General features: G+C 42.5%; 3 protein-coding genes across 12 annotated transcripts in view; all 3 read left to right on the plus strand.

Moving 5' to 3' along the window:
- The window catches only part of TUT7 (terminal uridylyl transferase 7), a 61,947-nt gene extending 60,554 nt beyond the window's left edge, over positions 1-1,393 (plus strand). For all 5 annotated transcript variants that reach the window (XM_039219807.1, XM_039219810.1, XM_039219809.1 and 2 more), the window contains one exon: positions 359-1,393. In XM_039219807.1, the coding sequence (XP_039075738.1) occupies positions 359-426 (68 nt within the window). In that variant the 3' untranslated portion in view covers positions 427-1,393. The remainder of the gene's footprint in view (positions 1-358) is intronic.
- A 4,251-nt stretch (positions 1,394-5,644) lies between these two features.
- Positions 5,645-19,050, plus strand: ISCA1 (iron-sulfur cluster assembly 1). The gene is made up of 4 exons (XM_039219806.1): positions 5,645-5,826; positions 12,554-12,607; positions 15,269-15,374; positions 17,352-19,050. The coding sequence occupies exons 1-4, from the start codon at positions 5,746-5,748 to the stop codon at positions 17,498-17,500; spliced, it is 390 nt and encodes a 129-aa protein (XP_039075737.1). The 5' UTR covers positions 5,645-5,745; the 3' UTR covers positions 17,501-19,050.
- Positions 19,051-23,709: 4,659 nt separating this feature from the next.
- On the plus strand, positions 23,710-52,252 carry CUNH9orf153 (chromosome unknown C9orf153 homolog). Of its 6 annotated transcripts, XM_039219816.1 has the most exons (6): positions 23,710-23,802; positions 38,754-38,920; positions 45,146-45,234; positions 46,352-46,458; positions 47,937-48,432; positions 51,838-52,252. In XM_039219816.1, exons 4-6 carry the CDS (start codon positions 46,378-46,380, stop codon positions 52,056-52,058), a joined length of 798 nt encoding a protein of 265 aa, XP_039075747.1. In that variant the 5' UTR covers positions 23,710-23,802; positions 38,754-38,920; positions 45,146-45,234; positions 46,352-46,377; the 3' UTR covers positions 52,059-52,252. The 6 variants fall into 6 exon arrangements, with proteins under 6 accessions (XP_039075747.1, XP_039075750.1, XP_039075748.1 ...); XM_039219819.1 differs by lacking the exon at positions 45,146-45,234; XM_039219817.1 differs by lacking the exon at positions 38,754-38,920.
- Positions 52,253-71,255: the final 19,003 nt, after the last annotated feature.

Consider the following 71,255-nt stretch of genomic DNA (forward strand, 5'->3'; position numbering starts at 1 on the left):
CAATCTATTCTGTGTGGTTGTAAACGAAGACACTGATCTATGCAAAGCAGAGGTTTTGAAAAGTCCACTGACCTTCTGCACCAATATGGACGTCACGAACACGCCAGTGTATTAGAATGAGGTCACTCTAGCAACTTGCCTGCCTCTATTTAGAAAGAATTTTGACTAGGTGTGTGTTTAATTGATCATGTTCCATACGTGCCTTTTTTATACCTAGCTTGCTTATTCAATTCAAAACAAGTGACCACTGCCAGTCTGAAAAGTTTCTGTATATAATTAATAAGTAATTTTATTACTTTTTGTGATAAAGTGAGGCTTGTTTTATTTATGTTGGGTTTTGTTCTTTCCCCCCCTCTAGGTAGCCTTTCCAGTAAATATATGACTCAGGGAAAAGCCTCAGCGAAGAGGACCCAGCAGAAATCATGAGGGAAGGAAAATGCAGCACTCTAAATGGCCACTCAGGCGGTCCCATTCACTTTGAAATTAGGTTCATTTCACAGGACACAGCAGTGTAGATCAGGCTTCTACTTAACATTCAAGGGAAATGTCAGGTTGTTTTTTTTTAACTTAATGAAATTGTTAACAAGGAAAAAAAAATTTACTGGAGTCTTAACCTACCACAAATCCCCATAGATGTAAGGATTTTAATAGAAAGCCATGATGTATGTATTTAAGCCAGGTTTTATTTTTTTTAAGCCAGATTTTTAAAAAAAAGTGTAATTGTGGGCCAGTATTCAGTGAATACAATTTCATGGTTTTTAATTCTCTCAGAGCACACTAAAAATGGTGTGCTGATAAATCCCTAGTAAATTACCCTTTATTCCACTTATAAATGCCTTTTTTGTTTTGCAGAGGGGAGATTATATTTATTGTTGTTTACTGAATCCTTGTGTGAAAGCATATCAAATATGTGTGAACTGCTACTACTGTATTTACAATATACAAACCTATTTCACTGGTATTTGTAGAAGTGATGATGCGAACATGAGTACCTATTTATGTGAGCCTTCTGGGGATCAGCAGCGCCCCCGAGGGGCTTTTTTTTACCCCCTCTCTAATTTTAAGTTGACACAGAATTACTACGCTCCTCAAAATGAAGGGAAATGAATAGTCCTGTTTGCTGCTAAAAACATTTTCAAAGACAAAACGACAAAATACAAGTGCTTTTTACATTTTATGATACTCTGAAATTAGGGTGGAGAACTTTTAAAACTCCCTGAAGATGAAAGAGGCCATCTCTGCCAATCACAGGTTTGGTTGGTATCATTTTGGACTGGAGCCCTCTTGGAACCGTTTCTCTAACTCCACAAGTCCTTCCAGAAGTACTACGTGGTCAGAACTATGCCTCGGTTTATTTATCATTTTGAAATAAAATCAGAATTTCAACCTGTAATTTTATCCACGTTACTTTCTAGCGAGAGTTCTAATTTCATGAGGAAACCAGATGGAGGGAGGGCAGTACAGATCTGCTCCTCTTCATCTCCCTCTCCTTGTGCTCATGCCTGCTGCTGTTCATTGGCCCCACTGTGCGCCACGCTCTGGGAATGTGTGGAGGAGAGGCCCAGACTCGGGGGCATGGAAACAGAGGATAGGGCTGGTGTTTGCTGGGCAAGCGATCGCAGGTAGGAGAGGGCTCAGAAAATAGACATCTGTGAGCCCTTCTTTTCACCTACGAACGACATATTCCAGTTAAGGAAGAATCCTGTTGAGAGTAACTATAGAATTGGGCACGTTGTGGTAGAAAGGGTTAGCGATTGTTCCTTGCTCAGTTTTAATGAACCCAAACTCCTGAATTTAAAGCATCAATTATGTACACTGGGCCGAAGCTGCTCCCTCTGACTTTCCTCACCTGCTCCTCTTCTGATTCTCTTGCCTTCAACTTGAAAGTGAGCTTGACTGGGCACATGACTTCCCTCCTTGTCACACTTTCTTTGTAAAGCTTATTGATGCAGTCTTCTGACTTTATAGCAGAAATCAGAGACTGGCCTAAGTTTTATTCCCTTGTAGGTTTTATTTTTCTGTCTGGATGCTTCAGTGTTTATTTATCCCTTAAGTTTTGTGTCCGTGACTTTTGTCTGAAACCAAAGCAAATCCCATGTGTCTCCCTAGCCCAGTTTGGTTTTTTGGTGGTTGGGTTTTTTCCATCTTGGGAAAGTATGTGCTTAATTTTTTTTCTAAAAAATGTTTTTATCTTTTTTCAGTATTCCTCTTTCTCCTCCATGCTAGGAAAACTTTTCAAATATAATCTCCAGATTTTTGGTGTCCTGCTGTTTGCTGTTTCTCAACATGAGTTTTGTCATTTCATTTATAATTGTCTTCAACTTACTTCAGCCACCTTCCATTTCCTCTCATTCAAGTTTATTTTTATTATCTTCCTTTTCATGGAAACCAGGTTTTCTTATATCCTTTAAAGAATGTTAAAAAGCTTCCTACATTTTATTCTAATTTCTGTGGTAGATTTCAGTCCCTCACACTGGATCAATGGGACAGTGACCAGGGTTTACTAGCCCTGGAGGATGGATTCTTTGCTCCCTTGATGTGAGCCTTGTCACGGCCCCTCTCAGCGCCCCAGCCAGGGGACAGGTGCATCTGCTCCAGGCTGAGGCCAGCCCCTGGGGCACAGTTATCGTTCAGACGCAGCTGGCCTGTTTCTCCGCAGCTCCACAAAGCCACCACTACCAGTTCTCCTTTCCTCTTTCTCTCAGGAACAGGAAGATGAAATCTATTCTTACAGCCCCAGTCTACATGTTTTAATCCCTTGCTCAGTACGTACAGTATCAACAACGTGCACACTTTCTGAGATGTTACTAAAATGTTCTGACATGACTGTAGTTTTCATCTTCAAATGTGTTTCACAAATGGTTCTATTTAAAAAAAAAAGGGGGGGGGCGCCTGGGTGGCTTAGTCGGCTAAGCGTCCAACTTTCGCTTAGGTCATGATCTCGCGGTTTGTGGGTTCGAGCCCCGCGTCGGGCTCTGTGCTGACTGCCAGCTCAGAGTCTGGAGCCTGTTTCAGTCTGTGACTCCCTCTCTCTCTGACCCTCCCCTGCTCACGCTGTCTCTCTCTCTCTCCTAGAAATAAAAAAAAACATTAAAAAAAATTAAAAAAAAAAAACCTTTCCTGAATGGAAAAAATCCTGGGTAGGTAGGTACGTCAAAAGGGTTCATAGTGCTACAGACCAAAAAAAAAAAAAAAAAAAAAAAAAAATTGTTGACAGGAAAATAGAATTCAACAAACTTCGATAAAACTGTGAAGAGGTGTTCAGTACTTTTTTTCTTTGAAAGCAGGTGTGTTTGCACAGCAGCAGTGAAGAATTTAGTGCACTTCACTGGGTGGAAGTAAGTCTAACTAAATTAAACTGCCTCTGCCAGTTTTCCAGCTGACTGTGACAATCCCCGTGACCTCTCTCTGTGCAGTTCAGTTTCCTTACCTACGAAATGGAAAGCATATCTGCCCTTTCACAGAGTAGTGAGGCTCAACGGAGGTTTTAACTAGTAAAACGCTTTTTCTAATGTCTAGAACCCCGAAACTAGAGCCCAAAGTGCAGTGTTGATTTTAAGTGCTTCCTACTGGTGGGAATCTAAATGTGGTTCCAGCTTGCTAACTCCTTCAGTAGTTAACCACAGCCGCCTCCTGACACCACAGGGCAGCTGCTGCTCTGAGATAAGCGTGCTCACACATGTCTTACACAGTCATGAAAACTCTTCTAGTGCCAGTTTATCTCAGGCACCAATAACATTAGGTATGCCTGACCCACTAATACGTAAATTATGGGACTTAACCACTCACATGCAAAACAGGCAGCCAGTTAAACAAAACAAAACTGAGTAGCATGTATTACATAGATGAACAAATCGCATACGTGGGATCCTGAATCAAAATTTAGGATTAGATTTTAAAAACACTTTCTAGCACACTCTACTAAAAAGCCAGAGTTTATGTATCATTTTTAAACTAGCCATGCCAATGCACCCATCTAAAAAAAATGGTGAGGCTGCTATGAGTGTGCTCATGGGTGCTTTTGAAACCTGTAAAGTGCCCCATGACTGCACAATGATATTTCAATAATTAATGATACATGGCATTTTGTTTTTACATTTTATTAACACTTTTTCAGAGCAGTTTTAGGTTCACAACAAAACTGAAAAGTACAGAATTCCCATATACTTCTGTCCCCACACAAGCCAAAATCCTCCATAATCCACATCCACGCACCAGGGTCAGGTATTTGTTAGAACTAATGAGCCTATGTGGACACAACATTATCACCCAAACTCCATTGTTTAATTAGGATTCATTCTTGGTGTCACACGTTCTGTGGGTTTAGACAAATGTATAATGGCATGTGTATCCACTGCTGTGTTTCCATGGTTTCACAGTATATGACATCTTTAAATATCCATGAACAACTAGCAACCTTTATTGAGTTGCTAGTGCTTAGATGTCATACACTTCTAAGGGCTTTTCATTTAGTGTTCATGGCATCAGTAGGAGGAAAGGCACAAGAAGTAAAATACCGTCCCAAATCACCCAGCTAGGGAGAGGAAGTCAAGTTAGGAACCCACCATACTACCGTCTCCTAATCTCACCATTTCTTTTGTGGTTAGCGGGCTTAGAAGCAAAGATAACCATTCTCTTGCTATCATGCAGTTGTATTTCAGCAGCAGGGAGACAACTACCTAAAGGAGTTCTGAACCATCCAATCCTGTAGGCTCTAGGGGATGAAAGATAAAATTGGGCTCTAAAACACAGATTATTAGTTCTTTCCACATCAAAACTGAGCAAGAATCTTTCCTCGCCAGCACCACTCCACGAAACCTACTTTCCCCCTTTTCCTCTAGCACTTCCACGAGAAAAGCCACCCATCCCTTATGTTCTCCTCCTCCCCCCAACTGCTAACCCTGCTGCACGTTGGTCCTCCAGGATCGTTCATTCTTGCGGGGGACTCTTCATTGACCAGGCTTCCTGTGAGTGCACGCCTGGTATAATGCCTGGTGATTAGCTGTACTTGCTGAATCAAAAGGCAGAAGGCCCTGAGCAGCCACTGCAAGGTCTGACGAACAGGTGTTCAACCAAGCTTACGGAACGGCTCTCGCTATGAATGTTGACAGAACTGTCCCGTCACGTCTTCGAGTTGGTCGGGGTTCCAAAGACAGCACCTAAAAGCGAAACTTGCATTAGCACCATCTTCCAACATCCGATGCAGTACAGCCCGCGGTGAGGGGGTCGGTCGGTGAGTGTTTGGGTTGTTTACTTAGCGATCCTGCGGTAAATCTATGCTCTTAAGAACTGCCTAGCTGGACCAAAAAGGAAGAGAAACGTGTGCACCTGGGCCACGGAACCCTTCTGCTTTGGATAGCACCAGATCTCGTGGCTCTGCGTTCTTAAGGAGTGACGCTGCATCTAGCCCAGGGCAGGTCGTGGAGCGACACGCCTCCAGAGTCCACCAGTGCACTGCAACCCTACTCTGCATGTTGCGCGGAGGCCGTCCTCGCAAAGACAACCTTGCTGTAGGGCCCGTGCGCCCGCCGTGTCACGTGCCCACGGCCGGAGCTCCGCGCCCCGCCCTCTGCCCGTCACTCACGCGACCCGCCCAATGGCGGCGGCGGGGGCGGGCCCGCGCTGGGCGGGGCCTGGGGCGCCGTGCGCCGGAGCTTGTGGCGTCAATGCGGCCGCTGTGTCCATGGAGAGAGGCTGAGGTGGCCGAGCTCCGGCCCGAGGCAACGGGGCGCCGGGACGGCGAGAATGTCGGCTTCGTTAGTCCGGGCCACTGTCCGGGCTGTGAGCAAGAGGAAGCTGCAGCCCACCCGGGCCGCCCTCACCCTGGTGAGTGGCCGGGGAGCGCGGGCGGGCGGGTGACATTGGTTCACCTCCGCCCTCGCCAGGAGGGCAGGGCGGCAGGGCGCCGGGCCCGCTCTGCGGCCGCCTTGTCGCCGCCCTGCCCGCCTCGCCTCGGCGGAGGAGATAAACAAGCCCGGGCGGGGCTGCTCCGCGGGAGGCCGGCACCCCGGAACTACGTTTCCCAGCAGGCCGCGCGCCGCCGCGTGCGGAGGTTGGGGGTCGCCGCGGGCCGGGACAGCTGGTGCGAGCCCAGGGGCGCGACTGTGCTTGGGTCGCGGGCCTTTCAGAGCTCGGCATGCTGGGCGCCGGGGAGCTGGGGCAAGGGAACCGGGACCCCTGTCCTCGAGGTGCGCAGGCAGGGTGGGAGCTCGCCGGGGGACCTCCGGACGAGCGTGGCGAGCGACGTGGGAGCGCAGCTTCAACAAAGCCCAACCCTCGCCGAGATCAAGGCTGCAGCGCACAAAGGGTTCCTTCCTGGGGTCAGGGAGAGGAGGCTTTTTGAAACACCATTCGGCCTCCAGCAGCCCTCCGCCGTGGTCGGCTCTCACAAAGGACAAAGAAGGATAAAATCTCTTATCGTTAGCGTTCGGCGTTTTCTAGGCGAAAGGTCGAACCAGAGTCGATACTGCAGTGCTCACCTCAGGACTTACCGTGCATACGGGATCCCTGCTGCACTGTGCAGTTTTTTTTTCTTCTTAGCCGAGGGAAAACTCACTTAACATCGTATTAGCCGCTTTAAAATGTACAGTTCGGTGGCATTTAGTACAAAGTGTTGTTCAACCATCATGTCTATCTGGTTCCAAAACATTTCACCCCAAGAAAACTCCGTATGCATTAAGCAGTCACTCGTATTTGCCATTTTGAAAGAGTTGAATTTTATAGGAAAGCCTGTGATCAGTTCAGCATACTCCTCACACACCCACTCTTGATGAAGGAGAAGGCTTTGTGCAAGCATTCAGCACCTAGAGAGTGGAAGAGTAGATTCTTTAAGGTAATCATAGATTCCATTCAAGCTAATGCTGTAAGAAAGCCTGTTGCCGGAAAACTAGTTGCAGCCAAACAGAAGAAAGTTGTGATAAGGTGGGAGAATTCATCTTTATAATGGTTCAGTGTTTACAGCCTGTACAGAGGTTTTCCCGATTCTTCTCTGTTACTATTTTCTGTACCACCGGCCTGTTTACATGTCTGGAAGATATCATTATCAGAGCTTAGAATTCTCCAAGATCTTGAAATCACAAGAACTAGAAGATACGAGTCGTACTTTATGTCTTTCGGTGTCAGTTCAGAAGTACTCAGAATTGGGGAGGGTGGGTGGCTCAGTCTCTTTAAGTGTCTGACTTCAGCTCAGGTCATGATCTAATGGCTTGTGGGTTGGAGGCCCGCATCAGGTTCTGTGCTGACAGCTCAGAGCCTGGAGCCTGCTTTGGGTTGTGTCTCCTCTCTCTGACCCTCCCCTGCTCACATTCTGTCTTTCTCAAAATAAATAAACATTAAAAAAAATTTTTTTTTAAAGTACTCAGAATTGAAATGAATTCTGCCACTGGTAATGGTAGAGCCAGAAACAAAGTACAGAGACACTCGAAGAGCCTTTTATTTTTCCATCATTTAGCATATTATTGCTTGCTTGTTCAAAGTCTCTTAAGTCATACCCTTCTCCTTGTCATTCAGCTGACATTTAAGACCTCCTATGTTTCAGAATAAGAAATAAATGAGTTACACAGTTCCCGCCCTCCAGGGATACAGTTGTGGGCCAGGCCTTGGCACCCTTGGCCACCCTTAGGAATTACTAGGAATAATGACAGCTCACATTCTCAGACCTGAGCTCTCTACACTTGCTCCTGCTTCAGTTACTGTTACCACTTACCAAGGTAATTCTGCTAACAGAATTGTAGCAGCTCCTTATCCTGTCAATTCTTAATTCAGCAGGGCTGTGTTGTTGCATTTGATCAGGTGTTCTGCTTAACTTGCCAAAGTCCATTGTTTGAACTTAGCCTGTTTAACTCTCTGACTGACTTTAGAAGTTTCTTTCCCTGTGATCTTAGCTGGTGCTAAAGAAAAAGGTCCTTGCTGCTTTCTACCCAGTGGCCCGCGTAGCAGGCTTGCAGTCTTTTTAATCCTAGCATATGTTCCATAGGCTCAAGACACTATGGCATGCATGCATTGCTGTTCTATGTTTTTGCAAATATTTTAAGTCCCAGCGTGTAGTCAAGTGCAGAAGTGGGAGGTGACCAAAGGGCTAATGAGTGAATGCAGATGAAAGCAAATGAAACTAGAGAGATTTCAGTAAAATGAGTGGGAAGAGATCAGTGCTACCTAGATACATAAACTTCACAACAGGAACTTGACATGGTGCACCCTCGTTCAAGTGCTCTACCTGTGCAGTGTACTAGAGGTCATCATCAGAAGGCTCGGAAAAGGAAAAGGAATTGATGAAATGAAAACATGGTTCCATGCTGTCAGCACCAAATTGTCTACATTAACTGATGTTAATCCAGGAGAGGATAGGTGGGTTGCTGGAGCAAAAGGCCTCATCTGATGATAGGCTGCCCGTAACACTTTGATGCAAACCAGAGATGGTTCCTTGATTGAATGTTTTAAGACTCCACCACATGAAAGTGAGTACCTTTGGACGTTTTCAGAGGAACATCCAAAGAGGATGCTGTCCCTACTCTACATACCCAGGAATTGACAAATGGAATTGAGTTTGTAGGAGGCAGAGTAAAAAATGACAAAAGAACTTGAAGATTTAACACTGCCCTGCTGGCAGAGGCTTTTGTTTCCATCCTTCTACAAATCAGAATTAAGGTAACCATAATTTAGAATTATGGATATACCTAAGCTATGCATAAAGCTGAACCAGAGCTATAAGAGAATAATGGTACATAGCATTGTTCTTCATACACCCAGAGAAGTTAATTCATTATATGCATTGGGTGCCTTAAGACTTAAACTTTCTAGTGGCACCTCGTTGAGAAGCGCTAAGAAAAAAATGTGATACTCAAGCCCCAATAAGGAGCTGTTAATTCATTGAAGGACAAGTACTAGAAGTCCTTTGGAGCAATGACCAAGCAGTAAGATTTCTATATTTAGGCCATTTAAGGGATATTCTCCAGGAAACCTTTGGAAGCAGTCTAAATGTGTAACAATGAGAGATTGGGTAAATAGAGTACATCTAGTTGGTGAGTACATTCAGTTGGTGTAGTCACCATAAATAATACTTTTTTTTTAAGTTTGGGAGTCAGAACTCTTCATTCTTTGACTTACTGTCCCTGTGCAAATTATTTAATCTTTAATGCCTACAGCACAGAATAGTAAGAATAAGATGATGCATGTAAACCATTAAGCACCTAGAATGTACTTAGTAAATGGCTAATACATATTTATTTCTATGTATTACATGAGAAACATGTTAAACTTTTAAAATGTGGGCTTCATAATACACAGATGAATAGGAAAAGACAGAATGAGTTGAGATACACTGTAACGTGTTCTTTGGTTGCTGTTTATCTACCATCTTCTAAACATGAAAATGCTACATTTATAATGAGATTAAAATTTGTTGTTGGCATGTGTTTAGTATACATAATCATGGAGTTAGCTCTGGTTTTTTGTTTTCTTGAACAGCAAAATATTAAAATTGCATGGGGACTTAAGGAAATACAGTGTTGAGGATGAAAAGTTTGTGCTACAAAAACACTGAAAATCTTTTCTTAAGGGCCTTTTATCTTGTTCTGTGATATACATATGAGTAGATTAAAAATCATCTTTATATTTTATTGAATTTCAAGAATCTTAATTTTTTAAGTTTACTTATTTATTTTGAGGGAAGCGAGGGACAGAGAGAAACCCAGGTGGACTCCGTACTGTCAGTGAAGAGGCGATGTAGGGCTTGAACTCACGAACCGCGAACCATGAGATCATGACCTAAGCCGAAGTCGGACACATAACTGACTAAGCCACCCAGGCGCCCCAGGAATCTTAAATTTTAATTCATTGGTCAAATCTCAGGTGAATAAATCAGGTTAAGGTATAAATTAAGGTATATTATACTTTACTTGGAATAGTATAGGTACCTTAGCTGTTTGCGGGGAGTGCTTGGAAACTGGAAGGTGACCAGGCTTGAAGCACATGGTTTAGTTGAAGTTCTCGCACTGTTTGCCAGATTGAGTTTACTTATTGCAGAGTAGCTAGCCTCTGCAAGTCAACAAAGAACCCAGTACAGTCCTCAGCTTCTGCCTGGCCATGAGATACAGAAAGTACCTTTAATGGCTAGCATTTTTTGTAAGTGCCACATGTTCCATGTTAGTCATTCTCACTTGTTCTGAAAATCAAATCTCTCACTTGGCAAGTTGTAAGATCCATATCTTTCCCCTTAAATAAGCACTCAGCGGGGTTTCCATCATTAGTAACACTCCTCCCAATGGAGTATGTTTGATTTTGGCCTGACACAGGAAAACTAAGACTTGATTTGGTTCCTATAATGACATTTCCCAGGCACACCGGCTACTTTCCCTTAACAGTGCAAGGTGTGAAGTCAGCCACTTTGGGACAAGTAGACCACTCTCCAAGAATTGTTTTTATTTACTGCATCTTGAGTGTTTTCTACTAAGAGTTGAGAAAAGAAGAAAATATATTATTTTGTAAAACCAAGTTAGGCGATTTAATAATCCCTTGGCGGTAAGAACACAAGGGGTTGTTGACAGAGTAGTGTTTACACCCTGTCTGCTCTGTTTTGGTCATGCAGGGGTGAATGGTGAAGCCTCCTCACCTTTGACCCCCGCCAGCCTCACAGGGCAAGTTGTACTTGAAATGGATATTTTCCCATGACTGTGCCTGGTTTTTTTTTTGTTTTGTTTTTTTAACTTATCAGAAATCTGTTGCTCTTTGACAGTAATTAGATTCATTTCTTCCGGGCTCAATGTGGAAAATATGACCATGAAAATTACAAAAGCTAGTTTTTGCTGTCATTTGTTTAGAAGGATAAATGAGCATTTTTAAACATTTTTTTCAGAAATACTTCTGTAACTATTTGAGGTTGATATGCCATGATCTCAAAAGAAAAAAAAACATAATTCTACTCTTCCCCATTTCCTCCTTCCCCTTGCATACAATTCCCTGTTTCCCTGTTACCCACTATTTTGTCACACTGCTTGGCTCCTGTTCTGGTAGAATTGTAGGAAAAGGCTTTTTAATAGACCACCTACTGGTGGTGATTTTTTTTTTTAATTTTAATTTTTTTTTTTTTTTTATAATTAGGCTCTGCCCTGACAGAGAGCTCAACATAAGGCTCAAACTCACTAACTGTGAGATCATAACCTGAGCTGAAGTCACTTAGCCAACTGACCCACCCAGGTGCCCCTAGTTCATGTTTTTAAAAAATTTTCTAAATTGGTTTCATGGCCTTTCTAAATTGGGTCCAGACCCTGCTTCATCATCCTCATCTGGCAGAGGCCCCTCCAGGCAGGCCGGAAGAGCACACTTCGGGGCTATCCTTTGGGTCTGTTCCCTCAGCACAGGCTTAAGTTTTGGCTACAGTTGCTTCCAAGTCGTAGGTCGTAATGTCCACTCTGGGATTTCACAGACCAGTAAGATGCCACAACAAACTGGAGGACCAGCACAGCATTGCCAGCTGAGGAGCTAATAAAACAAAGTAGGAAGGACATGATGTCTTCATCAATAGACTGTCATCATTGTGAAAAGAGCTGGTTTATATTGAGCTCTTTGTGCCTGGCACTGCTCAAAGTGTACTTCATGAACTCATTTATTGAACCTCACGAGAATCCTGAGGAGGGTCTTTTCTCCCCATTTAAGCCAAGTCACAGGCAGGGACCCAGCCAGGAAGTGGAGCAGGAATGCCCTGGAAGAGACTTTGTCCCTTACAGCACCAAGAAAAGCAGATAGGCTCCAAGAGTACAAATTCAGTAAATGTTGTTGGAAAATGGCACTTCCCGAGAAAGTGCGGTTGGTGATGCTGACACATATATATGATATAATACGTTGTGGGGTTTTCCTCATCTTGAGGACAAATGGGCTGATTAACAACATTACTCCTGAAAAATGCCTCCCTGTGCTTACTTCTGTAGTTGACCACACCTGGGTGGCTCAGCCGGTTAAGCATCCGACTTCAGATCTTGCTGCTCATGAGTTCCAGCCCCACATCGGGCTCTGTGCTGATAGCTCAGAGCCTGGAGCCTGCTTCGGATTCTGTGTCTTCCTGTGTCTTCTCTGCCCCTCTCCCACTCATGCGCGCTCTCTCACAAAAATTAATAAACATTAAAAAAAAATTTAAAAATAGAATGTTTTGAATTGAGGAGAGTTCATTTGTTTATTTATAAAAGCCACAAGGTACTCAGGCAAGAATGGAATATAAATTTGTCACATGAATTTGCTAAAGATAGACCTGAATAGTTTCAAAGACAAGGGAACTGTAAGGCGCTTTTTTTTTTTTTTTTAAGATTTTATTTATTTCTGAGGGAGACAGTGTGGGCAGGGGAGGGAGAGAGAGAGAGAGATACAGAATCTGAAGCAGGCTCCAGGCTCTGAGCTTGCTGTCAGCACAAAGCCCAATGCAGGGCTCAAACCCACGAACCATGAGATCATGACCTGAGCCAAAGTCAGGCACTTAACTGACTGAGCCACCCAGGCACCCCTATAAGGCTTTTAAAAAAGCAAGTTTTGCACCTAAAAACTTAATAACTCATTCTTTTTTCAGACACCTTCAGCAGTAAACAAGATAAAACAGCTTCTTAAAGATAAGCCTGAACATGTAAGTAAAACCAATCAGATGAATGTTTAGTAAAAAAAATTGAAGTCATATTTTCACAATGAATTTATCTTATAAGCAGTATGTTTTCATTGATTAGGGATTTTTATTAAAGAATAAAGCTACACTCATGGTTTTTTAAAAAAAAAAATTGGAATTATTTTATAACAGGGTACTCAATGGAGAAGATAATCATTTTGTGACCCCAAACTCTTAGTTGTCATTCATCCTTCTAAGAGGCTACCTCTCAAGTCTCCTTCCCAACACAATGTATACATTTTTATCTGTTTAGACCAGAGTTTCTCAGCCTCTGCACAGTTGATGTTCTGGGCCAGATAATTCTTTGTTGTATGTGGAATGCAGGATGTTCAGTAGTATCTCTGGCCTCTGCACACAGATACCTGTGGCACTTTCCCACTCCTTAGTTGTAACAACCAGTAGTAATTTCCTGAAGGGAACTACTGCCCTAGACCATGCCTGTGCTTGTTACATTTGTGTGTCTGTCTCTTCCTACTTCTTAGATAAAAGCATTCCATACATGCTGTGGTTACACTTTACTTTTTGTCCTTAATAATATAGCTTGAGGTTCTTTCTGTATCATTACAGAAAGACCCGCTTCATTCTTTTAAATGATTGCATATATTAGTGTGTTTTATTAAACAGGTTTTATTTATTTAGCCAGCCGCCCAGGCTAACGGTCTTTGGGGTTGTTTACATCCAGTGCTGCCATGAGAGCATCATGCAGCAAACATTTCATGTCCATAGTGTACCAGGCCCACTGCTTAGAGGGCTAAGCCCATAAGCGTGGTTTAGTGCACCTACATAGCCTGTTCACCTGGAAGCAGGATTGTGGAGTAAGGAGTGTGTGCCTCATCTTCATCTTAGGGCATTGTTTGTTGCCTGTGGAGTACTGTAAGTCACATCCAAGTACTAGACTATTAATATTGAGTGATTAGACTGTGGAGTGGTTTCTAGCTTCTGTTGTACAACCTGCCTTATGATGTAATGAAGTTTTGGACCTTCCTCAGATGTACTGCATACATATATCAGTGTTCCAGCTCCATTTGGATAGACCGATGACCAAGTGAAACATGAACTTAGCTGTGTAGATTTGAGGGATGCTTCTTCATGGTGACATAAAAAGGATGGAACAGATCCTTCATTGGTGTCACTGAGGGCACAGGTGGTCCCTTTTCCAAACTCAAGGCACCTAGAGCTGTATTTTCACATATTCTGTAAGTATCTGTATTCATGCCTGGTAGTAGGACTTCTTGCTTGCTTGAGTCCTCCTATTTACAAAGATAAAAGCTAAGTTATACCCATACGTAGGAGATGTGCCTCAGAATTTGAGCTGGAAAGTTTAGCATTGATTGTGCCAAATACATGCCACTCTCTACCATGTTCTATCAGCTCTCACTCTGAAAGTGAATAAAAAGCACTGTCTTCGTGTTGTTTAAGGGTGTAAGGACAGAGACTACTGTCTGAATGCTTCAGTTCTCCAAACTTCCAGGCAGCTTAATGTAACTCCCACCCTCTGCCACGTGTCTTTCCCACTCTGACTGCTTTCCTGAAGCAAGTCCACATTGCTGCTTTTAAGAGAATCAGGGTCTGCTGGCTGAAATCATACTTTGTATGGTAATAATTCTACCATAGACTTCAGTGAAGTATAGGATCTAAGAGTAGAAATTTGGCAGATATTGTTAGACAGTCACATTAAGGTAGACATTGGTATTTTAACAGTGCAGTTTGGTCACCTTTTAAACTTCTTACATCTGTATTGGCTGCAATCTTTTGATTTCTGGTACTTGAGAATGTGTACACAAGTCTACCTTAGAATTAAGGCCCTGTGTAGAGGCAGGGTCATTGCCAGGTGACAGCCTGTGAGCCTCTGACTCTAACCACATGGAAGATTCCCAAGACCATCTCCCACAGTGAAGCGGAGGACAAACATTTTTGAGCAATTGAGAATGTGTTAGGTGGCCGTCTCTGCCATCAGATACTTTTCTTTTTTCTTTTAAAAAAAATAAGAGGATTTTTCGTGTTTAGAATTAAAACTCTTCTTTAAGAGGCACCTGGCTGGCTCAGTCAGTAGAGCATGTGACTCTTGATCTCAGGGTTGTGAGTGCAAGCCCCTCGTTGGGTACAGCTTACTGTGGTACAGTGGGTTACTGAGCCATTCTGTGCAGATGACAATTGTGAAAGCTAATCACACGGAAGGATGATGTCTTATGTGGCAGAAACAAAGCAGAGAAAAAGGTCTTTATTCCTGCTATAATAAAACCTGTGTCTTGATTATATGTGTATTTGGCAAGGATTATAAGAAAAAAAGGAAAAACCATATAAAATATTTTTTGTAGAGTGATAGTGACTTATTTTTTTTCAGTTTTTACTCCTCTGTATTGTTTTCTTTGTATATAGTTGGTTTTTTTAATTTTAGGATCCCCACTAGGGTTGCAGTGATGTTTGTCAAATAGCTAAATTTTTTAAATGCATGTTCCCACTTCCACTTAATACTTCCTGAAAGGACATTTTATAGCCAGAAATCTAATATTTATCTTTAAGCTTATGAAGAAACATAATGTCAAATTGCCAGGGTTTTTATGAATGTAATTGTTTATTGTGTACTATTTTAAAACTGAAGTTTTATTTATGATGCTTTTTCAGGTAGGTCTGAAAGTTGGTGTCCGAACCAGGGGTTGTAATGGCCTTTCTTATACTCTAGAATATTCAAAGACGAAAGGAGATTCTGATGAAGAAGTTGTGCAAGATGGTGAGTTTTAAGCAAACTTGGCCTAAAATTTTAAACCTTGAACAGCAAGAAGAGTAAAGATAATAGCAGGAATGCCATATAGAGTGCTCACCGTATATGGTTTGATGGACTTTCATATATTAAGTGATTCATAAACAGCAGCTGAATAAGAATGGTACCATATTGTCCCCCATTTTGCAGAAGGAACTGAGGCATGGAGAGGTCAGATAGCTTGCCTCAGGTCTCTCGACTAAACAAGTGGCCTAGTGAAAAGTTGAACCAAATCAAATTCACTCCAGAGGCTGTGCTCTTAGTAACTGATAGATCATTATGCGTTTATTTCAGTTACAAAAAATAATCATTGTGTGCAGAAAGGTTTTAGAATGGTAAAACTTCATACTGAACCACACGTTGTATATGAAGCAGCAGTTTGACGTCTATACCAAATAAGTAATGTCATCTTATGCTTTTGAGGCATCTGTATTTTTCATTTTTATTTAAAATGTCAGTGCTTTAATTATATCTTGCCTTCTGCCCCAACCCAATAATCTGATAAAACATATTGGAAACAAAATAATGCCACAAGCCTCGGGCTCTTCAGCGTGTATGGGTTTCGCAGTGCTGATTCTGCATCGGGTGACGTTAGCTAGCTTTCCTCTTCCTGGTGTTCATTTCATCAAACTGAAGGTACTGACCAACAATCATGACATTTTTGTTAATATGTTGTTTTTATTTTATTATTATTATTATTATTTTTTAAATATTTTTTATTTATTTCTAGGAGAGAGAGAGAGACAGCGTGAGCAGGGGAGGGTCAGAGAGAGAGGGAGACACAGACTCCGAAACAGGCTCCAGGCTCTGAGCTGGCAGTCAGCACAGAGCCCGACGCGGAGCTCGAACCCACGAACCGCGAGATCACGACCTAAGCGAAAGTCGGACGCTCAACCGACTAAGGCGCTCCTATTATTTTTTTATTTATTTTAGAGTTGGGGAAAAGGAGAGAGCTCGATCCCACATCCCTGGGATCATGACCTGAGTCAAAGTCAAGAATTAAGACGCTCAACCAACTGAGCCATCCAGGCTCCCCAATATGTTGTTTTTTAGATCAACACATAAAATATCTTAATTTTTTTTATTTTTCAGAAGAGGAGCTCTAATAATTATCTGTAGTTTCTATATGAGTAATTACTAAGTTTCTTATAAGGAGGAAAGCTTTCTTTTTTTTTTTGGAATGTTTATTTACTTTATTAAGTTTTTTTTTTGGAATGTTTATTTATCTTTGAGAGAGAACACGCAAGCAGGGGAGAGGCAGAGAGAGAGGGAGACACAGAATCCAAAGCAGGCTCCAGGCTCTGAGATGTCAGCACAGAGCCCAGTGGGCTTGAACTCACGAGCTACAAGATCATGACCTGAACCGAAATCGGACACTTAACTGACTGAGCCACCCAGGCACCACGGAAAGCTTTCTTAAACTGATTATACTTATGAAGACACCAGCTTCTACCTGCGTAATTACTAGGGAGTTAGGTTATTACCATTTTTCTGGCCCCTAAGCAGAACAAAACGGCTGAGGTGCACTGGTTGGCCTTATGAAATTAGCCCAGTGTATCAGTCCTGATGTGTCTCCAGGCTTGCCCGTGTGTCGTGCGTACAGATGTCATTGCAGAGTTTTCACACATCTTACGGACTCTGTCTTCACAGAAGTCACGTCAAGAACGTACTTCTTTCCTTCATCTTGTATATTGGAAAAATGAGTGAAGTGAAAACCAAATTCTAATTCTGCGTAGAATTGTCATGGGATTTGCTTGTATACAACAGTCTAGCCTAATATCATTGTGTTTGACATAGATTACTGGGTGGAAAAGAAGGGACAGACAGGAAACTGAGCCCTGAATCCCTTGAAGGAAATAATGGGACTAATCCAGAAGCTTCCTGTTTGGCTTTTGTGAGTCATTACTAAGCAGGCTTTATGGGACACTTGTTTTCTTCTCCCCCCAGGAGTCAGAGTGTTCATCGAAAAGAAAGCCCAGCTAACACTTTTAGGAACAGAAATGGACTATGTTGAAGATAAATTATCCAGTGAGTTTGTTTTCAATAACCCGAACATCAAAGGAACGTGTGGCTGTGGAGAAAGCTTTAATATTTAACTGCTCTGGCTGTAAGCTCCGGGAAGACTCTTGGAAGTCCTAGGGCTTACTGAAGAAATGATGTGACTGTCATGTGCCGAAAGTGTATAATGTATGACTGCCTTATGAGGAAAATAAAATGATGCATTTTGAAAGTGAAACCAGTATGTTAGATTCCAGAAGAAGTGATATTTGTACTATTTTTAAAGGGCAGAAAATGAGAAGCCATTACTCTCTGAGTCATTAGCCTGATCCGTAAAGAAAAAAAAAATCCTACCCTGCACTTCATTGTCTTGCATCCTTTTTATTAGAACCAGTTTCATGCAAGTTGCCTTCCTGGAGGCTGTCAGGAACGTATTTAATACATGCGCGCTCCATAGATGGCCGTTGAATGGCTCGAATGTGCATTTACCCACCAGATTGATGGCTCTTAAATTCTTAAATTCAGAGGCACAAGATCCTGACTGCTGGCGTGACATGGAAGTGTAATTTTTCTACCCAAACTTGACACAGCATTTCTACATTTTTGTCCCAAATTTCATTGTTAGATGCCTCATTTGCTTTCCCCTTTACCAGCACCAGCGGGTAGATGAAAGTATCAAAGATTTCCTTGAACATCAGAACAGTTCTGAACAGTGGCATCAACAGGTAAGAATCACTTAGCCCACCACTTTCAATCCATTTCTTTTGCCACCCTCAGTGTCCCCTCAACAGTGGAGTCCCAGGCTGGCTTAGATCCTTTTGGTTGAAAGGTGTCTAAAAAGCCATCCAGCCCACCCCTCAATTCTGTACCTGGGGTACAACCCCCAGGGAAGCAGAAGGACTTTTGTCCACCCTCACACCGTAGGCTCGGTAGCAGCGGAGCTGGGACCACTCTTGTGTTCCCTTCCGTGTAGGGGACAAGCCAGCTCTAGTCTGAGGCAGGCAGCAACAGTCAGCGTGTGGTCTGGCTTCTTTATCTGGTTGGCATTCTGATAAGATTTCATTGTAATTTGATGAAGATCGTTATCTATTTTATTTTGAGAAGAATCTTATTTTAAAACCCACTTGTGTGAATTACTGTCTTATTTCTTTAGAACTGTGAGACATGGTTTATACTAGCAGAGAGGACATTGTAGCACGCCAGAAATACCCTTTTCGAATGTTGTGGTTAATTCTGAAGCAAAACATTGAAGGTCTTTTCTTCAAATTCCCAGGACGTGTACATTTTCTGGATCTAAAGTTCAGTGACTAAAATTCTTAACCTAACATTGTTACCACCAATGTTTCTTTGACAGCCTTTGTTTTGTCATTTAGTGATTTTCATTCCTGGGTTTGACATAAGTGTTCTATGAGATGTCACACTTTTTTTGAAAGCTGGTTCTCACAAAGTAGCCATCACACTTCTGTCCGTCCTGTTTACCCAAGTACCTGGCACACAGAATGCACGAAAACCTAGCACAGCGGCTCTGTAGATGTTCATGAGTTCGTATTGTTAACAGAACTGTCAGTCCACCTATAATTTGTGCAATACTGTACGTGTGTAGAGAATGAATTGTCAATAAAAACATGGCCTCTGTGTGATCGTAAAATTGCCTTTTCTTTATGAGGAAGAAGGGTTTGGGAATAGTAGTTGCAGCTGCTCCAGCTACTGAGTAATGGCTGCGGTATTCTAACCAGTCTTGTCACTCATGGGAATTCTCTCCACCTGATCAGTCGCATCCACTCTTCTCACGTGTCGTTCTCCAGTTGACCCTTAGAGGCTTTTTGATCTTTCTTGGCCCCAGAGACCTGAGCATTGCCTTTCTTCAGTTTTCTCCCTGCTTCCATTCTTCCCTCCCACGTGATTCCTTCTTACAGCCTCCGGTGTCATTACCCTTCCCTGCGATGCTTTTCCCACATCTGTCATCCAAGCTTTATGTTCACGTCCAGAAAGGTTCTCAACCATTCAGCTCAGCATCTTTGGAAGCACCTGCTGTCCAAGCCCTGAGGTTTCACAGATGACCGGAGACAGCGCCTACCTCAGCCATCTTAGAGCTGAGAAAGGAGACTGCAGTGAAGAGAAGAGGGTACATGCCGTGATAGGTAAAATGTATCGCAGACTTGCTATGTGCCAGGAGCTGTTCCAATATCCGCAGTGAAGTAGTTTGTTGTCATCTCAGAGATGAGAAATTAAAGTTCGGGATAATAAAATAGTTGACCTGAGTCCCACAGTGAGTGGCCAGGTCACAGTGACTGCCCATGCCATCTGTCAGAGCCCGTGCTGCTAGCAGTTGGGCTGTGCCGCGTGAAGTGAGAACGGAGATGAGTGCACTTCTAAGAAGCTCTCTTGGAGGCTGTGACACCTTGGCCTGGTTTTTAAAGCCCTAAGAGATTTGGGGAGGAGGGAAGACAATGGGCAAAACTACAGAGAACTGAAAACCTGCAGGAAGCTAGGCACTCAGAAAACTGTGAGGGACAGAAGGGACAGTAGACAGGACAGGTTTGGAGCTTTCTCTAGCTTCTGGAGGTGCTGGGAGCCACTCAGAGTCTTTCCAAGGGGCCCATCAAAACCTCTGCATTTAGAAGTGTCAGGCTGGCGGCCCTGTGGAGCATGGAGAAGGCTGGGTGGGAGGATGGCAGGAAGTACCTCTGACCCCCAAACCCTGAGACCAGTGTGAGGCTTCAGAGCTGCCATCAGCAGCGCTCCTGTGAGCAGACCAACCTCAACAGGGCCATGGCGCTCTGGCCCGTGGCTGTCCACACTAACAACACTTGACTGGGTGTTTGGGTTTTAGGCTCTTACATAGTACTGAAAGGTTTTCTTGAAAGTAGGAGCTTTGCCATTTCTTTGGTGTTCCTTTAGCATCAGGCATATCCTAATTATTTTTGGAAAAATGGCTTGCCTGCAGCTGCGTCATGTTCTTTCTCGTTTCAGCCAAGCTCCACCAAACCATGGGCATCCTGTGAGAGGTCACTTCCTAGTACCTGTGTGACATGAAGGACGTCAGCTGCCGCGGCAGGAGCCTCACACAGAGATGACACCAATGGTTTTTTTAGAGGATCACTCTTAAGAGCCCACTCCAGGGGCGGACATACCCCAGGAGGAATTTCAGGAGACGGAGACTGTGGCAGTGTTCTGCTACAGTGTCCCTGTCCCTGCCCTGTCTCTGACCCACAAGAATGATTTTTCTTGTAGGCAAAGAGGAAAGTGGGGAGGGGTTGGGAAAATCCCAGAAGATCAGAAGCCCCAAGATTTCCAGTACTTCCTAGGTTTCATTCATCAGGAAATCCCATTTAAAAAGAGCCTTTCTTGTCTTGTTTTGATGCCTGGAAGACCAGGAAATGCAAAAGCCTGTGATGTTAAGCTGCCTGGTCATTCCCATGCCATCAAACAGCTGTAAGACCCGTGTGGCCTGCAAAGCTTGTTTTAAGTGTCCAAGTTGTGCCTCAGAGCAGACGTGACCTGGGCCACGAGACTGCATCAACTCGTATAAATATAAATGCAGCTATCCTGATGCCAAGGCTCAGTGAGGAAGTCCGTGGGGTGCTGGCGCACAAAGCCAGAGCTCTGGGGGGTCAGATACGTCTAGATTTAAATCATGGCTTGTCATTTTGTGGCCTTTTAACCTGGTGCAGGTTAGGTGATTTCTCTGAGCCTGTTGCCCCATCTGTAGAACAGTCTCAGAATTGAGGGAGATTTGATGAGCCAACTGCGTGTAAACAGTATCCAGCTTAGAGCTGACACTCAGTGCTTAGTGGTTCTTGTCCCTTTTACCCGCGGTTATCAGTCAGAGCAAGAGTTCAGGGAAGGGAGCATTTTCATACAATTAGGGAGTTACTGCCCATATTAAAATCTGGGGGAGGTTTACTGTATTTCTTTACATGACCACCACCGCTTGTTTGAAAAGAGCTACTGATACCATTCAGAGAAATTCTATTCTCTTTGTAGCTGATTAGCTATAAAGAGAATTCCCATGTAGAGAGATGTGCCTTACCTGATGAACTGAACCCCCCTGGACTGGAGGGTGGGGGGTTACCTCAGCAGGAAAGCCAGGCTGGCAGCCCAACCACTCTCTTCCTCCTTTGTGATGTGGAGCCTGTTCCAGGGGTAAGTCCCAGTGGAATGTGGGAAGTCTGTTGCCTTCCTTGAGGTGAGGACTCTGCACCAGTGATGGCCCCCTTGCATACCCCCCTCCTCCGTTTCTTTGGTTGCCCTAGTGGATTGCACCACGGATTTACTTCCATGAACAAGTAATTCCCAGCTCTTCACTACAAAGTACACGTTAGGGGTGCCTGGCTGGCCGTCAGAAGAGCACACAAGTCTTGATCTTGGTCGTGAGTTCAAGCCTCCACGCTGGGTGTAGAGATTAATTAAAAAACTAAAATAAACTTTAAAGTACATGTTTATTCTCTGTGAAGTCCAGACCTTCAAGCAGTCCTCATGCTTCAGAGTGTAAATAAATGGGGATCTTGTTGATCTGTAGATCTAATCCCCAAGGTCTAGGGGCCTGGGCTTCTGCACGTTGAGCCAAGGTTCAGGTAAAGCCCATGCTGTTGCTTTGTAGACCACCTTTGAGTAGCAAGGTTTTAAAATGTCTCTAGGGGTATCTGTTTGATCTAAGTGATAATCAGCGCCCATATTTGTTTTTACCACCCACTGTGGTGGTCAGGGTCTCTGATCAGCATGAGAGAGCCACGTGGCCACCCTGAGAGGACAGGACAGCTTACCCACCGGTTTCTATAACAACTGTCTGGTTCCTCTCATTGTTGTGAAATCCTAAAACTGTCGATGTCCAGCCCCGTTTCCATTCAGTAGCGGGGTCCACAGCTCAGTCCCCACTGCTTTCCCCGCACAACCAGGAGACTTGGACAGTCCATGAGTCATTTTGATCCTAATGCTCTGGAACCAGAGTCCTCAAATAGGCCAGGTTTGATGTCCTGGGGAGACCCACAAGAAAGGGGTCACCTTGCGTGGCCCTTCTTTACTCTAAACAGCTATGTAAGGTGGCACAGGGCATTGCCTTTCTCAGAAAATGTCCTCAGAAACAGGACAAAATTTACCGCTTACACTACTTTTAAGTGGGCAGTTCAGCGGCCATAAGAACCTTCACCTTGTTGCACAGCCGTCACCACCATCCATCTCTAGAACTTTCTCATCTTCCCAAACTAAACTCTGTCTCTATAACACACCAACTATGCATTCCTCGCCACTCCGGTCCCTGGAAACCACCAGCCTACTTCCTGTCTCTGTTTTCTCCAGGCACCTCAGAGCAATGGAATCCTACAGCACTTGTCCTTTTGTGTCTGGTCAGGAGGTAAAGTTTTTGATCTTCATTAGCCGGAGACGTAACAGTCATCACTGTTGCTCTTTAACCCACCACCGATGGAGTCTAGTTTGTCAGCTGTGACTGTCCTTTGACAATGTGTCTGCTGATGGTTATTTATGAACAATTGAGGGCAGTTTAAGAAAAGCATGAAAAGATCATGCACTAGACTGACGCAGACGAGATTCGTCATGAGGACTTGGCAGAAACATCAGGTATAACAAAGGAAGTTAAATATACAGGACTTTAAATATGTAGCTCTTGTCAGGAACGAAGTCCAGCGAAATCATTTGGTGCCACAACAGATCTCTTAACTCCTTCCTTCCTCTCTAACGCAACCCGGATCCACTTCCAGCCACGCCATGTGGGCAGATATAGGAAGCTGTCTCCTATTAACTGCCTCAATTTCTCTTTTGCATCTTGTCCGTATTTATAGAAGGAAAAACTTGACCAATTAGAAAACACAATTCAGCTTGTTCAGTTTTAATGTTTAATGAAAACTGTTCACTGTTTAACATAAAATGTCTTGGGGCGCCTGGGTGGCTCAGTCAGTTAAGCGTCTGACTTCGGCTCAGGTCATGATCTCACGGTTCGTGGATTCCAGCCCTGCGTCGGGCTCTGTGCTGACAGCAAGCTCAGAGCCTAGAGCCTGTTTCGGATTCTGATTCTCCCTCTCTCTCTCTGACCCTCCCCTGTTCATGCTGTCTCTCTCTCTCTCAGAAATAAATAAAACATAAATAAATAAATAAATAAATAAATAAATAAATAAAATAAAATGTCTTTCCATACTCCACCTTCCACCTATCACCCTCCTGGAGGAAAATAATCCCCTGGGCATTGGTGTCATGCAGCTGTTTATGTGACCTTGAAGATATCCATATGTCACAATGGACAGTTAGTTACTCCTTCACCAACACTTACTAAGCATTAGCAGATGCCAGCCCCATGGAGCTACCAGATGAATGAGACCCAGATCTGCCCCCAGACCTGAGGATTTGTAACCAAGATGGCCACATAAACATAATTGTAAAGCAAGTGGTAAGTGCTGTGATTGACCTACTCCTAGGGCATAAGGAGAGAACAGAGAGGTGAACATTAAGCTAGCCTGGGCATGGCCAGGAGATGCAGGGTGAAGTGGGTGGTAGGGAGAGAGAAAGCAGAAGCTACAGCTGAGAGATGAGGTGAAGCTGGCTTCATGTTGACAAATCAGAACTGGGAAAGTGACCTTCCAGCAGTTTGTGACTGAGCCTCAACAGTCCCTCTCTTCCTTTAGGCCTTCACTTAGCAGCCATGCCCTTTTCCTGGATTTCTGTGCCTTCCTTCCCCACCGTGTTCCCACCAACTCCTAACCCTGACTTGACTCTGTTCTCACTATGCCTATAACCCCTCCTCCCTGTCCCCCAATCCAGCCCTGAGAGTGTTACAGCCTCGGTAGAGAGGACAATCTGAAAGGAGAGGTTAAAAAATGGTAGTGAGCTTCCTCTCCTTTTTCCGGAACCAGCATTTGTTGACAAGCTGTCTCTCATGGGCCCAAACTGAATGGTGGAAATGCATGAACTCCTCAAACTGGCTTCCATCCAAAGCTGCCAGTGTTATATCCTCCCCTGCCCAAGCAGGTCTGTCAGTCCTCAAGGCCACCACTGAGGTGGCCACTGTCTGTCCAACCAATGATGGTCCTGAGCAGGTACCCTTCCCTGGAGACTATCCACCGAACAGTAAGCATCAGCCCATGGCAATCTCTTTGAGTGGAGTTGTACTGTCCCAACCCATCTTACCATCTACCCTAGCAGCTCCAATCTGGGGCCTTCCTTCCAACCTATACATGCTGCCTTACATCTCATGGGTATGTACCCAGTTCAAGGGTGCTAGGGGCACTCACAAGTACACCGGCATTGTGGACGACAGACAAAGCCAAGGCTGGTGACTCAGCCAGTGCTTCCAGACCAGCCTAGGACCCTGCTTCCTTGAGGAGAGGTGGGGAGGTGAGCCCCACTGCCAAGGCACAGCTCTTTGGTATCAAAGGCAGTAGAGTAGAAATGGCTGTAGGTGCAGAGATGGGTGTGGCCCCCAGGGACCCTCAAGGAACCGTTTGCCTCCTCAAGATTACTGAGCAGAGCGGTGTCCCTCTTCTTTGCTTTCTATCTTTGGGAGTCTGGCTCCTTCCTTTTGGGATTCCATCCTATAGGTCAAGTGCTACACCCTCACCAGGCAAACCGGAAACAAGCAGAGATCTTCCCTGGTGGCTACACCAGGTACTGATTCCCATTTCTAAAGTACTGGCATCCTCCACTGGCCATTCCTGAGGCACCTGAGCTGCCCCCAAACCCCCTTCCCTGAGAGCTTATGCCACAGCAGACCATGACATCACCACAAGATGCTCAGTACCACATCCATTCTAATGCACTCAGGGAGGACGGGAGCTGGTCTGCTGGGAGAGTGCACCATGGAACCCCCCTCTTACCATGTGGGACTGTCTTAACACTTTGCTTTAGGCTTGCCTTCCATAGGCAACCACAAGGCTCCAGCTGTTTCATTGCTAAGTGTCTATGGAACCCTTGCTATAATAATGTCTTGTATCATGGAGGACACATGATGTGCTCCCGGGAGCTGGCCTTGCAGGAGTGGGAAGTGGTTTGTGTCTGGGCTGAGAAGACCTGAGCACTAGGCTGATGTCTTGTGCGATGTGGGCCAGGGCAGAGCCACTGAGGGTTTTGAGAGAGCAAGTCTGGATCAGAATTCTTTTTTAGGGAGTATGACCCAGTGTGGCTTACAGAAAATAAGAAGTTGAACAGAGGATTTCTAGGGCACTGAAACTGTTCTGTATGATGGTATGGTGTGTAATGGTGGATACATGTCATATGTTGATCAACACCCATTGGACATACAATACAAAGTCAACCCCAGTATAAACTAAAGACTTATGTTAATAACAATATTGGTTCATCAGTTACAAATAATGCATCACACTAATGAAAGATGTTAATAGGAGGAATTGTCTATAATGGTGAGAAATGCTCTCCTTTCCAAACAATTTTCTGTAAATCTGAAACTGCTCTTAAAAAAAAAGTCTATCAATTATTTAGAAGTCTTTTTTTAAAGAACATTTAAAACAATTTTTCTTTATAGTTTATTTATTTTTGAGACAGAGAGAGACAGAGTACTAGCAAGGGAGGGGCAGAAAGAGAGGGAGTCACAGAATCTGAAACAGGCTCCAGGCCCTGAGCTGCCAACACAGAACCCAATGCGGGGCTCAAACCCACAAACCGCAAGATCATGACCTGAGCCAAAGTCGGACGCTTAACCTACTGAGCCACCCAGGCTCCCCTAAAGAACATTTAAAAAATGTTTAATTCCAAAATAGCTAACATACAGTGTTATATTAATTTCAGGTGCACAATAGTGATTCAATAGACATGTTTTATTAGCAAAATAATACAATTGTTTTACATTCCTAAAAAAACTCAGGTTTTCTAAAATTGCATTTTGAAAGCAATTCTTCAAAGGGAGAATTGAGTTTCATTCATTTTTTCCTACCTGAATTTCAGTAATAAAGGTCATTTTTTAAAGTAAGCATAAATACACTTAAATACTCCCAACGTGGGGCTCAAACTCAACAATCCACACCTCAGCAAGCATTCTGGCCTTTGTGTCCGGTCTCTGCTCAAAACAGATAAGCTCTCCCCGCACTTCAGCAGCCTCAGGGTGGTGTGTGCAGCCTTCCACAGTGTGTGCAGGGCCTGAGGCATTGTTCTCGCCCTACTCCACCAGTACACCATGTGCTGGTCACCAAAGCCATGCCACTGATCTGCTCTTGCTCAGAGCCACAGACTTTTCCTCTCTCTGACATGCTCAATCTGAAGGATCCGTGTTTCCAATTCTGATTGCGTTAAAGTCACTAATAGCACTTTATAGCTCCTAAATCAATCGTCATTCTATGCAATTCATCTGAAAACCTGAGCAGGTGGCATGTAGCGATTGTTCCTAATCTGCTCCAGCCACTATGCGATGCCAGTGGATCCCATAGGCAGCCCAGTCCCAGGCTGAGGAATTTAGGAAAATCAGCCGGGAAAAGCCCACTAGGCATTTTGGTGAGAAAGTAGGCAAAGCTAAGAAAGCCTGGACAAATCTTCAGTTCTCTGTGGCCTCTCACCAGCTTCCCAAAGGGGTCCTCTTCTCACTTAGACCAGCATTCCCAAAGCATGGAACCCCTAATCTCTCCAGTGGGCCACAGGCATCTGGGGGGTTCAGAGGAAAAAGCAACAACACGATAGTAGTCAAACTTCTTGGAGATGTAAGATTGTAGTGACTTCACAGAAACCCTATTTTGTTCTCTACAACCATTCCATATTTAAATGTTGAGCATTTGGGGTACCTGGGTGGCTCAGTCAGTGGAGTGTCTGACTCTTGAGAGCTTGTTTGGAGGTTCTAGCAGGGGAGCGCAGCTACTCGTATACTCTTGACCGAGGAACGGTCCTCCTCTAGCGGGGAAGGTCGTCCTCTTCGACCGAGCGCGCAGCTTCGGGAGGGACGCACATGGAGCGGTGAGGGAGGAAGGGGACACCCGCCTAGCCAGCCAGATCAGCCGAATCAACCCTGGCGATCAATGGGGTGACAGATGTCGCAGCCAGATCGCCCTCACATCCTGGAGTGTCTGACTCTTGATTTCAGCTCAGGTCATGATCTGGCAGTTTGTGGATTCCATCCCGGCATCAGGCTTGGTGCAAAGTCTGTTTGGGATTTTCTCTCTCCCTCTATCTCTGCTCCTCCCCTGCTCTCTCTCTCTCAAAATAAATAAACTTAAAAAAAATATTGGGCATTTCTCATAAAGACAGCATCAGATTATCTTAAGTAACATTCAGTTGACAAAGTTCATTGTGGTTAATGTATTTTTCATACCACTGGCTGGTATCAAATTTGGAATCTTTATTATCGCTATTGGGTTATATTTGACTCAATTTCATTTTTCAAGAGGATTAGTGGCCCAAAAGTGTTCACTAAAGCACAAAATAGTGATGCAAGATATTGAAGTATTATATATCCTACAAATCAGAAAAATCTTATGAATACCCAAAGTAACTGTCACTCCAGAATAATACAGAATGTCAGGATTTATTGGTCAAGCAAATATCCAGGCGTGCTCTTTCACAAAGAAGTTGAAAATTGAAACAGTAGGAGATGAGACTCTGGGTCTCAGGGTCGTGAGTTTGAACCTCACATTGGATGTAGCGCTTACTTAAAAACTTAATAGGAGGGGCCACAATGAATATCTGAAAGCTGAATTTAACTAGATTGGAGCTTCTGAGTGCCCAGGCCTTCCTCAGCAAAGTTACAAAACCTGGTCAGAGGGTTCCACTGAAGCTTTTGAGTTACTCACCAATAAACAGTGGTACTTTTCCAGAAGTACAAAAAATTGCTTTCCAGGACAAAATGATGTATTGCTGAACACAGAGTAAAGACAAAAATGGCCAACCTGTTATTTAAAAATTTTACTTATTGAAGCAAAAATAGGTACATGTCATGTTGCTTTAAGAATCTCGTAAAGCTGTCTACAGAGTTAAATCACATATGTTACGTTCTACAAGAAACAAAATGAGCTAGTGGCCAAATAGTTTCATCAAAGATCTCTTTTTTCAGTTTTTTAAAAATGGTTTTTAATGTTTATTTATTTTTGAGAGAGAGAGAGAACATGAGCAGGGGAGGGGCAGAGAGAGAGGGAGACACAGGAATCCACAACAAGGCTACAGGCTCTGAGCTGTCAATACAGAGCCTGACATGGGGCCCAAACCCACGAACCACAAGAAGATCTTATTTTTTAAGAGAATTTTTATTTCATTTTTTAGAGTTAATTCATTAATTAATTAAAGTAATCTACACCCAACCTGGGGCTCGAACTCATGACCCTGAGAGCAAGAGTCGCACACTCTCCCAACTGAGCCAGCCGGTGCCCCATCAAAGGCCTTGTTGTACAACTATTAATAATATGCAATATGACACAAGCATTTCCAGTTACAGCTGTGAGCTGTTGATGTGTATGTTGTACATAAACATGAGGAAGAAAGCACAGTGATGCTTTGCTCTGTGTTACTGAACATGCAGTGAAAAGCCATTGGGGAGGCGGGTTGTAGGCAGAAACAGATGCCCAGGTGTCCTACCTCGGTGGAGGGAGCAGTGGAGGAGGGCTGTTGCTTCAGAAATGAAGGGCATGTCTCTAACTGCCTGCTCCCCAACCCCAGATGTCTGGTGAGCTGTGGGGGACTCACTCCCAGGAAGCTTCCTCTTGGTTGTGAAGCCGTAGGGACAGATACTGTGAACGCCACACACAAGTTGTGGCTGCTGCATGTCCACCTGCCCTGTAAAGAAATGGGGACAGGGCGAGACCACTGAGTGTACGTTAAGATGATGGACTGAAAGCTCCAAGTAATTCCATGCCTCGACATCGGAACAAAACCACAACACTGGGATGTTTTTTAAAAAGACGTAACACCAAGATGAGATTTGGAGAGATGCTAACATCAGACACACTTGTGGAAGCTGGAAGGTCAGTGGAGGAGGAGTTACTAATGGTTGGGAGCGCTAAGAACCGACGGCCCTCTTCGGCTTCAGAATTCTCAGAATGCGACTGCAGGCGACACCTTGAACTAAGGGCAGTGAGGAAGCTGGGCCAAGAGGACCGTTACTGAGAAGCTGGACCCTCAGAGGCCCTCCCTCACTTCACGCCTCTGCCTGTAACCTAACGGACTTCTCTCTGGAGAGGCTAATCCAGGGGCTACAGACTTGGGAGGGGCCAGGCCCAGCAGGGGGTGCAAGTATCACACGTAAGACAAGGAACAGAAACCCAAACAAATCAAGGGATTATGTGAACATACGTATAGTAGGTGCCTGATAGCGGATCCCTCTCCAGCCCCGCCTTCCTCCAACTCTGCAGCTCTGATTTATCCTGTCACAGTGAGATACTTAGCACCCTCCAGACCAGGGACGGTGGAATCTTACCAGCCCAGAAAAGGCCCAAAGATGATCACATTAGGGGATCCTCCCCCAGACGGGCTACCCAAAGCCTACAGGCCCCATCAGCGCCAGTAGAGTTTCCTGCCAGCTTTTTAGCACCTCATTTGTATCGGTGAGTAGACAGCCACAGCTCACCAGACATCTGAGGATGGCCCCTTTCATGGAAGTTAGGGGCCAAAACAGGAGAGAGAGAGAGACAGAGAGACCATGTTGAGAGAAGACAACTGCAAAAGACTAAATGTAGTGTTTTCAGAGGGATGACCTGCTGCATCATGAAGCAAGAAAGAGGGACAAGGAAGGGGGACACTCAGAACAAAAGCAGCTCTTACAAACCAAGTGCCCAGTCGGGTGCCTGCGTGGCTCAGTCCTTAAGCATCTGGCTTGGGCTCAGGGCATGATATCACGGTTCATGGGTTTGAGTCCTGCACAGGGTGAGTACAAGTTGGGCTTTGGGTAAACACGGGCCCTACTTCTCTCTCTCTCTCTCTCTCTCTTTCTCTCTCTCCCCACCTCATTCACTGGTGCCCCCTCTGTCTCTTAAAAAAAAAAACAAAAAAACAACCAAGTGCATGGTCACAAAACAGAAGGGTTAGAAGATAAAGGAGAAGAAAGTGCTCAAAAAGTAGATGAAAAAGACAGCTGGATTAAAAAAAAACAAAACACAGAGAAAAGGTGAACAGCGGGTCTTTACTGCACCCCAGGGGGAGGTTCTGTGCTCACCCCATCCTGAGATTGGGAAGTTGGCCATTGTGAACCGAAACTATAGGAAATAGAAAACATGAAGCAGCCTCCTACCCTGCTCTGCCCAAAGTTTTTCTTGCTGTCTGCTCTGGCCCACGCCGTGGTCCTACCAGACGCCTCAACCGGGGTCAGCTCCGTGTTAGCCAGGACTCAATCACAATGTCACCTTTGGCTCCCCACAAAGAGATGCTTGAAACCCCCAGGGAAGCAGAGGTCAGACCAGCCCCCAGGCGTCTATACATGTCGTTTTCCAGTGGAGCCTGCACCTGACTAGGTCAGCAGCATTTTCTCTCTCAGCTGCCCTTCCACAAAAAGGAAGTCATTTTCTGTCATAGATACATGACTCTGCTGACACTAAAGAGAAAAACAAGAGAATGATGTCCGCAGAACTGAAACTGAGTTCTCCAAACTCAGATGGTTACCTGAGGTTGGAGGAAGGGGATCCATTTTGGAGCAGTCCATCCAGAGGTTTCCAAGGTTCTGGGAGTGTTCTGTTGTTTCTGCTTTTTGAAATTAAAAAAAAAATGTTTATGTATTTTGAGAGACAGCGTGAGCAGGGGAGGGGTGGAGAGAGAGGGAGAGAAAGAATCCCAAGCAGACTGCACTATTAGCATAGAGCCTCACAAGGGGCTCAAACTCATGAACTGTGAGATCATGACTTGAGCTGAAATTAGGAGTTAGATGCTTAACTGACTGAGCCACCCAGGCAACCCTTTTTAAACTTATTTTTTATATTTTTAAAAAGTTTATTTATTTATTTTGAGAGAGACAGAGTGTGCAAGTGGGGGTAGGGCAGAGAGAGGGAGAGAGAAAGAATCACAAGTAGGCTCTGCACTGTCAGTGCTAAGCCCAACGCAGGGTTCAAGATCATGAACTGTGAGATCATGACCTAAAGTGAAACCAAGACTCGGATGCTTAACCTACTGAGCCACCCAGGTGCCCCTTTGAATTTGTTTAAAGTTTATTTATTTATTTTGAGTGGCAGAGGAGGGGAAGGGCAGAGAGAGGGAGAGAGAATTCTAAGCAGGCTCTGCAATGGATATGTATGTGTATTGTTTAAAAAATAAAAGTAAAGGGGGTGGTGCCTGGGTGGCTCAGTCAATTAAGTATCAGACTTCGGCTCAGGTCATGATCTCACAGTTTGTGAGTTCGAGCCCCATGTCAGGCTGTGTGCTGACAACTCGGAGCCTGGAGCCTGCTTTGGATTCTGTGTCTCCCTCTCTCCCTGCCCCTCCCCCGCTCACACTCTGTCTCTCAAAAATAAATAAAAATTTAAAAATAATAAAAGAAATAAAAGTAAAAGGAACCAGGATGTACTTAGCACCAAGTTAAAAACAGAACACTATCACTCAGGGTGCCTGAGTGGCTCAGTCGGTTAAGCATTTGACTCTTGATTTCAGCTCAGGTCATGAAATGGTTATGGTTTGTGAGATGGAGCACCACATCAGGCACTGAGCTGACAGCTCGGAGCATGCTTGGGATTCTCTCTCTCCCTCTCTCTGCCCCTCCCTCATCCTCAAAATAAATAAACTTAAAAAAATATTTGTGATGGTAAATTTTATGTTATGTATATTTTGCTGCATTTAAATTTTAAAAAGAGGGAAGCAAGTTGCAGGAGAAATCTGTAGGGAGACATATATATGTAAGAAAATGAGGCGGAGGGGAGAAAAAAGAAAAGCAGAATGGAAGAGAATGCTAAACATGAAATTCAGGAAGGTGGCTCTCCCTTGATGTGTAAGGGAAGGATGGCAGTGAGGGGGTGCAGAGTGCTGTTCCTGACATTCTGCCTCTCAGTCCAGGTTTTGGGCACATGGAACTCCATGATTATTCATTCTCATTTAAATGCTGACGTGCTTCTCTATTACGTTTTCTATGATCTACTCTCTATTAAAGAAACAGAACTCTCTTAGACTGTTTAGGCATTGATTTTTATCATACATCTGCTGTATGTATGCTGTATGTATGTATGCTGAATGTATACCATTCAGTACCTGCTTGTGATCATTGCTAAACTGGTGTTATTTTATAGATCAAAGTCATCAAAAAGAGCAGAATGTAAGTCACTTGGGTGATTTTAAATTTTCTAGTAGCCACATTCAAAAAAGTAAAAGAAACAGGCAAAAATAATTTTAACCATTTTATGTAACCCAGTATATCTGAAATAGTAAATAGTATATTTTCAGCATATAACCAGCATACAAATCCTTAATGACATATTTGGATTCTTTTTTCTTACTATCACGCATCTCAGTTTGGACTGGTCACAAATCAAGTGCTCAATGGCCACACTTAGCTAGTGGCCACCATATGGAACAGCGCAAACCAAGACACTTCAAACTTCAATTAAATACAGCCTGTGCTACCATACTGCATATGATTAAGGTGAATGAACAACATGTGTTCAATGACATCATTGGCCTGAACAAATCAAACTGAGAGACATCGACAGCCATGTCCAGTTTCACACAAGCACAGGCCATGAAGATACTCTTGATGGCCACTGGGCCAACTTCAACTGCTAGGCCTCCACTGGTTGTAAAACATACCCCGCTTTTCAGAGATGTTCAAGTGTGATGCTGATATAATACAGAGGTCACAATGCAAGATGTATGGGGTGAGGACTGGTTATTATTACAAAGCCTAACGACAATATGTGGAGATGAGACTGGGCGCATCCAAGATAGCAAACCTGGAACTCAAATGTTAGATTCAGGGGAAGAGCTTGCTGAGGTGGTCTTTTTTGTTTTGTTTTGTTTTTTATTGTTTGTTTATTTTCTTTGGAGAGAGAGACAGAGCAAGAGCAGGAAAGGGCAGAGAGAGAGAGAGAGAGAATCTAAAGCAGGCTCTAGGCTCTAAGCTATCAGCACAGAGCCCAATGCGGGGCTCGAACCCACGAGCCCCGAAATCATGGCGTGGGCCAAAGTTGGATGTTCAATCGACTGAACACCCCAGTCAGGTGCCCCTGAAGGTGGTTTCTACAACCTTGTCAGGCTGCTGGAGCATGGTTTAGGGTCTAAGAGGGTTAGTGAGCCCAGACAGCAGGAAAGCATATCCCCATGAGGAGGCCCAAGTGGGCATTCTCAGGGGACTTAGAAGCCTAATGGCTCCTGCAACCCAGCTCTCACCTGTGCACATTTTACCCTGTGAGGTACATGTGTTGGAGAGTGGGTGTTTGCAAAGACAAACCTTCCCTCTGTAAGACCCCTTCATACCTCCACTCTCCAGTGTTTTCTCTGGTGTTTGGTTGTAGTGGTAAGTTTATACTTTAACAACTAAGTCCTTTATTGTCATTGTATGGGGTTCAAGAGGGAGAGAGAAAACTCTCCATGACGTTTTGTATATCAAAAAATATGCTTGAGAGTCAGAACTGTTCCAAGTATCCTCAGAAGGGCCGATCCTGTGGCTGAGCACACAAGTAACTCTGTAGACACAAGAAGACATAAGGTTATCTTTCTTTCCCATGTGTATCTCTTTCTCCTCAAAACAGGAAGTCAGCCATGTCCTAACGGAATTGTTTTGACATTACAAAAGAAATGCATGCTTGCTGTGTAAAAACTTTGAACAAGATGTACAGTATTAATCAACAGTAGGGAGGAAATCTCCCATCCAGCCCCTTCCTATTCCCTCTCTTCTGTTGAAATTGGTAGGTGTCCTTCTGGATGATTTGCTATGATCTGATGACTGTGTTCGTATATCCACTTCATACACAAAACTATTTCTCTGCCACATGAAATACAATGTGGCTTTATTTGTGCACGTGGGGAATCATTGTACAATGACCATTAACATTTGTGGAGCATATTTTAGTGACACGTTTCTCCACACAGAGCCACAATGCTCCTTTAAAAATGTGAGTCAGAGCCTGTCACGTGGCCCGCAGTGGCTCCCTAGTTACCTCTGAGGAAAGCCAAAGTTCCGCGTCTGCCTGCAAGGCCCCAGGGCACCAAGGCTCTCCTCCCTCCTCTCCGCCCTTTCCCCTCACTTCCTCTGTTCCAGTCCTCCTGAAACTTGGTCTTCCTCCCGTCAGCCAAGAATCTGGCCCTTGCCCTGGCTGGTCTCTGTCTGGAAGCCTCCCATTTATTGTCAGGGCTCACACTTCCTATGCCCCTTTGCCCCCCAGCATTCCCAATCCACCTTGTCCCTGTAATATTTTACTTCCTTTATAGCACACAGACTTCGAACTTATTAATTCATTCATTTTCTTCAAATTTTCATTTAAATTCTAGTTAGTTAACGTACACTGCAATATGGGTTTCAGGAGTAGAATTCAATGATTCATCACTTACATACAACACCCAGTGCTCATCGTAACAAGTGTCCTCCTTGATACGCATCACCCATCTAGTGTATCCCCCACCCACTGCCCACTGTCAATACTCAGTTTATTCTCTAAGAGTCTCCTAGGGTTGTTTCCCTCTCTTTCCCTTTTCCCCCTTCCCATATGTTCATCTGTTTTGTTTCTTAAATTCCACATATGAATGAAATCGTATGGTATTTGTCTTACTCTGACTTCTTTTGCTTAGCATAATATACTCTAGCTCCATCTACATCATTGCCAATGGCAAGACTTCATTTCTTTTTGATGGCTGAGTAATATTCCTGTGTGTGTGTGTGTGTGTGTGTGTGTGTGTGTGTGTGTGTGGTGTGTGGTGTGTGTACCATTTCTTTATCCATTCATTAGTCAGTGGACATTTGGGGTATCTCCATAGTTTGCTATTGTTGGTAATGCTGTATCCTTTGGATAAATACCTAGTAGTGCAATTGATGGTTCATGGGGTAGTTCTATTTTTAACTTTTTGAGGAACCTCCACACTGTTCTCCACAGTAACTGCCCCAGTTTGCATTTCCACCAACAGTGCAAGAAGGATCCCCTTTCTCTGCATCCTCGCCAACATCTGTTATTGCTCGAGTTGTTCATTTTAGCCACTCTTGACAGATGTAAAGTGATGTCTCATCGTGGTTTTGATTTGTATTTCCCTGATGATGAGTGATATTGAGCATTTTTCATGTGTCTGTTAGCCATATGTATATCTTCTTTGGAAAAGTGGCTATTCATGTCTTCTGCCCACTTCTTCACTGGATTGTTTTTTGGGTGTTGAGTATTAATTCGTTTATTATATATATGACTTTCATCTATAAATATATATGACATTTATTATATACATATATGTGTTTCCCCTTGCTGGCATGTAAAGTTCACAGGAGCAGAAATGTTTGTTCTGTTTGTCAGTGTATCCCAAGGGCCTAAGCTGTGCCTGGTTAATAACAGGTGTTCAATAAATTATTTGTAAATATTTTACAAATATTTTTCCTTTGCACTTCATTTGCCTTTGTATTCATAAGGTCTATTCCAGTACCTGACACATGATAAACATTAACTGTTGGTGGATTAATGCTGTCTTGCAGCCAAAAATTCAGTCAAGAAGGAAGAAAGGAAAAAGAGACAAATAGAAAGAAAGAAAAATAGGAAATAGTGGACACAAACTTCCAGTTAGCGCCATCTGGTGGCACAACGGTACTGTCAGGCTCCCTGGGCAGGAAAGAACAGATTTAGTTGTGGGAATAAGATAAACTAATACCTTTATTTATTTTTTTAAGATTTTATTATTTTTTTTTAAATTTTATTTTGGGGGCTCCTGGGTAGCTCAGTTGGCGGTGGGCGACCGACTCTTGATTTTGGCTTAGGTCATGATCTCATGGTCCATGAGTTCAAGCCCCATGCCAGTATCTACTCTGATAGCACAGAACCTGGTTGGGATTCTCTGTCTATTTCTCTCCGTCTCTCTCTCTGTCTCTCACTCTCAATATAAATAAACATTTTAATGTCTACACCTAGAGTGGGGCTCAAACTTATAACCCCAAGATCAAGATTCACGTGTTCCACCGGCTGACCCAACCAGGAGCTCTTATAGTACTACATTTATTTATTCATTCATTCATTCGTTTATTTATTTATTTATTTATTTATTTATTTATTTATTTATTTATTTATTTTTGAGAGAGAGAGAGCAGAAGAGGGGCAGAGAGAGAAGGGGATAGAAGACCCAAAGCAGAACTGACAGCAGTGAGCCCGAAAGGGGTCTTGAACCCACAAACCGTGAGATCATGGCCTGAATGAAATTGAATGCTCAACCGACTGAGCCATCTAGGCACCCCCAGATTTTTTATTACTACAGTGGACCCTTGAACACCATGGGTTTGAACTGTGTGGGTCTACTTATATGCAGATTTTTTTATAAATAGAGTACAATCTGTAAATGTATTTTCTCTTCCTTATGATCTTAGTAACATTTCTTTTCTCTAGCTTATTTTATTATAAGAATTGTATTGTACAGTATATAATACATATAGCACCTAAATAGGTGTTAATTGACTGTTTATAAGGCTTTTCCACTGTGGTGGGTCGACCCCTCGAATCCCCCATTGTTCAAAAGTCAGCTGCATTTTATTTTATTTTGCTTTATTTTATTATTTTTTAAAAGTCTAATTATTTATTTTTGAGACAGAGAGAGTACAGGCAGGGGAGGAGCAGAGAGAGAGGGAGACAAAGAATCTGAAACAGGCTCCAAGCTCTGAGCTCTCAGTACAGAGTCTGACGCGGGGCTTGAACCCAAAAGCTGTGAGATGATGATCTGAGCCAAAGTCGGAGGCTTAACCAACTGAGCCACACAGATGCCCCAAAATATTTTTTAAATGCGCTTGTCTTTTTAATGGTTACATGGCATGGTCATTTAAATGATTTTTTAAAAAGTAATATCTTATTGATTTAATAACTGTTCCAGCCTTTTAATATTATGAGCAATTAAAAATGAGCATCGTTTGCACAATTTTCTGTTTACTCTTCAGCAAATATCCCTAAAAATAGCACTGTTAGTGTTAAGGGCCACATACTCTAGTGGACTTTGCTAGATTTTTCTCTAAGTTTAGATTAATTCTCACTTCCCTGAACACTGAATGAAAGTGCCAATTTCTCCCCACTCTTCCAATAAATAGACATTATCACTGTATTAACATTTATCAGCCTGATGATATTAAAATCTCAGTTTACACGTATTTGCATGTAATTTCCTGTGACTTGAACATATCCTTATGTTTGCTGACTTTGTTCACCCTTAATTGTGAGAATTTCCTCTCCAAGCCCTTTAACTGTTTTTCTATTATTTCTTTTTATTTTCTTCCTGTCTTTCTATTTCTTAATTTTAAAGTTTATTTATTTATTTTGAGAGAGTGAGGGCAGGGGAGGGGCAGAGAGAGCAGGAGAGAGAGAATCCTAAGCAAGTTTAGCACACTCAGTGCAGAGCACGATGGGCAGCCTGAAGCCATGAACTGTGAGATCATGACCTGAGCCGGAACCAAGAATGAGATGCTTAACCAAAAACCCAGGCGCCCCTTTTCTATCATTCCTAAGAAGCTGTTCATTCTTTCCTTAACGGTTAAAAAAAAAAAAAAAAAAAAAAAAAAAAAAGTTCCTGGGTGGCCCAGTCGATTAAGTATCTGACTCTTCATAGCAGCTCAGGTCATGATCTCACTGTTTGTGAGATGGAGCCCCATGTCAGGCTCTGAGCTAGCAATATGGAACCTGCCTGGGATTCTCTCTTTTTCTCTCTCTGCCCCTCCGCCAAATGCACTTATGCTCTCTCTTTCTCAAAATAAATCAACTTTAAAATATTAATTAGGGGCGCCTGTGTGGCTCAGTCGGTTGAGCGTCCGACTTCGGTTCAGGTCATGATCTTATGGTTTGTAGGTTTGAGCCCAGTGTCAGGCTCTGTGCTGACAGCTAGCTCAGAGCCTGGAGCCTGTTTCAGATTCTATATCTCCCTCTCTCACTGCCCCCCACCCTCTGCTCACTCAAAACAAATTTTAAATTATTTATTGTGACAAATTGCAAACAAAAATAGGATTGCAAAAAAGTGGAGATAAGAATATAATTTAAAAATTGCAAAAGAAGTAGAACACAATGAATTACAATGAAGCAGTTACACAGTCAATGATTATCAATCATGATCCCTAGTGTTTTACCATAGAATATCCTTAACCTAGATTTTGCTGGTTTTATACTTCTCCTACAATGTGTTTTTCTCCTACTTGGTGACATCTATTTATCATGCTGGATCCTTTCCACGGTCATTAATCATTCAGTATTGACTATTATAGCCAGACCCATTGGTTACCCAAAAACAGTGTGAATGGATTTTTCTTGGCTTTCTTCCCTTTTCCCTGGAAACTGTTCTTCTCCCCCTTAGGTAAGGTTTCCGTTGATGTCTAATATACATATGAAAACGTGCACAGATTATAAAGATAAAGCTCAGTGAATTTCTAGAAGTTAAACACAAGTAGCATTCAGATCGAGTCAACAAAACGGTTACCAGAGCTATGAGATTCTCATGCTCCAGCACCGACCCCTCCCAAGGTAAAAACTATTCTGACTCCTAACCTTATAGATTAAACTTGCTCATGTTTGAGTGTTATATACATCATAACATCAAATATAGAATCTTGGAAGATTATTCTATTGTGTGAAAAAGCACAACGTATCCTTTATACTGGGGATGGGGATTGAGGTTCTTTGGAGCCTTCATTTCCCTTCATTCCAGCCAGTTACTGTTACAAGCAGTGTTGCAGTGAATAACCTTGGTAGTGTTTCACTGTCATCTAGGCAACTATGTTTTTTTTCAAATGTAAGAATATATAATACTGGTAAGTGGGAATCCTACCTTCAGAGAGTAGATGTATTTGTAGTTTTCCCTTACAAACAAGCTTGTCCTACTGCTAACAGATTCTTTACTAACAAAGTCCATTCATCTCTTGACTGCCTGAAGTCCATCAACTGGTAGTTTTCTCAAGAAGGACTCACGGGGACAGTATGCCCTGAGTTCTTACATGATCAAAACTTTTTCTTGAGCTTTTACTCTTTTGAATATAGCTTGGATAACCGGAAAAATCCTTGGCTCAAACTTCATTTCATTTTTTTGTCTTTTTGTCTGACTGTTGCTATGGATAAAACAGACTTCTTGGGGTGCCTGGGTGGATCAGTTGTTTAAGCAAGTCCGACTCTGGCTCAGGTCATGCTCTAATGGATCATGAGTTCAGCCCCACATCAGGCTCTCTGCTCTCAGCACAGAACCCACTTCAGATACTCTGCCACCCCCCCTTCCCTACTTGTGTGTGCACTCTCCAAAATAAATAAACATTAACAACAACAAAAAAAAAAAAGCTGGGGAGCACCTGGGTGATTCAGTTAGCTGGACTTCTGACTCTTTTCAGCTCAGGTTGTGATCTCACAGTTCATAGGTTCGAGCCCTGCATTGGACTCTGTGCTAACAGTACAGAACCTGCTTGGGATTCTCTCTCTCCCTCTCTCTCTCTCAAAAATAAATACATAAAAATTAAAAAGAAAAACTCAGACTTCTTTTTTATCCTGAAACTCAATTACTTTACCAGAATAGGTCTGAGTGCAAGCCATTCTGATATTTTAATATGTGAATTTAAATCTTCAATTCCAGGAAAATCTTTTTTTTAAGTTTATTTATTTCAGGAAAATCTTCATGAGTTAAGAAAAAATTTTTGAACATTTATTTATTTTTGAGAAAGAGAGACCGTGAGTAGGGAAGGGGCATGGAGTGAGGGAGACCCAGAATCCGCAGCAGGCTCCAGGCTCTGAGCTGTCAGCAAAGAACCCAACAAAGGGCTTGAACTCATGGACCACGAGATCATGACCTGAGCTGAAGTAGGATGCTGAACCGACTGAGCCACCCAGGCGCCCCATGAATTTTGATTTTAAATATTTTTCTATTCCATGATTTGGGGCTTTTCCCTTTGGGGTATCCAGTTAAATATTTTTTATCTCTTTTGTCTATCTTTAAGATCTATCACTTTCTCTCCAAGTCATTTTTAATAGTTTTATTGATAAACAATCCACATACCATTAAATTCTTCCAAAGTGCACAGTTCAATAATTTTAAGTATATTCAGAGAGCTGTGCAACCATCACACAATCAATTTCAGAGCACATTTATCACTCCAAAAAGAAACCCTGTATCCACTCCCCATTCTCGCATGCCCCCCAGGCTTAGGCTACTTTCTACTAATCTACTTCCTGTCTGTATGGAATAACTATTTTATATATTTCATATGAATGCAATCATCCAATATGTGGCCTTAGCATAATTTTTCAAAGCTTATCATGTTGTAGCAGGTATCAGCACTTCATTCCTGGTTATACCTGAATAGTATGCTATTGTATGGAATACTACATTTTGTTTATCCATTCATTACATGATGGGCTTTTGGACTATTATGAATAATGCCTCTGTGAATATTCATATATAAGTTTTTGTGTGGACTGTGTTTTTATTTCTCTTGGATACATACCTAGGAGTGAAACTTCTGGGCCAAAGGAGAGAGAGAGAGAGAATCCCAAGGAGGCTCTGCACTGGCAGCACAGAGCCCAATGTGCACCTTTAACCCCTGAACTGTGAGATCATGACCTGAGCTGAAACCAAGAGTCGGATGATCAACTGACTAAGCCATCCAGGTGCTCTCTTGCCCATTTTAAAATCAAGTTACTGTATTTGTCTTTGTATTGTTGAATTGTAAGTGTTCTAGGTACATCCTGGACACAAGTCACTTGTCAGATATATGATTTATAAATTTTTTCTCCTATTCTGTGAGCTGTTCTTTCGCTTTTGTTAGGGTGTCTTTGGAAGCATGGAAGACTGATTGATTGATTGATTGATTGATTGATTGATTTGGAAGCACAGAAGTTGTAACTGATGAAGTTCCAATTTATCAATTTTATTATTCTTATGCTTATGCTTTTAGTGTTGTATCCAAGAAACCATTGCCTAAGCCAAGAGCATGAAAATTTACTCTTATGTTCTTATAGGAGTTTTATAATTTTACCTCCTACATTCAGGTCTATGATCTATTTTATGTTAATTTCATTGTGTGGCTTGAGGTGAGGGTCCGGCTTCATCCTTCTACTTATAGATATTCAATTGTTCCTATACCATTTATTGAAAAGACTATTCTTGGGGCACCTGGGTGACTCATCATGTTAAGTGTCTGACTCTTGATTTCAGCCCAGGTCATGATCTTATAGTTTATGAGATCCAGCCCCTCATCTGGCTCTTTGCTGACAGCACAGAGCTTGCTTGCCATTCTCCCTCCCTCTCTCTCTGCCCCTCCCCCATTCATGCTTGCTCTTTCTCTCTCTCCCTCTCTCTCTCTCTCAAAAAAAAAATACTATTCTTTCTTCCACTGACTTGTCTTCACCACATTGTAAAAGTCAATTGATCATACTGCAGTCTTCCAAAAAGAATTTTTAACTTTTTTTCCTATTCTACATTTTGCTTTTGTTTGCCACAATAGCTACTCAACATTGCCCTTCTTTGAATTTCATCTTTAACTCTCTTATCTATAAATTTCTATTTAGATTTCTATAAAAGAGAAGGAAGGCTGGATTGACATCCTGGTTGATTAAATGAGAAGTCAGTGTAAGCACAGACTCAAGCAAGGATGCACTGAAGCACAGGAGATTTTTTCAGAAATGAAATGAGTTGGCCCAGCTGCCTGATATGGAGAGGATGTTATGGCATTGCAGCGGTGTAGTAATATGATTTGTAAATGATGGAAAAGTGTTAGAAGCAGATTGTGGTTAGTTTCGTAAGTCTGATCAGGAAGTTTATGTCTTAGTCTAAAAGTAAGTAGCAAAGAACCAAATTAGAAAAAAAAAAGGGCTAATGAATGGTTGGATAAAGAGGGGATTTAGGATAGATTACAAAAATAACAACAACAATAACATAAGGGCTAGGAAATGAACTAGAATAGTTTGATTTGAAGTCAATCAGTCTTAAAGTTTATTTTGAGAAAGAGAGAGAGACAGCACCACCAGGGGTGGGGTAGATGGAGTGGGAGAGAGAGGATCCCAAGAAGGGTCCATGCCATCAGTACAGGGCCTAACGTGGGGCTCAAACCCATGAACCGTGAAATCATGACCTGATCTGAAATCACGAGTCAGATTCTTAACCCACATCCCAGAAGTTAATCGGGCTTCTTATTAGAGTCATTGCAATGAGTTTGGAAAGAATAGGTAAGATAGTTTTTAAGGATCAGTTTCAAAACGAAGCAGTAGTTATGGATAAAAATGAGGACTGTAAGAACAACATTAAAATTGATTAAAAAGTCAGTATGGCAAGAATGCAATTTTGGGGGTGCCTGTGTGTCTCAGTCAGTTATGCGTCTGACTTCGGCTCAGGTCATGATCTCGAGGTTCATGAGTTTGAGCTCCACATTGGGCCCTCTGCTGTCAGCACTGAGCCTGCTTGGGATCTTCTGCCCCTCCCCCACTCACTCTCCCTCTCTCTCTCTCAGAAAGAAACATTTTTAAAAAAAGAATGCAATTGGTGGGGGCACAGTTAGACTTAGCTGGTTCAGTCAGAAGAGCATGTGACTCTTGATCTCAGGGTCATAAGTTCAAGCCCCATGTTGTGAGTAGAGATTGCCAAAAAGAAAATCAGTTTTGGTTCACCAAGCAGAGAGAAAGTTAAATGTGTTTATACACGAGAATATAAAAGTAACGAGTGCAGAAGTAAGAGAGATAAAGTTTGAAAGCTAGTAATAGGGTAGGAGAAAAGAGAAATTATTTTTCTTTCAAACAGAAGGGTTTTTATATGTTTGTAAAGAAGGAAGAAGCCATTGGGGACCATGAGATTGAAGATAAGGGAATGGTGGCGAAGCAAAGGGGAGAAAAAAGAGTTGTGTTCCCAATGCCAGGAAAATATTCCACAGGAGTAACAAGGAGGAGAGAATATCCCAGCCAGGGTAGGAGAAAGAGCACACTACCATTAGATGAGCAGGGAACCTTTCCTTCTGGATCAGAGGGCGAAGAGTTGGGTGTGCATACAATGGGAGCAGAGGGTGCTACCCATGGGAGTTCCTGTGAGATGCTCTGGCCCTTCTCAGGAAAATTAGAATTTATGGTGGGAATTTCTAGGAACAGCAATAGATGGAGAGAAGTGCTGAAGAGCTCCTGCAAAGGCTCCTGTGGGCCCATTGACTCTATTTCTCCAGGAACACTCTCTGTGAGAGGCTGGATTAAAGGGCTAACCTAAAGTTTAGTCATTGGCTTGCCTCCAGCCAAGGCCCTAAAGTGAGAAGTAGGTTAGTGAAGTCACCATCAGAGTGGATAAAAGCATCTTTGGTGAATTATCTGTTAATAGCATTCTGAATCCTGACCCTTCAACAAGAGGGAAGTGTCCTCAGTAGTAATTCTACAAACAGACTCAGCAAGAATCTCACCTTTCTTGTGTCCCATTCCTATTGTCAATTTCATAGTAATGAAATGAGTATAAATTTCTTGGATATTGCTTTGAATATATGTATAAAGGGTTGCAAGACTGGCCAATGAAGTTGGAAATGTTTTATCTGCATCAGCAATTCTGATTGAAGTTCAGCATGCATGTGTAGTTGGGGTTAAGTCAAGCCCTCTTTAAGGTGAGGAGAAGGGAGAAAAATGTATTGTCCACCAGTTGTGGGAAAAGGCAGCCCTCTCATGGTGGGTAGCACCACTGGAAGACAGAGGTGGCTGCCTGGGAGACGCTGAGAGGGTTTAGATGAAGTAAGTTAGAGAAATATTTTCCTTGCAAGAACGAACAAAAGTACAATCAAGCTTAGTTTAACTGGTGGTAATAGACATGTCTATGAAGCCACCATGCAAATGTAGGAAAGGGGGCATTCATGCTCCATTATATTGCCTTTTTTTTTGGTCATAGATATTGATATAGTGTACTCACTAGTGACCGTAATATATTTGGATATACGTATATATACTGTACATACATATTTGCATATATTTGTATATAGTATAGAGTTTTCTTTTTAATATTTATTTTTGAGAGAGAAAGAGAGTGCGTGAGTAGGAGAAGGGCAGAGAGAGAGGGGGACAGAGGATGTGAAGCAGGCTCTGTGCTGACAGCAGTGAGTCCGATGTGGGGCTTGAACTCACGAACCACGAGATCATGATTTGAGCCATAGTCAGATGCTCAACCTACTGAGCCACCAGATGCCCCCATTCTTTGTTTTCCTATTTTGCTGGAAAGAGAAGAAGAACCTAATTGTTTTTGCTTCATCCCAAACACTTTTGGTTCTTCTCTGATACTCATTCAAGTTACTGCATCTACAAGTTAGGATACAGTGGTTCCCAGGAAGATATTTTCCCTCCTACATTCCCTTATCTCCAACAGAGGTTTCACTAGAATATATTAAACCAAGAATGTGAAGTATTGTGGGGTTTATCTAGTATTTATTGCTGTGTAACAGTCCACTCAAACCTCAGTGTCTTGAATCGACTATAATTAATTTTTAAAATTCTTTTAATGTTTTCTTATTTTGATAGAGAGAGTGAGCAGGGGAGAGAGAGGAGTGTAGGGGAGGGACCGAGAGGGAGAGAGAATACCAAATAACAGCACAGAGCCTGATGTGGGGCTTGAACTCAAGAACCGTGAGATCATGACCTGAGCCAAAACCAAGAGTCAGGTCTTAACCAATTGAGCCATCCCAGTGCCCCTATAATTCACTATTTGCTGTAATTTTGGAGTTGGCCAACTCAGCTGATTGGCTGTTCTTCTTCATTTAGGATCATTTGGAGTCACTCATGCAGCTGTAGCCCTCTGAGGCTCGAATGGGGCTTGGTGATTCAAGATGGTCTCACTTTCATGTCTAGTGGTTGGTGCTGGCTCTCAGTTCCTCATGGCATTCCCTCCTGGAAGGGTAGCTAAAACTCTTTGCATGGTGGCTCGGAATTCCAAGAGTGTGAAGCAGAGCTCCAAAGCTCAAGGCCCAGGCTCTGGCAAGGCTCTGGCATTCACACAATGTCACTTATACCTCATACTGTCAGTCAAAGACAAGCCCTCATGCTATGGTCAAACACAAGCATAAGGCAAGCCCAAGGTCAAATGCGGGGGCAGAGTGAACTGCCACTTACTGATCAGACCAACTGTAAAGATTCTGTGCTGTTTCTTTCTTTCTTCTTTTTTTAAAGAGCTTATTTTTGAGTAATCTCTATAGCCAACATGGGGCCCAAACTCAACCCTGAGATCAAGAGTCACACACTCTACTGACTGAGTTAGCTGGGTACTCATCTGTGGCTATTTCTGACCCCTCACAAAGGGATTAAACACAAGTCCATCTGTAAAATGCATACTGGCATGTCTGGCTCAGAGCAAATTATTTCAAAATGTTAATTGTTATTGTTATTTTATTATTATTGGCCTTTTCCTCTTGAATAAAAAGCACTTTTCCTGAGTAACAAATAAGTGCGTTTCTCTTTAGATAAACTGAAAGTTGTTCAAAATATGTAAGACAAAATCTTAAACAACCCATATAGGATTCTTTGAATTAGTATGAAATGTCTGAGGATATATGTCATGTAAGAATTTGAGGTGTTTTAGAGAATATAATTGTTGGGCATGTGAGTAATTTGATAGATCTTGAGGTAGAAGAAAACTTAAAATGGTATAAAATTTAAAAAGTAATCACAAGAGACTCTTCAATACAGAGGACAAACTGAGCGTTGCTGGAGGGGCAGAGGACAGGGGATGGATTAAATGTGTGACAGGCATTAAGGAGGCCACTTTTAGAAATGAGCATTGGGTGTCATCAGACCTAAGAGATGAATCACTGGGTTCTACTCCTGAAACCAAGACTACACTGTATGTTAACTAACTTGAATTAAAAAAAAAAAAAGTGCCCCACTTATGAAGTTTTAGAGACTGTAAAATTGTTACCCCCCAGCCTTTGTACTTTGCTGGATGTTTGATCTTTCACTTCGTCTTCTTGTCAGGAATTTGAGAATAAAATCCCAGCAAAATGCTCTTTAACGGGGACACCGATCCAACCGAAGATGAGACGGCAGACAAGCCTCCGGCAGACAAGTCTCTCAGGTGTTCGGTATGTGTTTACAATTCTGTAACAATCTACACGGGAAACTTTACATTCAAAAATTGTGGGGAAAAAATTTGGAGCTGCTGAATACTGGTGACAAGCCTGGGCGCCACAGGGAATAAAAACATTCCTCTTTACTGACTTAACACTCTTTTGTCACAGTGAAAGGCAGCACCTCCGTGGGCAGGCAAGTGTGAGAGCGAAGTTGTCTTCGTGATATTGGCAATCATCTGAAAATGCCATTCACCTACCTTCGCCTGCTCTGTATTTGTTGCTCTTGCACAACTAGGCTAGGACTGAAGGGAAACTCTGCATTGGGCTAAATGATCCAAATTTGGGCTCTCACTTTGGCCTTTTGGCCTTCCAATTGAATGGCCTAAGATGCTTCTTAGGGATAATGGAATGAGTAGGCAAGATGCTCTGGAAAATGAGATTTTATTCTTTCAATACGGGATTTTACATAAGAAAAATACTCTGAAGGAGGCGCCTAGGTGGCTCAGTCAGTTAAGTGTCCGACTTTGGCTCAGGTCATGATCTCACGGTCCATGGGTTCGAGCCCCACGTCAGGCTTTGTGCTGACAACCAGCTCAGAGCCTGGAGCCTGTTTCAGATTCTGTGTCTCCCTCTCTCTCTGACCCTTCCCTGCTCACGCCGTCTCTCTCTCTCTCTCAGAAATAAATAAAAAATTTAAAAAGAAAAATATTCTGAGGAAATATTTGTCTTTGCAACAACTACTGCCAAACATAATACAGATGAAAGTATTTGCTTTGGTAAAATATCTCCGTGGGTAAGGACTATTATAACTTCCTTTGCACTGCATTCTAGAACATTCTGAGCCCTTCAGACACCAGGATGAAGCTTTGATGTCTATAGTATCTGGTTCTCTTTCTTCCTTAAGAGAAATGTAGCCTTCCTCAAAACAAAGGCTGAACCCCCCACATCTTTCTCTCTTCATGGCAGCTCATTGAATTTCACATTTGAAAAGTCATACAGAGTTTAGAGTCCAAGTTTGATGGGCTCATTTCATAATTGAGGAATTCAGTAACATGTCTAAATAATATCCCTTTCTGGGATTGACTGAGAGATTTGACCCTCTGGTGTCTGTTCCACATTGCCATTCATTATTAACTTGGGTCAGTTAGGCAGACATATTTTCCCTAAGATGCTTCTGTTTTGTTTTATTTTTGTTTATTTATTTTGAGGGGGGAAGGGCAGAGAGGGAAGGGGGGAGAGACAAACCCAAGCAGGCTCTGCTCCACACTGTCAGTGCAGAGCCCAACTCGGGGCTTGATTTCACAAAGTATGAGATCATGACTTGAGCTGAAATCAAGAGTTGGACACTTAATGGACCAACTGAACCACCCAGGCACTCCAATGCTTCTGTTTTCATGGTTATTTGTTATCCTCCTTATTCTTGGGTTTTTGGGTCTACCAGACAATTACATCTTCATCAATCTCATGACTTCCCACCTTTTGTCCTACAGCTGCCAGAAGTTTATGCATTTCTTGAGAATTTTAATAAGGAGAGCAAGAAGTCAAGTCTCCTAAAAACTCAAAGTATTTCACCCAGTGAAGCACAGAAAATGCTTAATCAAAACCTGAATGCCATGTCATTCACCAGTGGAACTGATGTCAAGGAAAAAGACCCCCAGTCTATTTTCATGTGCAAGGTGGTTAGAAAAGAAAAGGAGAAACCAGAACCGATGACTGAACTACTGTACCAAAGCTTGTTGGCCATCTCACCCTCTCCAGTGGGGGGGCTGTCCAAATCCCAACAGAGGCTCTTACAGTGTGGAATCCCTCCCCCCACACACACCTTTCCCTATGAGATTCTCGTTGATCACTCCAGCTCCTCATCACTATCCCCCACGCAGAAGACTCAGGGAATTAACATATTACATGGGCTGGGGATTTCCAGGATCATGCCAGAAAATTTTATCTTTGAACACAGAATTTCTGAGTACTTCTTAATTGATCCAGGTAATCTAAACAGATGAGTCCATGTGAGATGAAATTAATGGAAATCTGACTGCAGCTTTTACTTAGTTTACTAGAGCTGAAATAGTCAAATAGTGACCATGGGAATCTTGCAGTCATGGGGTTCATGACTGATGTGCTTGCTGCCTACAGTACCAATGTGAGGTACAGAACAGAGACTCGAACATTCCAAGGTCAAATCTCAGGTCCAGTCTCGAAAAGGAGTAGTATAGATGCAGTCGTTACACTCATCTTAGTAACATGAGCTGGTTAAACTTGGACTCTAAAGCACTCATAACTATTCTTCTTGTTAGGTGAACTTAGCCAATTATTTACTGAAAAATGGCTTATTTTCTCAAGCATCTTGGCTTTAGTGACATTGAGAGTTTTTTAAGATACTTTTTCATGAACCTTTACCTTTTCTTTACTATTACATTAACAAGAGGAAACTCCTCCCTTCATATCTGATTTAAAAAATTGTTTTAATGTTTATTTTTGAGAGAGAGAGAGAGCATGAACAGGAGGAGGGGCAGAGAGAGAAGGAGACAAAGAATCCGAAGCAGGCTCCAGACTCTGAGCTGTCAGCACAGAGCCTGATAAAGGGCTTGAGCCCATGAACCATGAGATCATGACCTGAGTTGAAGTCGGATGCCCAACTGATTGAGCTACCCAGATGCCCTCTTTTCTGATTCTTTAATAGGGAAGTACTCATAAAAGACCAAAGACTATTCAGAGAAAACTGGAAATATATCGTGGTGAGTTTTAATGAGAAGGGAGTGTCTTATAAGGTCCCCCATTTTCCATAATTTGAGGGAAGTAACTGTTTGCAATTCTGTGTAGGTGTAAAAAATAATAGATTAAATCAATGATATAAAATATTTGAACCTTTCTGAGGTAGGTTCTTGACTCAAGACCATTTGCACAGCAAATATTTGACAACACCATTTTTACATTAAAAGTCATGGGAGACAGAGGAGCAATTTAAAGGCACTGATTGATTAATTTCCTCATATTTGGACCAAGATGCTGCAATAGTCCTTGCTGTAACTCCCCACACTGATGTCTTGACAGAGTCTAGTGCAAGTTTCACATTCCCTGATACTTTGTGTGTTCTGGAGCCCAGGCAGAAGTAGAAATCAGGGCATTTGTAGGAATGGCCTAGGTAACCCACAGAAGTGCATAAGGTCAAGTCTTGGAGCAGAGAGGAAAAAAATCATGGAAACTATTGGTAGTCAGTACCTACTGCCAAAGAGCCTATTGAAAAGTCCTGAAGGCTTTGGATGTTTGATAGGATGTTGGTGGTTTTGCCATACCAACAGGAGACAAATTGTCCTCTCTTCCCAAGGCATAGCTTATCTCCTGGCTACCTAACTTCTCCAGGTCTCTCATGTGGCTTTCCAGACTCTGTGTTAGAGTTTCTTCTGTGTCTTCATGACCTCATTTCCTCAGATCCTTAGGTAGGGTTTCGGGTACACATCCTGTCTATTCAAGGAATATGCATGAAGCCTGGTAGGCATACCTATGAAGAATATCCAAAAATTTCTTAGGTTTAGTTGGTATTGTAACAATTCATCTTTTACAATCCTACATTGCCCACTATTACTATCATTTTATCAGCCAGCCCATCCCTAAAGTATTCTTAGCCCAGGAGAACGTTAGAACTCCTGGTATACCGAAGAATATTATAGAAGATATGCTTACTAGCATCAAGCACTGGAGGCGGGGGGGGGGGGCGGAAGAGAGTAAGTGTTGCCATTTTCTTCTTCTATCTTATCAGTTTCTCTTGCTCAGGCTAAATTCTGTGGGACTGTGTAGGTTGAAGATTATTTTTCTTATATACTTAGAAGTCTGGAAGCAGGCAGATAGTGTTGGAACAGTGCTTTTTTATATTGTCAAGTACCCAGGTTCCACAGCCTTTTTGTGTGTGGCTTTTGTCTTCATGGACAAAAGATGTCTCCTTCACCTCCAGGTACTATGGCCACATTCCAGGCAGGAAAAGGGGCTAAGACAAAGGGGCATAATGGCTATTTCTGTCTTCTTTTAATAGTGAAGCAAAACTTCCTCAAATGCTCCTCTTCTGTGACTTCTCCCTACATCTCATTGGTCAGAATTGCATCCAATAGCCACCCCTTACCACTGGGTGGTGACTAGAGATCTTAGTTTTTCACCCTCTATAGTCAGAGGAATGCAGAAGAGGATCACAATGGGTATGGAGTGAGCCAACATATAGTATCTACCACCCATCACAACTTAAAGCTCTATAGTAGTCAAAATAATCAACTCTGTGGCCTTCTCTTACCAAATATCCCTTTCCTTCCTTCTATACCCAGATCTTCCCATGCCAGGCCTGCCAAGACCTTGTTAAACTCCCTGACACTTGGTAACTGCCCTTAGGGAGGGACTGTTGACCACCAGTGGTTATCATCAATAGCCTGCTCCAGTCTCTGTTCCACTAGGGAAGGTAGGAACTCAATAGTAAGAGAGAAATGGATCTGCCTTCTTGCTTGTTTGCTGTACCATTTTTCTTCTTGTATTATTCACATTCATCAACTTGGCTCTTTGGCCTCTGGTTTTACACTCAGATCCCTGCCTTGGGTGCTGCTTTTTTCTTCTCTCTTTCTTTTGAGGGGTGGTGGTGGTTTACAATTTTAGTCATTAATCTGTTCTTGGAGCACCTGGGTGGCTCAGTCAGTTAAGTGTCTGACTCTTGATTTCAGCTTAGGTCATGATCTTATGGTTCTTGAGTTCAAACCCTTAACGGGCTCTGTGCTGACAGCACAGAGCCTGCTTACGATTCTCTCTCCCTCTCTCTCTCTGTCCCTCCTCTCTCATGTTCTCTGTCTCTCTCTAAAAAGTAAAATAAACAAACACTTTAAAAAAAGGATCCCTTCTTGAAGGGATTGTAATTACTAGTGATACCCCAAATTAGTAGGTACTGAAAAAGTAGAGGAAACAGCCATATTCTAGCTAAGCCACTGCCATTTTATACCCAGGGCTCAAGCCAGCATCTTAGAAGAAATGACACTAGCAGTCTATGTACTTCCAACCAATTCTTGTCCCTGTTTTAAGCCTTCATTAGGATCCTCCTTGTTGACCTCAGTGCTCTGTAGGTCTCTCCATTTGTACATTATTAGTATCCAAGCACCAAATGAGAGCCCCTCCACCTGCAGTGTCCATTCCAGCCCAGTTAGCCAGACCCACCAAGTTTCCCATTTGAAGGAGAGCTTTAGGCCAGATAAACACCGTAGGTGACCTTTTAGTTTATAAAGCTCTAGACACAGCTTTCTACCAGAAGGGAGAAGGAGACTCAAGTTCATCTAAGTTTCATCCTGTCCATGAAGCATCTCTGGATAACTGAAGGTTAAGTCACTTCCTCATGTAATTCTTTGAAAATATGATTCTTTGCAGAAAAACAATTCATGGACCTAAGGGATCTGGAATGGAGATATTACAAGGGGATCGTGAAGTGGAAGCACAGTACTTTAGATTCATTCATAAATATAAAATACAACAGTGAGAAGAGGTTTGTGGAGAGCCAGGAGATGCCTGGTGTTATTTCCCCTCCTCTAGTTTATAGGTCTTTAGTCATTTACCCTCAGATTGATTATCCAAAAAATACAACTTCTTAAATAAAATACGTAGCTTATTAAAACATCTTGGATGTAGATTTTGCTTTTGACAGCATTGAATTTATACATGAAAAGTAAAGAAGCAGAGGAGCCATGGGACATCGGAATTGCTGGGTCCCTACAATCTTCATGTAAGGTCCAAAATTAAACTATTAATATGGAGAAAAAGATTTGAACCAATCTGCTTGTGTAAGGCCAGGGTTGGACATGTGAAACCCATCTGGACCAAGGCTGAGGCAAATCTGGATCATGTGAAATGTAAGGGTACCTAGGAAGAAGAACTATCAAGGAAGAATACCTCTTAAAAATTTTTTAAGCACACGAAGAAGTATAATATCATGAAACTAGTTGGTAAATTTAATCAAATGGAAGAATTAAACTCAGAGGATATAGAGATCAATCTGAGAACTTTAAAAATAATATGTTAACTGCTCAAAGACATGAGGAAAGAAGTGGCATTTATGAAATAAGAACAGGAAGATTTGAGAAAAAGAATAATTTGGAAATCCTGAAAGTGAAAACTCTAATTATTGAAAGTAAAATAATAATCATAATAGCCCTCAATAAATTATCTCAATGGTATACTGGATATATCTTAATGAGTTTAAAGATAGTATTGAGAGAGAAGTTTCTAGATCATATAACAGTAAGAAAACGGAAGAAATTACAAAATAAGTTAATGGGAGCACCTGGGTTGCTCAGTCAGTTAAGCACCTGACTTCGGCTTAGGTTATGATCTCACGGTTCCTGAGTTTGAGCCTTGCATGGGGTAAGCTTATGCCCCACTTTGGGCTTTTAGATGACAGTGCAGAGCCTGCATGGGAGTCTTTCTCTCTCCTTCTCTCTGCCCCTAGTGGAATTCTCTCTCACTCTCTCTCTCTGTCCCTCACTCACTTGTGCCCTCTCTCTTGCTCAAAAAAAATTTTTTTAATTAATTAATTAATTAAAGTTTTAAAAAAGAGAGAAATATTTCTTCTTGGGGCACCTGAATGGCTCAGTCGGTTGGGTGTCCACTCTTGATTTCGGCTCAGGTCATGACCTTGCAGTCGTGGGATCGAGCCCCAAGTCAGGCTCCATGCTAGGTGTGTATCCTGTCTGGGATTTTCTCTCTCCCTCTCTCTGCCTCTTCCCCTCTCAAAATAAAAAAATAAACATTTTTTAAAAAGAAATATTTATTCTTCAAAATCTAGCTAGAAATCAGCTATAAAACCATTGAGTCCTTATATCTTTCTTCTTATTTTTGCTATGAAAATATTTAAACAGTCATAAAAATAAATAAAATTGTGTAATGAACCTGCACATACTCATCACCTAGATTCAATATTTGCTACGATTTTCCCACACTTAGTTAATCTATTCCTTTTGTTATTGGGTTTGCTGTGTCTATTGAAGTATTTTAAAGATTTTATTTTTCTAAGTAATTTCTACACCCAATGTGCAACTCAAACTTACAATCCTGAAATCAAGATTCACATGTTCAATGGACCAAGCCAACCAGGCGCCCCTGCTGAAGTATTTTAAAGCTTAGGCTTCATGTCTGAGATATCATCCTTATATGCTTTGGTGTGCATCTCAGAAAAATATGGCTATTTTCTTTCATAACCATGATACCATTATTATATCAGGAAAATTAACAGTAATTCCTTGGTACCATTTATGTATCCATATTTAAAATCCCCTGATTGTCTCAAAAGTTCCTTTTTCTAGTTGATGTATTTAAATCAAGATCCAAGCAAGATCTAAAGATTGCATTTGATTGTTTGGTCTCATAAAGTTTTTTTAATCTAGAGCAATTCTTGTTTTTTTCATGCAATTGACTTACTGAGGAACTAGGTCTATTGTCCTGTAAGAAGTTCCCACAAACGAGATTTGTACCCTCAAGTATCATTTGACTTCTTCCATTATCCATATTTCTAGTAAATTGGATGTTTTCTAAAAGTTTGATTAGATTCAGGCTCAACGGTTTTGTGAAAGAATACTTTGTTAGGTGATGCTGTGTACTTCAGACAGAAGGCAAACAACATCTGGTCATTCCTGCTTTAATGATTGTGAGATTGAGTAGTGAATTCAGGTGCTGACCCTTCAACCTTTCACCTAATGGCTTCCATCCATTGACAGTTATGGTTGCCATCCTCTATGAGGCTTCCAGTAACTTCTGCCTCCTGGTAGTTACACATGTGTGTAATTTCCTCCCGGGAGACTAGGCAAGTCTATATGTTTAGAATAGAAGTCTATATGTTGCTATGTTTAGAATATAGCAAAGGTAAAACATGTCCCTTCAGGATTAAGTTAGGGAAAAAATGCAGATTCTATTTTGTAAGTTACTAAAAAAAGATTCTATCTTGGTTCTATCTTGGACTCCCACCCTTGCTCTTACTTGCTAGCTCATAGGGAAGCCAGCTGCCCTCTTCTGAGATGCCCTATGGGGAGGTCCATGTGGAAGTAATTGATATATCTCTGGCCAACAGCTAGTGAGGACCTGAGGTCTGCCCACAGCCACATGAGTGAACCTGGGAGCAGACCTTGCCTCCCCCTGTCAAGCCTAGAGAAGACAACTGACTGCCACCCAGTGGGAGACCCTGAGCCAGGGGCACCCAGTCAAGTCAGGCCCAGATTCCAGATTTATTTTGTATGTCAAAAATGAATATTTATTTTTGAGAGGGAGAGGAACAGAGAGAGGGGGGACAAGAAGTCAAAGCAGGCTCTGTGCTGATAGCAGAGAGTCCAACTTGGGGTTTGAACTCATGATCCGTGAGATCATGATCTAAACCGACATCAGACACTCAACCTACTGAGCCACCCAGGTGCCCCAATGACATGTTTGTTTTAAGCTGCTACATTTTGAGGTAATCTGTTATGCAGCAATAGGTAACTAATACAGTGATCTTTTCCTGGATTAATTCTTTTCATTAGGGTTTATTGATTGATGATCTGTTGTTAATTCCACATTTATTAGTTGGAAATAATTTATAAAGAAAACCTTTCCCTCATCAAGTAGGGCTATTTGAGTTACACTGAAATACAGTGTGTACAAGGAAGGAAGTTTCCCTCTTTCGTTTCCAATTTTCAGATTAAGGTGTTATTGTTCTAGTTACTTCCAAGGGTCACCAAAAAAAGTGTTTCTCTCTCTTTTTGAATAACATTGTGGACTCATTGGTGTTTGTTTTGTTTTTAATAAGCTTTTTAAAACTTATAGTGTCATACACAAAACCACAAATTTGATGGATTAAAGCAAACTGAAAATGTCCATGGAGCCACTCCAGGTCATGAGCTAGAACACTGCCTGCAAGTCCCTCTCCTGTCCCCTCCTAACCATCGCTCCATCCCTCCCCTCCAAGGGTGACTAATGGGTACCTTAGATTCGTTTTGTCTATTTTTGCACTGTTTCATACAAATGTAAACATACATTGGTACATGCATACAAAAGATTCTCTTGTACCTGGCTTCTTTCAACATTATGCTTATAAGATTCATCTATGTTCTGTAGGTAGCAGGAGTAATTTTCATTGTTGTTTGGTATTCACTTGTATGAATATAGCCTGATTTATTTATCCAGTCTGCTGTGGATCAACATTTGGGTCATTTGCAGTTTGGGGTTATTACAAATAATGCTCTTAAGATACCAGTGGCAGTTAAGTAAGGTTTGATTGCTGGAGGAGATCCACAGGATCCAAAGTCTTATAAGTCTCCAGTTTCTTGAAGTAAGAGGGTTTATGATGGTAAAATATTAAAATAAGCATATGCATCACAAACAACAGCAGGGTTCCAGAGGCACCAGACCCAGGCTCTAGTTTTTTTCCCTCTGTAAGGACCATACTGGACATGCTCTTTTTCTCCAATCAGGGGTCAGTGTGTGCATGGAACACTTTAGAATCAGGGAGCATGAATTGGAGTCTCAATTATCTTTTGCATTTTGTTGGTCAAGTAGGCGTATTCCAGCTCCATAGCCAGCCTCTGATAGTCTCATCAAACCAGGTGAGAATCATCAATATCACTCTTGTCGATAAACAATGTTGATAAGTGTACAAACCATCCCAAAGCTTCAAAGACTCATGGTTACAAAGCAACACTGTGAATCGGTAGGCTTCATGCTTGGCCAAAGGATGTTGTAATGCAGGGTCTTTAGCAAAACAGCTCAGGCTAATTCCAGGCCTGCTGGAATTAACCCTTAAAGCACTGTTGCTATGCAATCATGTCTTTTAGTACATGTGCGCACACTTCTCTTATGTGGGATTATATATAACTGGGTTTGAAGATATTTGTGTAGTAGATAATGCAAAACATTTTTCCAAAATTGATTGTACCAATTTAGAGTTCTACCAGCAGAGTACATGGATCTCAGTATTCTCTAAGACTATATTGTTGTTCCTTTAAGTTTTAGTCATTCTGGTAGGTGTAGTGATATTTCATGCATTTTTATTAGAATATCCCTGCTTACTTGTGAGGTGAACCCCCTTTTCATGTTGTTTACTGGGCAGATAGAACTACTCTTGTGTGATGTGCTATTCAAATTTCATGCCTATTGCTTTCCCCTCCTCCACTAATTGATTTGTCAAAAATCCTTATTCTGATATGAATTTTTTGGTATATGTATTTCAAATATCTTCTCCAATTCCATACATTGTCTTTTAATTTTCTTAATGGTGTGTTTTGATTCAATTCTAGTGTAGTATAATTTCAGTCTCTTCCTTGGTAGCTAAAGCTTTGAGTGTTCTGTTTAAGAAATCTTTATGAGAATTCTTTACTGAGCCTGGGTGGCTTAGTCAATTAAGTGTTCAACTTCAGCTCAGGTCATGATCTCCGGTTGGCAGTTTGTGCCCTGTATCAGGCTCTGTGCTGACAGCTCAGAGCCTGGAGTCTGCTCTCAAAAATAAATTAAAAAATTAAAGAATTCTTTACTTTGGGTCACCTGGTAAGCGTCTGACTCTTGGTTTTGGCTCAGGCTGTGATCTCACGGTTGGTGGGATCTAGAAAAACTCATCTTTTCCAAAGTAAAAATTTTAGAATCAATCCCTGAATAATCTGTAGGCTTCCCTATTGAAAATGAAAGCCACGAAGTCACTCCTATTCAGGCAGGGTATAGATGAGTTTTCTTGGCACTAGGTCTTAAAGATAAAAATCATCTCTCTTCCTGGGATCTCAGTTGTATATTGTCATTGCTGCTACTTGAATTTTTCCCATTTGTAATAAATTGCCTCCAAATTTAATGCATCCTGAAATTGAAGACCTATTGTGCTAATTTTGTTTCTGATCTCCCTGTAATTTGTATCTGTTTCTAAATGGTAATAAAATGAACCTAAATCACATTTAAAAAATAGGATTAGAGCCTGCGGAAATACATGGTGTTTCGTTAAAAGAGTATATAACATAATCAGGATTCTGAAATAATTAAAATATAATCATCTGCAGAATTACTGTGGGAAAATTAACGCTTGAATGATACAATCATATGATGAAAATGAGCACAATAATCCTGAATTCATGTAGCTCTCTATTAAGAAATGATTAAGGGGGAAATGGACCAATTAAAATGGAACTGCTCTTACCAGGTTCAGAAACAGAATAATTGAATGACTGTTAAGTCTGAAAATAGAAATAGACATTGTGATATTAAGAAAGGGAATTATTATTCTTTTATGTGTTTATTCTGAGAGAGAGAGAGAGGGAAAGAGGCAAAGAGAGAGGGAGATAGAGAATCCCAAGCAGGATCAATTCCCCAAACCGTGAGATCATGACCTGAGCCCAGATCAAGAGTTGACACCCAACTGATTGAGCCACCCAGATGCCCTGAACAGGAATTATTTTTCGTGTTACTAGAGGCATAAGGTGATAATAAACCAGATCCTTTGGTGACATTAATCAAAACATTTGAGATACACATGAATAGAAGGAAGAAAGGAAAATAACCAAAACCTATGGTGCTGAGCTCAGCCTCAAATGTGAGACAGAACCACCCTGTACCTTGAGGTTTAGATTTAGGATATAATGTTTATTTGCATACCCGCTTCCTGCCCAAATAATACCTAGGAACGAACTTACTGATTGGTTGATTGATTGATTGATTTTATTTTTAAGTGATTTCTACACCCAACGTAGGGCTTGAACTCACAACCACAAGATCAAGAGTTGTGTGCTCTACCAACTGAACCAGCGAGTGTCCCCTGCCTAGGCACTTATATAGCCCCAGTTGACAGTATACCCTGTTTTGATGCACTTTTGTGGTCTCTGAGTTATAGAGAGGATGATCATTATTTGTTCAGAGCTCCGCCATGTATAAAGAATAATCTCAAATTTCTTCTCTCACCTAGGATATGGTATTAAGACAGCATTACTGTTTATTCAAGCAAATACACTAAGAAAAGAATGTAATATGTTATTCACTTACATTTTCCATTCATCACCTAGTGACTCTTCTCAGAGAAAAGAAAGAAAGAAAGAAAGAAAGAAAGAAAGAAAGAAAGAAAGAAAGAAAGAAAGAAGAAAAAAATGTACTCCAAGTTGAGTTTTTGACTTCAATAAGCAGAGAAACATCTATAGATGGTTTCATCCTACAAAGAAAGGAAGAAATTTAATTCTACAATACAAAATATTCTATTAAAGTCAACAAGTCTCTGGAGTGCCTGGGTAGCTCAGTTGGTTAAGTGTCTGACTTCGGCTCAGGTCATGATCTCATGGTTCATGAGTTAGAGCCCTGTGTCAGGCTCTGTGCTGACAACTCAGAGCCTGGAGCCTGCTGAGGATTCTGTGTCTCCCTCTTCCTCTGCCCCTCTCCTGCTCTCACTGTTTCTCTCTCAAAAATAAATAAACAAAAAAAAATTTTTAGATAAAGTTAAAAAGTCTATTTTCTTTTGTTGTTGTTATTGTTTAAAAATGTTTTTAAAAGGTTTTATTTTTGAGAGAGACAAAGCACAAGTGGGAGAGGAGCAGAGAGAGAGGGAGATGCAGAATCCAAAGCAGGCTCCAGGCTCTGAGCGGTCAGCACAGAGCTTGATGTGGGGCTCAAACCCACAAGCCGTGAGATCATGACCTGAGCCAAAGTTGAACACTCAACCGACTGAGTCACCCAGGCACCCCTAGTCCTTGCTCTACTCTAGACTTAAAAAAAGGGGGGGTGGAGGTGCCCAGGTGGCTCGGTCAGTTGAGCGCCATGATCTCGCGATTCATGGGTTTGAGCTTCCATGTTGGGCTCTCTGTCTTTCTCCTTTTCCCTGCCTCTCTTTCTCCACCCCAAAATAAATAAATAAACTTAAAAAAAAACCCTCTGACTAAATTAGTCCATCAGGTATAATATCACAATTTACATTCTGCCATTCTGCTAACTGCTTATACTTTTTACTGATGCCCTTTCAAAAAAGAGTAATTGATTTGGCTCCTCCTATGTTGAATCCATTCCATTTCACAAGTTGGCTAAAAGGTTTTAAATACTAAGTGCATGGCAATGGTAACTCACATCTCCCCTTCCCTCCACAAAGCTGTGTTGATTTTCATGTGCTGAGCCCTGAGTGAGGTGCTGCTGCAGAAATCACAGGTGAGGGCACAAGGGATAGAAGGGGGCTGGCCTGGGGAAGAGAGAAGGTATCATCCTTTACCCTATGTAGACTAATTTCAGCTCTTGTTGTATTGGTTTAAAACACATTTTTTAACGTCTATTTATTTTTGAGAGGCGGGGAGGTGCAGAGAGAGAGGGAGACACAGAATCTGAAACAACTCCAGGCTCTGAGCTCCAGGCTCTGAGCTGTCAGCATAGAGCCCAATGTGAGGCTTGAACCCACGAATCATGTATTGTATAGGTTTAACTACTGCCCCTTCCTTGAAAGCAAGAACCATGCCTGACAGTGCCTGGAAGTCACTCTTGACTCTCCTCCTCACACATCCTCCATATCTATCACAGAGTCCTGTCCATTTTACTTTATACATGTTTTTCAAATCCATCCATTTCTCTCCATCTTTACCACCACCTCCATACTTGAAGCCACCATTATCTCTCCTGTGTATTACCACAACTGGTCTCCTTGCATCATTGCTAATCCTTTTGTAATCCTCTCTAATCTATTGTCCACACATCAGTCACTCAGTGACTTCCAACTCTTATTGGTATAAAGACGTGGTCTGTCTTATCGCGCCTCTAACGGGAACAGAGACCCTGAGTCAAGCCTTTAGGACTCTGCGTCTCTGTTCTCAGCAGCAAGGTGGGGAAGGACAACCCATGTCATCTGATGCCTCATGTCCTTAGTCTGCCACAAATGAACACTTCACATATCATTCATTCGCTTAGCATCTAGAGATCTTTCTGTATTGGCAAATAGAGAGCTATTTCTTTTTTCCTAATGACCACATGATATTTCATTGGGCTGATGTTTTATAATTTATTTAACCAGTCCCAATTCCACTTGAGATTTGTCCAAGGCTGTAGGTACACATTCTTGCACAAATATCTCCATTGAGTATTCTTTTTCAAAATTATTTTTAGCTGTTCCTAAAACATTCTTCCTCTTCCTGTATCTTCTGTATAAACTGTCGATTCAAAAAACTCCCTAAAAATGTAAACTAGTGAAGCCCCTCTGGAAAACAGTGTGGAAGTTCCTCAAAAAATTAACAATAGAACTCCCCTATGACCCAGCAATAACACTGCTAGGAATTTACCCAAGGAATACAGGAGTGCTGATGCATAGGGGTACATGGACCCCAATGTTCATAGCAGCACTCTCCACAATAGCCAAAACATGGAAAGAGCTTAAGTGTCCATCAATGGACAAATGGATCAAGAAGATGTGGTTTATCTATACCATGGAATACTACATGGCAATGAGAAAGAATGAAATCTGGCCATGTGTAGCAACATGGATGGAACTTGAGGATGTTAAGCTGAGCAAAATAAGTCAGGCAGAGAAGGACAGCTACCATATGTTTGCACGTATAGGAGGATTAGGAGGAACTTAATGGAGGACCATGGGGGAGAAGAAGGGGAAAAATAGTGGGGGAGAGGGAGGAAGGCAAACCATGAGAGACTCTTGAATACTGAGAACAAACTGAGGACTGATGCGTGTGGCGGGGAAGAGAAGGGGGGAGATGGGCATGGAGGAGGGCAACTGTGGGAATGAGCACTGGGTGTTATATGGAAACCAACTTGACAATAAACTATTTAAAAAAAACAAAACTCCCTAAAAAATTCTCTTGGAATTTTTCTCAGATAATTGCAAAGAATTGCAAAAAAAATATAGGGTGTATGTAAAGAATGAACAATGAGGATATGGAATATGATTTTCCACAGTCTGGCACAAGTTATTCTATGTGTGTAATAATTTTGTGCAAGAAGCCAAAAAAGAAATAGCAAATTAGAAGCATAATTCAAAAAAGAAAAGAAAAGAAAATGTAGTTTTGTTGAATAAATATTAGAAGAAGACTGATAATTTGTGTCCCATAACCAGGGAAGTAGACAATGTCTCTATGTCCTAGTGTGTGGACACAGCAGTAAACATATAAACATGCACATGTGCACATATGCAAAGACCCCAGATGGCGAGGGGGCACTAGGTGAGGAAATAAACAGCAAGAGATGGGAACTGGGTGACCAGGGGAGCTCGCCCTGGAAGACACTTTCTTTTTTTTTTTTTTCCTAATTTTTTAAAAAAATGTTTTATTTATTTCTAGAGAGAGAGAGACAGCGTGAGCAGGGGAGGGTCAGAGAGAGAGGGAGTCACAGACTGAAACAGCCTCCAGGCTCTGAGCTGGCAGTCAGCACAGAGCCAGACGCGGGGCCCGAACCCACGAACCGCAAGATCATGACCTAAGCGAAAGTCGGACACTTAACCGACTAAGCCACCCAGGCGCCCCTGGGAAGACACTTTCAAACTGAGCTCTGAGTGACAAGGATCCGGCTCTGCAAATCCCCAAGGGGAGAGTATTTCCAGCAGAGGAAATGCCCAGGATAAAAGGCCCAGGGCAGGCATGAGACGGGCACGTTCCAGAAGCCAGGAGATTGTGTGCAATTGCCAGGAAGCACAGTGAAGGGGAGACAGGCCAGCTGAGAGAAATATGTCAGAGACAGACAAATACCATACCATCTCACTTACATGTGGAATTGAGAAACAAACAAACAAACAAACAAACAAAACAACAGAAAAATCAGGGCGCCCAGGTGGCTCAGTTGGTTGAGTATCTGAATCTTGATTTTGGTTCAGATCATAACCTCATGGTTCAAGAGATCAAGCCCTGCATCAGGCTCTGTGCTGACAATGTGGATTTTCTCCCTATCTCTTTCTCTCTCTTTCAAAATAATAAATAAACATTTAAAACAACAAAAAAACCAAGCTCAGATACAGAGAAGAGATTGGTAGTTGCCAGAGGTGTGGGTAGGGGTGGGAGAAACAGATGCAGAAAGTACAAAGGTACAAACTTCCAGTTATTAAAAAAAAAAAAAGGAAGTTTTGGGGGTGTAACGTACAGCATGGTGACTATGGCTAATAATAATGTATTGCAAGGGCTTCTGGATGGCTCAGTCCATAGAGCATGCGACTCTTAATCTCAGGGTCATGAGCTCAAGCCCCGTGTTGGGCATGGAGCCCACTTTAAAAAAAAATACTGTATTGCATATTTGGAAGCCACCAAAGGAGTGGATCTTAAAATTTCTCAACACAAGAAAAAAATAAGTAAAATCTGTAAGGTGATGGATGTTAACTAAACTTATTGTGATCATATCTCAGTATATATATATATATATATTTTTTTTTGCACCGTATCATGTTGTACATTCTAAACTTACACAATATTACATGTCAATTATATCTCAATAACACTTGGGGGAGAGTGAGGGCCCCACAGATACTGAGCTTCTTCAGCAAGGCCAGAGACTAGCAAACCAGGCCCTCCGTGTCTAACTCCCTGGGAAGGACCACAGGCACCATGTGAGGACAGAGGTGTGTCCCAATGTCATCATCAGTCATCTTTTCCTAATGGTCCCGATTCCCCAGGGCCTTTCTCCCCAGCTCACCTTTGCAACATTCAGGTTGAACAAAAAGCAAAAGAAAGCCCAGTAGGAGCTCAAACAAGAAACTCCTCTGAGAATTATGCAGGGAAGGACTAACAAGGTCTCAGCTAGAAAGGAGCAGGGGCCAGTTTCCCTCACACCTGGATCCCAGAAAGTCAGTAACTGACATCTGAGGGAACCTCTAATGGCTCTAGCCTGAGCCAGGCTGAATGTGAAATGGAATTTTCACACTCGCTGCCTGGCTAGCTCCTATGTATCCTTCAAAACCCTGTTCCAGCATCACATCCCTACGTGGTGTGGGTTATTATTCCCATTTTCTATCTCTCTTTCTCTTTTTAATGTTTTTATTTATTTCTGAGAGAGAGAGAGTGTGTGTGTGTGTGAGCAGGGGAGGGTCAGAGAGAGGGAGACACAGAATCTGAAACAGGCTCCAGGTTCTGAGCTAGCTGTCAGCACAGAGCCCGATGCGGGGCTCAAACTCACGAATCACGAGATCATGACCTGAGCCAAAGTCAGATGCTTAACCAACTGAGCCACCCAGGCGCCCCCATCTCTTTCCCCAGGCTAACACTTATACACCTGCCTCCTTTGCATATGACTTTGCACCTCCTCCCACTAGTGGGGAGAGTATATTTCTCCGCTCCATGGCTTGGCCATGTTGAGTTGTTCTGGCCAATGTCGCGTGGGTCAAAGCAGTACTGTGACAGTTCTAAGCCAAGACCTCAGAGACGTTGCATGTGTCCATCTGTCTTCTTGCATTCCTGCCATTTGCCATGAGACTATGTCCTGGGGTAGCCGCTGGTCTGAAGTGGATGAGACACTTGTGGAGCAGACCTGACCCCTTCCTGCCTGACCTCCTCCTGACCCCCTCCCCCCTAGACACGCAGACTGTAAGTGAAACAAACAAGTACTTGTTATTATAAGCCCTGGAGTTTGGGGGAGGGTTATTATGCAACATTATTGCCTCTGTGACCCTTCTTGGCCCCACACCCATGCACACACATTAACACTCCCTCCTCTGAACCACTTTCTCACCTGCCACACTGGTAAAAGTGGACACACTTAGTCACTGGATGTAGCGATTGTACCAGTATCTGTCTGCTCTGCTAGCCAAGTGCCTCTTACTTCCCAGCAGCAGCACAATTCACTGAGGAGCTTAGTCAACTTTTCTTGAACTAAAATGAATCCAAAAAAGCTTCTTGAACTTTGCATTACATTGCATCATCCTCTCCAGACCTCTCTGCCCTCTCCCTTTCTGCCGAAAAGCAGGGCATAAAATTTCCCTTTGTGACAGTGTCCCCCCTGCATTCTTCTGTACCAGCAAGAGGAGATTCTTATCAGTGGAGACAACACCCACTTGAGTCTACATAACAAATCTTACTAAATTTTTTACAAAATTGCCTTTCTAAGTAGTTTCTGGTGGTGCTGCTGACGTGGGTGCTGGCCCCATGGAGGGACCACACTTTGAGAACTGCTGATCGAATTCTGGGCACCTGGGTGGCACAGTTGGTTAAGTGTCTGACTTTGCCACAGGTCATGATCTTGTGGTTCGTGAATTCGAGCCTCCCATCAGGCTCACTGCTGTCAGCACAGAGCGCTCTAAGGATCCTCTCTCCCCCTCTCTCTGCCCCTCCCCTGCTGGCGCTCTCTATCTCAAAAATAAATAAACATTTTTAAAAAAGAAGAAGAAGAAGGGATTCTGTGAAGATAAAGTAACGTCCCCAGGGAACTCTGTGGCCAGGTCACTGACACCTCTTAGGAATCCTTCTGCTTCCTCCCTCAAAGAAGGCTGTGCTCTTTTTAGTCCACGGACCGGTGCCCTGGGCAGGGTGCAGAAAGGAAAGCTACAAGACAGATGTTCAGAAGCAAGGACCACCCCCTTGTACTAGTTCAGATTCCCCCAAAAGCAAAGCCTGAGGCAAAGATTTGAGAGCAGTGACTCTCTGGAGGTGATCCCAGGACGCAGGAGCGAAGAAGACAGGGAGGGAGGACATGCCAACAAAGGGGTGTGTGATTCAGGTCCCTCAATTCTCCTGGGACCTCTGGGAAGCTGAATGCCTTTCAGAATTTCCCACCGGAAAGAGAAGAGACTGGGTGTTATCCACCTGCTAGACCCATTGATTGAAGGTTGGCGCGGGACATTAGCTCTCCCACACTTCCAAGCCAACCCCATGAGAGGGGCCTGTGGCTGAGTGGTGACATTGGTCAGCCTGAGCCTCGAAAACCTGTCTAGAACAGCCACATGGGAAGTCAGAAGTGGACCTACGGGGCAAAAAGCAGAGACCAGAGGTCATCTGCCACCTGGCTGCAGGCGCAAGTGTGTGAGAAAGCTGGGAGGACCCGGATGCAGGCAGGTACTGTGGGCTCCCCTTGAAAGCCGTTCAAAAGAGCTCTACTTGGGGTGCCTGGGTGGCTTGGTCTGGTAAGCCACCAACTTCGTCTCAGGTCATGTCTCACAGTTGGTGAGATGGAGCACCTCCCCCTCCCCCATCCGGTGCTGTGCTGACAGCTCGGAGCCTGCCTGGGATTCTATCTCCCCTCTCTCTCTGCCCCTCCCCTGCTCATGCTCTCTTTCTTTCTCAAACTAAATAAGTAAACTTAAAAAAATTAGATAAAAATAAAAAGAGCTCTAGTTGCACACCCAGGTTCATAGCAGCACTGTTATAATAGCCAAGAGTGGAAGCAAGCTGTCTTAAATACAGAGAAAAACCTGTGGTGGCCAGAAGGGAAAGCAGTAGAGGAATGGGTGAAATACGTGAAGGGGATTCAGAGGCACACACTTCCAGCTGTAAAAAATAAGTCATGGACATGAAAAGTACGAGATAGGGCATATGGCCAATCATACTGTAGTAACGTCGTACAGTGACTACACTTATGGTGGTGAGCGTTGCACAATGTGGAGAATTAGCAAATCACTGGTGCATACCTGGAAGCAATATAACCAATTGTAGGTCAATCCTTCTTCAATTAAAAAACGCTAAGGGGCTCCTGGCTGCCTCAGTCCATAGAGCATGCAACTCTTGGTCTAGGGGTGGTGAGTTCGAGCCCCACATTGGGCATACTTAAAAAGATAAATTTTAAAAATAATAAAAAACCCAAAAACACTGAAAATGATGAATTTAGCATATCACATCATTGCTTGTTTATTTCCTATTACCCACAGAAAAGTCCCAGAATAGCCAGGCCAACTATAATTTCTGCAGTTTTCGTGTAATTTCTTTAATCTCCTCTCCTTCAAGGTTGACAGTAGACTCTGAAAGACGTATGCGTGATGCACAAGTGTGGAAGATAATGCCCACAGGGAGAACCTTTGACCAGGGAGTGGAGAGCCAGGGACCCGTGCGTCTCTCCCTTCTGGACAGGCTGTGCCCAGCAGCCTTCCTGTGCCTACCTCTCAGGAGCCAGTCCTGTAAGAAGGAGCCACCAGGCACAATGAACTCCCCAGAAAGATCCCCTCCAGCCCCGCTCCCTCTGCTCCACTGTTGTCTCCTGGAGTAAATCTGGGGTGCGTAAACCCTTGCCTCAGGCTCTGCTTTCTAGGAAATCCAAGCTATCATTTTCATCAAAGAAGATGTGAGTTATAAAAAGTGTTTCCATTTTACACTGCCATTTACCCAGGAGCCCAAGCGTGACCAAACCTTATCTCTGTCAGTCAGATAAATGGAAATAATCTCATTAATTTAGTCTACATTTCTTATGTGGTGAAAAAAATTGAGTACATTTTCATATGTTTATTGGCTACGTTTATGTCTTATCTTTTCTGTTTTTTTTTGATGTGTTGTGTGTGGGCCGGGAGTGAATAGTCTGTCAAGAAAGAATTCTTAACACGTTTTCAGCGCAAAAAGGTGTTTTTATTAAAGCTCATGGGCAGAAGGAGCTGCACTGGGATTGTAAGGAGCGATTGATTGTATACTTGTAAGTTGGGGACATAGAGGTAAAGGAAGTTTCCAGAAGAATTTTCATGTGTTAAAGAAGACTTACAGGATCCTGGAGGTTTGGCTCTTGTTATGCTGAGGTTGCTTTTGGCCTCTAGCAGAGTGTCGACATTAAGGCAGTTGTGATAAATAAAATCTTTTTTATTTTTTATTTTTTAGAGAGAGAGCACAAGTGAGGGAGGGGGTAGAGGGGAAGAGAGAAAGAGAGAGAAAGAGAAAGAAAGAGAAACTTTAGCAGACTCCATGCTCAGTGCACAGCCCAACAAGGGGCTTGATCCTACGACCCTGGGATCATGACCTGAGCTGAAATCAAGAGTTGGACACTCGACTTACTGAGCCACCCAGGTGCTCCTAAAAATAACACCTTTACAATAATGATAATAAATAGATGAATGTATTTTTCTATGTTTACTTTTTTTTAATTTTTATTTTTGAGAGAGACAGGACAGACAGAGCACAAGTAGGGGAGGAGCAGAGAGAGAGGGAGACACAGAATCTGAAGCAGGCTCCAGGCTCTGAGCTGTCAGCACAGAGCCCGACGTGGGGCTCAAACTCACAAACCATGAGATCATGACCTGAGCTAAAGTCGGAAGCTTAACTGACTGGGCCACGCAGGCGCCCCTTCTATGTTTACTTTTATTCCTTTTTTTGGTTTAGTTTTTACCCTTGAATCATTGTTATATCTAGGTATTATTTTGACAGCAGGCATTCTATAATTTCATCTAACGAGAGGCATAAAGTCCAAAATGTACTAAAGAAATATCTGCCTCAAGAAAACAAACACCAAGTTCTGGGTATAAATGGATTTCTGGCCTACAGTAGCAGCAAAATTTTAAAAATCAGGGACCCTTTATGCAGAAATGTATTCTAAAGTAACATCTTTTTTAAAAAATGAAAAGCTACATGCACACTTTTATATGCATTTTATTTATAAATAAATAAATAAAAATAATAAAGAAAAATAAATTTCATTTGAAATGTGTTTTCTTTAAAATTATAATTGTCAAACTATATAAAACATGAAAATATATATGAACAGCTTTAAGTTTACAGAAAACGGAATGGAAAGTCCAGAAGGTTCCCATAATCCGCCCTCTCCAAGTCATCTATAATTAGCATCTTATAGAGAGTGGTACTGAAGAGGGAAAGAGTTAACATTAGGGAGGAGAGAAAGGACCTTGAGGGAGGCAGGCTGCAGCTGCACATGGGAGGCTGAGAGACAGACAGCGGCAGGGGAGTTTAGGAAAAAATAGGGTGAGACAAACATGTTCCAGGCCAGCCTGAGCTAGGTGCCATGCATGAAGTCTCACAAACTTTCTGACAGGGTCCCAGTAAAAAGTCAGGGACGGAAATCCTCCATGGTAACCCACTTGGGACCCCTCTCACTCTTGAGAGCTTTATACTTACCCTCAATAAACTCGATCGCTTGGCTCACTCTCTGTTGTCCCCAAGATTCATTCTTCTACTCCGTGAGACAAGGACCACCCTCCTGTAATAGTACGTTTGTTACAACTGAGGAGCCACTACTGATACATCATTAACTGAAATTCATAGTTCAGATTTTGGTTCATTGTTGGTGTTGCATATTCTGTGGGTTTTATGTAATGACATCTATCTGCCATTAAAGTCTCATACAGAATGTTTTCACTGTCTTAAAAATCCTCACTCCTTCCCTCCAAGCTCCTGGCAACCACTGACCCTTTACTGTCTCCATTATTTCTTCTTATCCAGAATGTCCTATAGTTAGAATCCTACAGTATGTGGACATCTTTTTCCTTAATTTTTAAAGTTCATTTATTTATTTTGAGAGAGAGAGAGCACAACTTGTGGAGGGTCAGAGAGAAGGAGAGACAGAATACCAAGCAGGCTCTATGCCATCAGCGCAGAGCTGGATGTGAGGCTCGAACTCACAAACTGTGAGATCATGACCTGAGCCAAGATTAAGAGTAGGACACTTAACCGACTGCACCACTCAGTGGCCCCATGGCCTTTTCTGTCTGGCTTCTTTCATTTGACAATATGTATTTAAGTTTACTCCATGTTATTTCATGGCTGGATAGGTCTCTCTCTCTCTTTTTTAAAAAATTTTATTTTAGAAAGAGAAAGTGTGCACAAGACGGGGAGAGGGGCAGACTGCAAGGGAGAGAAGCTCAAGCTATCTCCATGCTCAGCAAGGAGCTGACATAGGGCTCGATTCCACAACCCTGGGATCATGACCTGAGCCTAAAACAAGAGTTGGATGCTCAACCGACTGAGCCACCCAGTCATCTCTGTGGCTCATTTCTTTTTGAATAATATTCTATTTCATATATCTAGAGGTACCATAGCTCATTTATCCATTCACGCCAGGGAAGGAAGGTTTAGGTTTTTAATTACAAGTTCTGTTTTAATCAGATTTAGGTGGCTAATGATAAACTTCCAGGTATGCTCATTCATGGAAAATCTGGACTGAGGGTAAAGGCAAGCAGCATTAAAATGGATGAAAGCAGCTTATTAACCTTGACATTCATATTCTGGCTTAAAAAAAGGGAAAGTTTTCATTCCCTTATTCATGCTTTACTATACTTTGAAAATAAGGGGTACCGGGATGGCTCAGTCAGTTAAGTGTCCAACTCTTGGTTCCAGCTTGAATCATGATCTTAGTTTGTGGATTCGAGCTCTGCATTGGGCTTTGGCTGACAGTGAGAAGCCTGCTTTGGATTATCTGTCTCTCTCTCTCTGTCCCCCTCCCTGCTCACAAGAGTTCTCCCTTTCTCTCAAAATAAATAAATAAATAAATAAACATTAAAAGAAAGGAAAGAAAGAAAGAAAGAGAGAGAGAATGATCAAATACCAGAAAACATTGACTATATTTTCTGTGAAGATGTGTTGAATCCATTTTAATACCTACAATTCGAGTAATACATTATGAGAAGACTAGAAAATGCTGGTTGGCAAAAATGAGAAAATGCCAATGACTATACGCTCTATTCCTTACCCAGAGATAATCACCGTTGTATATCTGTATATCATTTGCATGATCTTTCAGATTCTCCTATGCACTTTTAGACATTTATGCATGACATCAAACTTATTTAAGTGAATATAGAGTTGGCTCTCATTATTCACAGGAGTTATGTTCCTTAAAGTCACCACAAACCCTGAATTAGAGAACAGTTAACCATTGCTCCTAGAGGAAATACAGGGTCAGGTTCCTATGAACCTCTGATTGCAACATTTTCATCAACTGATCAATACATGATCTTATTTTATATATGTTTCTGTTGAAAGACCACTTATTTAGTATATGCTGTTGATTCAATGACAATGAACTCATGGCCAAATGCACCATAGCTCTGCTTGAATGAAGCTTATCTAACACACATGTCTTCTCCATAAGACACATCAGAGTCTTCTCACACCTAGGAACTCTAGTCTACTTCAGCACTACATGCAGAGGTCAATTAAACCAGAAAAGAATACAAAAAACTGAACAACATGGCACCAAAGAGACAGCAAAATGGACTTGTCTACAGTATGAGCTGAAACAAGGAGGCAGAGTATTTATTGTCCGACCTTGGCTGGGAATGGGCAACTCCCACTTTTGGCCTCCCTGGGCACATCTGCAAATGACCATGAAAACACCATGAGGACTGATTTGGGGATTACAAATAAATTCTAGCAAGTGGGCAGATTCACAAACTTGGAATCTGCAAATAAGATGGTTGACTGTACATGTGCCGAGTCAATCATGTCATTCTGTAGCCAGAAATTTCTTCTCAATATATGACTAGCCATCTTCCACATCATTACATGTATTTCTACAGGATCATCTGTAATGGGTTAGTGAGTATTATATTGTATGAATACAAGAACATTGATTGAGACAATCTGTTCATTTCCTGTGGTTACTCTAACAGATTGCCACAAGCCTGGCAGCTTAAAACAACTGAAATTTATTGTCTCACAGTCCTGGGGGCCAGAAGTCCAAAGTCGTCTCACTTGGGTGAAATCAAGGTGTTGGCAGGGCCTTTCTCCCTCCTGGGGTTCTCGGGGAGAATCTACTCTTTGTTTCTTCCAGCTTCTAGGGGGCTGCTGGCATTCCTTGGCTTGTGGTCACAGCATCCCAATCTTGAAAGCTGGGATCTTCAGATCTCTCCCTGCTCCTTCCAGACATGCCCTTCTTTTCTGTAGATCAAATCTCCTTCTTAACTTCCTCTGAGAGGGATATCTGTGATTGCATCTAGGGCCCACCCTGATAATGTAGGACCTGAGCAGAGGAAAACTCAGGCACAG

Source organism: Hyaena hyaena, unplaced genomic scaffold (genome assembly GCF_003009895.1).
Source record: "Hyaena hyaena isolate Hyena2069 unplaced genomic scaffold, ASM300989v1 scaffold_841, whole genome shotgun sequence".
NCBI classification, from domain to species: domain Eukaryota; kingdom Metazoa; phylum Chordata; class Mammalia; order Carnivora; family Hyaenidae; genus Hyaena; species Hyaena hyaena.

What these genes read in the sequence shown, in the direction of transcription:
- ISCA1 (XM_039219806.1), top strand. Translation starts at nt 5,746, where the DNA reads ATGTCGGCTTCGTTAGTCCGGGCCACTGTCCGGGCTGTGAGCAAGAGG. An exon ending in CCCGGGCCGCCCTCACCCTG is followed by an intron (nt 5,827 to 12,553) that starts GTGAGTGGCCGG and finishes TTCTTTTTTCAG; the next exon opens with ACACCTTCAGCAGTAAACAA. An exon ending in TTAAAGATAAGCCTGAACAT is followed by an intron (nt 12,608 to 15,268) that starts GTAAGTAAAACC and finishes ATGCTTTTTCAG; the next exon opens with GTAGGTCTGAAAGTTGGTGT.
- CUNH9orf153 (XM_039219816.1), top strand. Translation starts at nt 46,378, where the DNA reads ATGCTCTTTAACGGGGACACCGATCCAACCGAAGATGAGACGGCAGAC. An exon ending in ACAAGTCTCTCAGGTGTTCG is followed by an intron (nt 46,459 to 47,936) that starts GTATGTGTTTAC and finishes TTTGTCCTACAG; the next exon opens with CTGCCAGAAGTTTATGCATT. An exon ending in GTACTTCTTAATTGATCCAG is followed by an intron (nt 48,433 to 51,837) that starts GTAATCTAAACA and finishes GATTCTTTGCAG; the next exon opens with AAAAACAATTCATGGACCTA.